The 72,089-nt window shown below is 40.2% G+C and overlaps 1 protein-coding gene and 2 pseudogenes across 1 annotated transcript; 1 reads left to right on the forward strand and 2 right to left on the reverse strand.

Moving 5' to 3' along the window:
- Nucleotides 1–5,407: 5,407 nt before the first annotated feature.
- Nucleotides 5,408–6,041, reverse strand: LOC131835211 (large ribosomal subunit protein eL18-like). The gene has a single exon (XM_059179585.1). The coding sequence runs from the start codon at nucleotides 6,006–6,008 to the stop codon at nucleotides 5,442–5,444; it is 567 nt and encodes a 188-aa protein (XP_059035568.1). The 5' UTR covers nucleotides 6,009–6,041; the 3' UTR covers nucleotides 5,408–5,441.
- A 13,911-nt stretch (nucleotides 6,042–19,952) lies between these two features.
- On the reverse strand, nucleotides 19,953–20,355 carry LOC131837095 (E3 ubiquitin-protein transferase MAEA-like; annotated as a pseudogene).
- Nucleotides 20,356–23,466: 3,111 nt separating this feature from the next.
- Nucleotides 23,467–29,514, forward strand: LOC131837096 (small ribosomal subunit protein uS2-like; annotated as a pseudogene).
- Nucleotides 29,515–72,089: the final 42,575 nt, after the last annotated feature.

A 72,089-nucleotide genomic window follows, 5' to 3' on the forward strand; every position in this document is an offset into this window, starting at 1 on the left:
GTGGCAAGAGATGTTCTCACAAACATAATGAAATCAACATGAAGTTGGAAATCTGAAGGAGCCATCAGCATAATCATACCTGCTTTGACTTAGAGTTTATGGTCAATTCATTAGAAAAAATTCAAAATTAATAATGGTGTTCATAATGCCAAAAATAGAGTTTGATGATTGTGCCTGGATGAAAATTTTTGATTAGGAATTTGTAATGTTCCTGTATTGTGTTTGAAAGTAGGAATCTGTATGCATAGAAAACAAAATCTTGGAAGACAATATGGCTGAATATTAAAATATTGAAAATGGTTATTTCTAGATGGTGGGGCTACTCTCAGCTGTATTTTCTAAATGTCCTTTGAAGAGTATGAATACTATTGGTGTTATTCTTTTTTATTTTTTTTAAAGATTTTATTTATTTATTTGACAGACAGAGATCACAAGTAGGCAGAGAGGCAGGCAGAGAGAGAGGAGGAAGCAGGCTCCCTGCTGAGCAGAGAGCCCGATGCGGGACTCGATCCCAGGACTCTGAGATCATGACCTGAGCAGAAGGCAGCGGCTTAACCCACTGAGCCACCCAGGCGCCCCTATTGGTATTATTCTTAAGGGGGAAAGAAGAAAACTCACCCTGTTAACTTGGTACATATGACTTAATACACTAAGGCTGCTCTTTTCTGAGGCTGTCCCAGCTTGTCAAAATTCCTTCTGAAATGTGGCCTTTGGAGCCTAACGTAACTCCTGGTGTGACTGATCCCCTGGAGGATATGATGAGATTGGATGGAATCAGAGAATTTCAGAATCATCTAGACTGACAGCTCCTCTGCTCTGAGAGAGCTTCAGTTGTATGAAGACAGCTATCCTGCCTCCCATCTTTATTTTTTCTTAAAATTTACTGATACTTATAATGCACCAGCCATTCTGATGTACAGGAGGCTCTTTCACATTATTTAATAAGATATCTATCTATCTATCTATCTATCTATATAATATATACTTATATATATTATTTATATATATTTATATATAAATAATAAAAAAGAAAAAAATATATATATATATACTTTTTTTTTTCTTTTTCAGGATGCAGACTCTTCCTTCAGTCATTCCCCTTACGACTTAGTGCTGGATGCTGTCAAGATCTTGGGCATTCTTTCATCTCTATGTTGTGATTTGTTGATGCCCTTTGACATGTGATGACCAAAATGGACATGGAAGTAGCCTTACCATGCAGAGTTCAAAGGGATTGGGGACCCTATTTCACTCCTGTAGTTGACACGGCTGCCATGACTCTGTTGTGAACTCTATCTGTGCAGAATGCTACTTAGAATGAGTTTGCTGAGGGATGTGCTCAGCCCACAGATGAGATCTGAGCTGGTCATCTGTAGACAGAAAACACTTTAGTCTTTCCCTCTACCTCCAGTCTTCCCCTTTCACACATTCAGGGGTGGCTATCAGAATTCTTTTTCTCAAACACCTCCAAAGTTTCTCCCCTGTGCTCTCCAAGGGTCTCCCAGCTTTGACTGTTGTGTTCTTTGGAGACTTTGCCACTGGGGACATTCTTCCTAGTTCATGGCTTAGCCCCAACAGACCTCCCTGCCTCACTTTCTTGCCCACCATTTCCTGCTTCATGGCACAGCCATATGGCAGCAGTTCTCAGTGCAGGTGGGTTGGTGGTAGTTTTACCCCCAGATGACATTTGGCGATGTACGGAGGAAGCCACAGTTGTCATGACTTGGAGCAGAGACCCTTTTGACAACTAGTGAGTTGTCAGATGCAGTTAAATATCCTGCAACAAAGAATTATCCAGCCTAGGGGTGCCTAGGTGGCTCAGTTGCTTAAGCATTCTACTCTTGATTTCAGTTCAGGTCATGATCTCAGGGTCTTGAGATCAAGCCATGCAACTTAAGCTGGCTTAAGATTTTTTCTTTCCCTGTCCCTCTGCTCCTCTTCAACCCCCCAAAACAAACAAACAAACAAACAAACACACACACAAAAACAAATGGATTACCCAGAAAAAAGTGTTGATTTTGTTGGAACTGAGAAAACTTGCCCTAAGGGAATGAGAAGTAAAAAAAAATCAATAAATGTAATAGAAAAATAATAATAATAGCTCAAGACATCTCTGAGTTATCAACGAACCCTCAGTAACTTCTAGCAATTATGGGTATGGTCTGAATAATGGGGTCCTTCTCAGAGCACTTATCCCATTATTCCAAATTGCTCTAGATATTCAGTTTCACATCTAACACACACCGCGGAGCATGCAAACCCAATGTGGGCATGGTCCTCCCTTGTGCCCAGGAAGCACTCACATGTGAGGATGGAGCAGTGGAAAGAACACAGTGATGACCTCTCACTGGGGGACTAACACCCCTCAGTTCTTGAATTCTAAGGCTAAGCTGGAACAAAAGAGGTTGTTAGAGAGTACTTATGATTAATCTCACAAATTTAAATTTTCTGTAGACATGAATTTGAATTAGGCAATAGAAAAAGAAGGCAATTACCTTATTCTATAAAGGAAGCACAGATTGTCTTTTTTTTTTTTTTTTAAGATTTTATTTATTTGAGAGAGTGAGAGAGAGAGCAGGAATGGGGAGGCAAGGAGGGACAGAGGGAGAGGCAGAAGCAGTGTCCCTCCTTAGCAGGGAGCCCGACGTGGGGCTCAGGACCCCCAGGATCAGACTTGAGCTGAAAACAGACCTTAATTGACTGAGCCACCAGGTGCCCCACATTGTCTTTTTCATGTATAAAGTTGGCTGTAATCTACAGAGGTAAAGACATACCATTTCCACACCAACTGCAGACCTTCTCAGTGAGCTTAAGACTACTGAAAAGTGTATAGCTGAACAAATTCAAATGGTTGCACTAACACTTCAGTGAAGCTTCATTTTTAAATAACGCTTTTCCTTCTCTTCTGCAAACCTCCCCTCCCTTCTTCTCAGCCTTTTGTTTCAGGGACCAGGGACCACGCTAAAGACAGGACAAAGGAGGCTGGCAGCAAGTATACAATTCCTGTCAAAACCAGCTAGATCCTGTATTTATCTATAACTACCCCCCACTCCCAGTCTCTTCCTCCAGGCAGGCTTGTAGTTTTTCGAGGTCTGTGGCCCTGCTGCAGCTTCCTTTGCTTGCAGAGCAGTAAAACTCCCAAATTGTCTTTCAGTTACCATTTGGTTCTGAAGCACAGAGTTCAGTTTTCAACAAGAAGCTCTGAATGTGGGAGTAGAGGGAAAATACCGTGAAATGAGGTCTGGTCCCACACCTGCATCTCTTTAGGGCTCCTGTAGAAGCATGTGATCCCCGAGAGTCTCTCAGGGGCTCTATTCACCCCCAGCACAGTCAGCCCACGTCCTTTGCACTATGAATGTGGCTTTCTCTTGGTTACCTGTGAGGTACTACCCTGTGTAAGAATGGGCGATTCATGGAGAAGGTGGAATATTGGCCAAAACTTTAAAGGACAAAAATAGCTTTCTTTGAAAGTTCTCAGAGTGTCTGGGGCTTTGGGAAATTTTAGTTCTTAAAATAATACTGCAGTTGCTCACTTGGCCTTCAGTACCTGCATGTTGTAGAGACTGGCAGGGTGGAGAGTGAATGCCTGAAGTCACCATGTCCGCACTGAACTCCGCTGAAGGCTAGGGTTGTGCTTTGTGGTAGACAGGCTGCCAAAACGGAAACGTGCTTTGCTCCACTCCAGAGGAATGTGTTGGAAGTCCTTCACAGAACACTCTTGTTTCCCTGTCTGAAAGGGGGATTGTCCTGGTGCTCGACGGGTTGTCACAGGCGTGATGTACTAGCTGTCCTGTTCCCAAACAGCAGCCGAGCCCAGAACTATAGGATCCATGTGGGCCACACAGCAATGTAGCAGACAGGCTCCCTGGCCCCTGTGGGGGACTGTCACTGTAGGTAATAAACTCCAGAACTGACCTAGGGGGAGGTCTCTCGGAGGGTAACATCATCCTCCTGCTTTTGCCTTCTACTCTCACCCTTTGGCACACCTTTCAGGAATAATTAAATCCCACCTGATTTAGGAGCCAGGATTGTGGCTCAGATGTTTGGGCAGCTCCTGTGGTGCCATTATAAGCTACTGATGTTAAAATTCCTGGAAAAGTGATTCATATTTCATGGCAATATATCCACTCAAGAAAGCAGCTGAGGTGATTGCACACCCTGTCTACACATCTTATCCATTTGGTGTCTGTCTCCTTCATTCACTCCCCACTCACAGCACCTCAGGGCGCATGACCCTGTCTCCCCTGCATCTCCTCTCCACTTTGCAAAGAACAAATGCCACAGAGGGTGAGGCACAGTGTTCACAGCTGGGGTCATAATTAGGAAGAGAATCTGGCCTCAACTCTGTGTTCATGTACCGTGTTTTACCTGTGGCCGCACAAGAGTGTAACGTAACTGTTCCACGCCCTCACTGCCCATGCAGCCTGCTAGCATCCCTGCATGCTGTCACCTCTGTTCACCCTGTCTCGGGCCCTAGACTCTGAGACTGTGCTCCCCTAGACCTTTTCCCCTTCAACTAAATGCACCCCTCACGAGCCACCTACCGCTCACAGACTTGGCATTGTCGCTTGCCCTGCTTCTCTCTGGAGCAACTTGCAATGTCCCTCTTTTGAACTGGATCCTCTCTTTGATATTCTGGTTGATCCAGCTTGCACACTCAATGCTTTTTGGACATTGTGCTCATCAGCCTGAACTGGTGTCTGCTGTCTATCCAGCCCTGGGAAGGGCTGCAGAGGGTACTGAGCTCTGCTGAAGGCATCTAACAGGTGGGGCATGATTTGAAGGCGAAGAGGCATTGTGCTGTCTTCAGTGTTGAGTGCGGGAGGGGGGGTGGTGGGGGGGGTGGTGTGTGTGTGTGTGTGTGTGTGTGTGTGTAAACGGATTTTTCTTTGTCTTCCTCTCCAGGAAGGCAAAACAAGCAGACGTGGGGAGTGTGCCATAGACAACAGTGCCATCTAGTGGTGCAATACACAGCCTGCAGCGACAACCTGACTGGAGGGTTTTTGGAAACTTCAAACTGACAGACTGCCGCCACATCTTGACTTCACCTAGACCTGGAACTCTTCTGGGGCGAACGCTCACTAAAAAGCATTTGATTTAACCCCAAAACACTCCTTTGCTTTCCACTTCTCTTCCTTTCCTGGAAGGAAAGGAACGTGCGATTTTTATCATATTTGCTTTCCACTTGTCTCCTTTTCCTGGAAGGAAAGGAACGTGTGATTTTTATCATATTTCTGGCCCTACTTTAGGTATTTTCCACAGCAGTTAATGTTGCTAAAATAAAATCACCCTCCACTCACTGATGGCTTGGATGGTAGCCTTTACCAAATCCATCTTTCTGCTTTTATTGGAAAATCTCATAATGAAAAATCTCTTCTTCCAGATTTTTTTTTTTTTTTTTTCAGAATTCAAAATCTTTAATAACAACGCAGGATCTGGGGTTAATTTTTGTAGCCTCGGCTGGCCCTCCGGCCTCTGGCGCGCTCGAACTTCCGGCCCTTGGATCTCACGTAGGGTTTGGTGTGGCTATGTGGGGTTCCGGGAGCCTTGCCAAAATGCCTGTACACCTCTCGGCCCTTGCGTGGCCCAGACAGCAAGACGGTGCCACAGCCCTTGGGGGAGTCCAGGGCCAACTGGTCAAAGGTGAGGATCTTGCCTCCTGCTTTGAAGATGCGGCTCCGGGCACGGCTGCTCACACGCAGCGCGCACACCTTCAGTTTGGGCACCTCCTGGACCCGCACGTCATCGGTTATGGTCCCTACAACCACAGCGGTTTTGTTTTCCCGGCCGGGCAGCTTCCTCTTCCAGATCATCCGGGAGAGGGACAGAGGTGGCCGGTTGGTGCGACTCATGAACAACCTCTTCAACACGACTTGGTTAAAGGTAGAGTTGGTTCGTCTGGCCAGAAATCTGTACAACTTGACCAACAGCCTCAGGTAGATGTCCTGGCTCTTGGGCTCCTTGCGCCGAACCTTTCGGTCCGTGTTGTGCCGGATGTCGACTCCCATGATGGCGCCTCCTGCTTAGCCAGGTCCGGAAAAGCCCAGATTTGTTTTTGATAGGAAGGCGAGCATGCTCTCTGTCCAAACCTAACAGTCAATCATCAAACACTTGAGGCATTTAGGAAGAGGAAGGCTGAAGTTTAGGCTGATTGGCTGTCATAGAAGGAGATGGGCTCTCCACAAATGAAGGAGCACTGTGGATATGGAAAAGCCTGAGGATGAAAAGGCCCTCAAAATCCAGGTGTCACATAGGGAGGGAGAGATGGGGCCAGCAGCAAGCAAGGCAGAGAACAAAGCCTAGACAAATTCTTTGAATTTTATTTAGGAAGCAAAATGTACAGCCAGTCCACCATGAGCTCACCTTTACCCCTACATTCTTCAGCTTCTTAAGTGGTAAAGAAAATTCTAACATTGATGTGGAAATGAATTAAATTTCACACAGTGTATTTGGTAGGTTAGACACAAAGATATTCTAATTAAATTTATTTCTAATAACATTACACCCTCAGTCAAAGAAATATTCTTATCCAAAGCCAGCATTTATAGTGGAAGGATTTCTAAAGTGAGGACGAAATCTATTCTGGCTCTGGGAATTCTGTAAGAGTCCAGGAAAACAGCTGGAGGGTCTGATATCCTGACGACTTGACCATTTGTTAAAGATCCTGAAGAATGTTCACTGATGTTCTAAATGAGCAACTCGTGTGAGTCATGATACCATTTCCCTGAAAACCTGTGACTGTCCCATGAACATTTCTCTTCATAAAAATTAATTTAACTTGACATCCTCTGAATGAGAACAACACCATGCTCTGTGCCAGTTTGAGGAGCTGTCATGAAAACAAGGAAGACTTGTCATTTGGACATTTATGAATGAAATGTAATGTTATACAAGGTTGAGTCTTGATCACTCATGCAAAAAGAAAAAGAACATCTCCTAGTTTTCCCCAGTTTTGTTTATATTTGAGGTATGATAGCATCATGATACCAAGATATGTGTATTTAGTCCAGAGAATTTGTTGGGAAATGTGTTTAATGATAAATGCAGACTTTAATAGCAATTGAGACTAATATGTCACATTGGCCTGGAGATTAATATAGTTTAGCAATTCAACAATATAAATGTCCAGAGTTTGTCTTTTAGAGTTTTAGTTCCCTCAGGAGACTCAGTATCTCATCTTCCATTTTTATTTTGGAAATAAAATCCTATTTGAAGTGGCTTGGATTCAGAGAGATCAGACAGATTCACCCCAGTGCTTCTATCAGTCCTGCATCACCTTTCCAGTCTTGGGAAGAGGTCCCGGGGCTGCCTCAGCAAGGCTCATAGACAACATAAACGTCTGTCTTCCATTGACATGTACCATTTCATTAGGTCACTACCGACTTGATCAAGACTAATAAAATATAAAATAATTTTAAAATTTCACTGAGTTATGGTATTTTTTTAATATGTAATCTTTCAAATTCAAGTCACTAAAACACAATGTTGATACTTGCTCTAATATCTGAAATATTTGGCTAGAAATGTCCTGGCATCTGAGTTTAAACATCAACCTTATCCATAACTGACTTCTTAAATAATTTTTACAGTTCTTTTTTCCTGTATGTCATAATCATGTGCCACTTTTGCTAGTGATTTTATGACAAGTGAATTACAATAACTCCTGGTATTTAGTTTCTGGTCATCAGGAAGAACTTACAACCTAGTGGGCATCATGGTACAACGGCATGGCCTGAATGTGGCCCCAGTCCCCAGGTGAAATCAGAGACTGTATCCTGAAGCATCCTTGGAATCCAGCAGTATTGTTTCATGTTTATTGACCCGTCCTGCAAGGCTTTCCCTATGCTGTTGGCATCTCTGAGTGCTTGAGAAGGGTTATCAAAGGATTCTTAACTGTTTGCATGGGGCCTGGGGCAAGTCTGCACCTGTATGGAGTACTGTCTTCACCTGACACAAGATTTGGAGCCAGGCAAAGCTCCAACACCTCCTACCTTGATGTGGAGAGGACAACCCGATTTGGTTTTATTAGAGTTTTAGAATTTTACAATCCCTGGTTGACAGTAATGGTTACACCATCAAGTCTGACATGTTTTTCTTCTTCTTCTTCTTTTTTAATATCACTCTTAAAATTTGGGGTACTTTTACATCAAATTACTTTTCCAAAGGCCTGACTTGTTTTAGTAGGAGAACCTTCTCAGAATGGGAGTTCCTCCCTGAGATGTGACTTGCCTGGTATAATGGTTAATTTTACACAATTTGACTGGGTTAAGGTGTGTCCAGATAGCTGGCAAAATGTTATTTCTGGGTTTGTTTGTGAGGGTATCTCCTGAAGAGATTAACATTTGAATTGGCATTGAATTTACTGAGTAAAGGAGATTTCCCTCACCAATGCAGAGTAGGTATAACTCAATCCTTTGGGGATCTGGATGGAACGAAAAGGCAGAGGAAGGAAGAAGAATGTATTCTGCCTGCCTAAAGCTGGGATGTGGTTTTCTCCCGCTCTCAGGGATTAGTGCTCCTGATTCTTGGTCTTCATTTTCACTCAGAACCACACCACCAGATTTACTGGTGTCCAGCTTGCAGACAGCACTGTGGGACTTCTTTGCTTCCATAATCATATGAGTCATCTCCTCATACTACATCTCTTTCTGTATGTATATAAATCCTATTAGCTCTGTTTTTCCAGAGAACACTAATATAGATAAAATCTCCATAAAACACCAGGAGGGTGTTGGAAACAGGGATGTCCCTGTCTGAAGAAACCTGAATCCAAGCTGCAGCCAATGTATCAAAGAAAGAATGCAAGAAAGGAAAGTCAGTAGGGAGGCTTCCTGTGGGTGTCCTGGCTAGGTGGGAGGGGTTAGGGGAGTGTGGGGCCCTTTCCTCCACCTCCTGCCTGGCCCTCCACAGCTTTCCACCAGAGAAGCAGTCTTCTGCGGACACCCTGACCAACTTTCTGTCCACTTTCATTTGAGTATCAAGTTATTTCAGTTGGGCCAATTTTGGGGAGGGGGGATAGGGGTGTGCTACTTTAAAATACTTAAGCTATTTTTGTTGGTGTAAAACTGCCTTTTCCATTGACGCCGAAACATTTTATGTTTACAAACCCCATTAGAATTTTACATTGAACAGAGGTCCACCCATGTAGAAAATGTTATGACCACATCCTTCTCTGTTTATGACACTTCTGAGTTCTCTTGCTGGGCTTTTAACTCCCAGTTCTCAGTTAATGAGTGAGATCCGGAAGCTTTCTCTGTTTTTCATTTTCCCTAGGAGCCCAGTTGGACTGCAGTCTCCTGGGAGAGGCTCCTGAGGGCTGGGCTAAGAGGGCTGGAGGGAAGAACAGAAGGGGCAAGGGGCTGGATGCTCAGGGAACCCGCTCCCAGTGACATGATGAGAAGGCTGGATCAGTGAGTTCAGATGAGCAAGAATTGTTTCTCTGGTCATCTTAGAGATAAGGAATCCGGAAGAGCTGTGAGGCATCTAAAGCCACACGCTGTGTGTTAGGTAGAGGACAGGAGCCCAAATCTTGTTTTGACATCCCTTTTCTGGCTCCCAGAGTGAGAGCACCAGTAGTATAATGTGGGAAAATGGTGCCATTGGAGAGTTTTACACTCCTTGAAGAATATCCCACCCTAAATTCTGGGGGTGGGGTAAGGTCAAGGAGCTGGGGAGGAAGACATTCTGGCTAGTGAGGATAACAGAACTAGAGGTGAATAGTTGTGAAACTTTCTGAAATCTCAGCTGCTTCTTTTGGGAAAGACATGGATGGAGGGTCCAGGTGCAGTTGCCATGGGATGGCCTAAGCAGGGTTCACCAGGGTCCACCAATGGAGCAGAAACCATTTAATTAACTTTCGAAGGATCTCTGAGCTTCTCCAGCTGGGCAGAAGCTGTGATTGGGCCACTGTGTGGGCTGGCAGGCCCTGGTGTTTACAGATTTGGTGATTCCCCTTTAATTACAGTGTTGAATAGTTGCTTTAAACACCAGATGCTTTGCATTGCATTTCTTCCAGCTGCCTGGCCAGAGAGTGTGACCCAGTCCTTGGTTTGTCCTTCCTGTTACTGACTGTGGCATTATAGCTTGAGTTTTATATGTACACACACACACACACACACACACACACACACATATTTATATATTTTTTAAATAATTATGTATTGATTAGGTTTTGGTTATTAATTTTAAAATAATTACATACTACTAATTATATATATAATATATACATACAGAGATATTTAAAAAATATTAACCATATCAACCTCTTCTCATCTCTGATAAGCCATTTCTTTGCATGTTTTTGATCCATTCTACACAAAAGGGAGCCAGTGGACATCATCATCAGTATAACCTGGGAACTTGTAAGAAAATAGAACCTCAGGCCCTGCCCCAGGCTTTGAGTCAGAATCTGCATTTTCAGAAAACCTCCAAGTGTTTTGTATTCAATTAAGGACCAACATCTCTGGAGCAGAGATAGTACAGCAAGCACTACTCTAAGGGCTTTGTGGGATCAACATGCTTACTCCTCACTGTATCCGGATGGGGAATAAATGAAATCTTGAGAAGCAGGGACACATGAGGAATACCATATGGCCTGGCCGCACTCCCACTTGCCTCTAGAGCATGGACCTTCATCCCATACTCTGACCTGGACCCTTTGTGCATCAACACCTGATTCATGAAAGATTTGATAGTCCTTAAAATGCTATTTATAAAAATTGTTTAGTATAGTAAGCTGTTTATTTATAGGAATTGTTTAGTTTAGAATTTGTTTAGTTTACTAAACTAAATAATTCCTATAAATAGCATTTTAAGGACTGGTGTGATGACTTATACATGGACTTTTACCATTGTAGTTCTTGCCAGTATATAATAATGATAATAATAAAGATGATGGTGGTGATGATGATGGTATGATGATGGTCATAATGGTGATGGTGATGATGATGATGGTGGTGGTGATGGTGATGATGATGTGATGATGGTCATAATGGTGATGGTGATGATGGTGATGATGGTGGTGATGGTGATGATGGTGATGATGGTCATAATGGTTATGGTGATGATGATGTTGTGATGATGGTCATAATGGTGATGGTGGTGATGATGGTGGTGATGATGGTGGTGATGGTGGTGATGGTGATGATGGTGTGATGATGGTCACAATAGCGATGTTGATCATGATGGTGGTGGTGGTGGTGATGGTGATGATGATGGTGGTGGTGGTGGTGATATTTACTTAAAACTTTAAATTTTTCAGCTCTCTGAAGAGCAATACTTTGTGGTTTTGGGTATCGCCCTACTCTTGGAAATGCTATAAACTCTGGCTCTGATTTGGTATTATTTGCTGTCTGTTTGGTAGGGAAGTGTGTTCTCTAAGTTCTAGATGTACTACTCTTTCTCAAAGATTCTAGGATGGATAGCATCAAAACTAAAGGCCAATTCTTTGTTTTCTTCTTTGCAGTATTACATAGAAATAACCAAGACCCATTCTGAGAATGGGACCAAAGCTTCAGAAAGAACTAGAAATATTGCTTTCCTCTCCTTAAACTCAAGCTCACCTATTCTCCCTTCTTCAAAGGGCAGTAGGAGTATCACATGTTCCTGTCAAGGGTGATTAGAGAAGTTCATTTCCCCCATTAAAGGTATTACATTTGTATCCTTTCACTCAAGGCAATCCCCTGTACTATATATGTAGAATCTTTCCTTTCTGAGCCTATTGGTAGCCTATGTCTTGTTACTGGGGTAGAAAATGGAAGGACTATAGCATTTTCTCAGTTCTTCAAGCCATGGTATGGTTCATTTATCGTGGTGAAATCAATTTTTGTCCTAAACAGCATTAAAAAAAAGAAGAAGTGGAACAGACTAGAAACTATTGAAGTACACCATGTATTCATTTGCTTGGGTTGCCATAACAAAGCACCACAGAATGAGTGGGTAGCTTAACAACAGAAATTTATGATCTTATAGCTTTGAAGACTAGAAGTCTGGGATCAAGGTGTTGGAAGGGTTTTCCATGAAGCTTTAAATACTCATGGGTACATATATGTTCATATGGGTTTCAGTGTTAAAGTATATTTCCTATTGCATAGGTCCGGTAAAACATGTTGGAAAAATAGGCTTGCTCATTTGCTGGTAGGATGCCCTGCCTTACTCTTTCTTCTTGGGATGAAGCAGGGATTGTAGGACCTGGAAGACTATGAGAAAGGGCATGAATGGATTATGAGATTGGCTCTTCTTGCACTTCTTATACTCCTTCAGATTGTTAAAACAATAACAAACAAGTTTGCTTTTTTTTTTTTTTTAAAGATTTTATTTATTTATTTGACAGAGAGAGAAATCACAAGCAGGCAGAGAGGCAGGCGGAGGGGGGGGAGCAGGCTCCCCGCTGAGCAGAGAGCCCAATGTGGGGCCCGATCCCAGGACCCTGAGACCATGACCCAAGCCGAAGGCAGAGGCTTACCCCACTGAACCATCCAGGCGCTCCTGTTTGTTTGCTTTTGAGTAATGTCCAGATTTTTGGTTGTTTCCAGAGGTTGTAGGACAGAGGTTCAGTTCCATTTCCTTGCTGGTCATCAGCCTGGGACACTCTTAATTCCTACAAGTTGCTTTTGGGTCCTTGACACACGGCCCCCTGCATCTCAGTAACCCAGAACCTCTTCTCATAAATTCCCCAGTCGGATTTCCCCTTTTGCTACTAACTGTAGCAAATCTCTGCTTTTGAGAAAGCACCGGGTTTCTCCCTTTGGACGAACTCAGAGTCAACTAATTAGTAACTTTAATTACATGTGCATACTCCCATTTTCCATGTGAGGTAACATAACCATGCACTGTTTCATCATATTCACAGTCCTGGGGATTACAGTGAGAAGTTCTGGGGCCATTTTGGTTTCCCTGGCTCAGGCCCAGATCCTGCAAGTTTATCAGTAAACTTATATTTGGTTAGGAGAAATGTAAACCATTGTGTCCAGGGGAGAAGATCATATATAAGTCCTTAGCATTTTCTTTCCTTTGCCCCATTTGTCTCAAGCTTGGCAAACTTATTTCAGTGGCTCTTTTCCTTCTTCCTTCTTGAGTGGTGCTCTAGACCTCATTCCATGAACTCTCTTTGAACCAGTTTTGCTGTCCTGCTGGACACATCACCATTGGGTGAATAAAGCTTTGACACATGTCTGTTCTATATTTGTATGGAGTCATGGGTTTAGCTTTTTGACAAAGGCAATTCAGTTTTCTGGGAGGTCTGGTCTTGTAGCTTCTGAGAATTTCAAATTTCTTTTTTTCTTGCCATAAACCTTTTACTGACTGAGTTCACCCATAGCTCTGCCTTTGAATGAAAAGGCATAAAAATTCACCTTGTGCATGGCTTTCTATCATTAAAAGTTTGCACGGTGACTGGCATCTTAAAAAGGAACTTTGATGGAAAGCGCTCTGCCATGTGGGGGCTATTTTACAGAGACAGTGATGGAAAAATTGAGCTAAGGGAAAAAGAATGGATACATGTCATACAACTATGGCTTGAGCACCTTTTCCTCTGGGCTAGGCTGGTGAACAGAGATGGCAGGGCTGGGCCATGGCCTGGACTGACTGATTATAGGACTGACCATGGACAATTGCCAGAAGTCTCTTAAGACAGAACTTTCCTCCTTCAAAGCCAGTAGAATGCCACCTGCTGCCCCACTTTTACATGCAGCCCTATCTCACATCCAAAGCAGACCCTGTGAGGTAGCAGGTAAATCAATCTTGCCCTGGGATATGGTGATCCAACAATATCCCCAGCCCACCCTTTATCTTTGGTCTTTGTCACCAACTATGCCAAAGATCCAGCGTGCTCAGGTTGATTCTGGGGTTTCATTGTCCATTTTTAAAAAATTAATTAATTAATTTATTTTCAGCATAACAGTATTCATTATTTTTGCACCACACCCAGTGCTCCATGCAATCTGTGCCCTCTCCAATACCCACCAGCTGGTTCCCCAAACCTCCCACCCCCCACTCCGCCACTTCCAACCCCTCAGATTGTTTTTCAGAGTCCATAATCTCTCATGATTCACCTCCCCTTCCAATTCCCCCCAACTCCCTTCTCCTCTCTAACTCCCCATGTCCTCCATGATTTTTGTTATGCTCCACAAATAAGTGAAACCATATGATAATTGACTCTCTCTGCTTGACTTATTTCACTCAGCATAATCTCTTCCAGTCCTGTCCATGTTGCTACAAAAGTTGGGTATTCGTCCTTTCTGATGGAGGCATAATACTCCATAGTGTATATGGACCACATCTTCCTTATCCATTCATCCGTTGAAGGGCATCTTGGTTCTTTCCACAGTTTGGCGACCGTGGCCATTGCTGCTATAAACATTGGGGTACAGATGGCCCTTCTTTTCACTACATCTGTATCTTTGGGGTAAATACCCAGGAGTGCAATTGCAGGGTCATAGGGAAGTTCTATTTTTAATTTCTTGGGGAATCTCCACACTATTCTCCAAAGAGGCTGCACCAACTTGCATTCCCACCAACAGTGTAAGAGGGTTTGCCTTTCTCCACGTCCCCTCCAACACATGTTGTTTCCTGTCTTGCTAATTTTGGCCATTCTAACTGATTTAATCCACTGTCCTTTGAGATCCATCTTCCCTGATTGCTGTGAGGGTCCAATCTGGAATGGCCTGGAAATTGAGGTGAAATCTATAATTCTGATCACCAGTTCTGATGTGGAGCTGGGAGTTTCCCCACACCATCAAGCAATTCTTTGCCCCTGGCTGGCATTCCTACGATTTAACCCAGTTCTGACACTGTCTACCTGGAGAGAACATCAGCTCTCACAAGTGAAAGGCTCAGTCCCGTGACACTGCCGCTTCCTTCGATGACAGTTGCAGGTCCAGATTACCACCTGTGCTTCTGACTGATCCACTATAAATCAGAGGTTCCCATGACGCTCTCCTTGGCTTTGACTAATTTGTGGAGTGGCTCACAGAGTTTAGAGAGACATTTTTACTTACTAGATTACTGTTTATTATAAAAGGATATAACTCAGGCATAGACAGAAGGAAGAGATGCACAAGGTAAAATATGGGGAAGGCACACAGAGCTTCCACTCTCCAAGCACCTCCACATATTCACAAACCCAGAAGCTCCCTAACACCATTCTTTCTGGGTTTTTATTACATATACTCAACTGATTAAATTATTGACCATTCGTTATTAATCTCCATCTCTCTCCCCTCCCTGAGGTTGGACAGGTGGGACTAAAGGTTCTAACTTCCTAATCACATGGTTGATGCCTCTGGTAAATAGCTCCCATCCTTAGGGAAACTAGTAGCTTTTCAAAAGTCTTTTTATTTTCCCCCACATAAAAAAAAATATACTTATATGGTGCTTAACCCTTGGAAATTCCCAGGAAGACTTTTTTCTAGGAACAGGACAAAGAGCATACATATATTGCTTATTATAAGTTATAATATCACATTTACCTTCTGGGAACATCCCAAGTCACTTGAGACTCTTTGAGGCATGGACCATATACAAAGGGAGGGAAATTCACTCACTTCTCATTTGACAGAACCTAACTTCTGCATTGTTATCCCCAGGGTGTTTCTTTTCCTGGACCATGGAACCATGAACACAAGCTAGGTGTAAGAATTAGTTGGAAACAGGACTGGTGATAGTTATATGAATGAGGGTCTTGGATGCCAGGATGAGGTGGTTAGGTTTTGTCTTGTGCCCACAAAAGATCTATAGATGATTTTGGTGGGGGGGGCAGCAACCTTGGCAATGCAAAAGAAGAAGCTGATTTGAGAGACTGGGCAAAAATTATCTCCTGGACTGAAAACTCACTCCCCTCCTCCTCTTGAGAAGAGAGAGATTAAAAGGGATGCTGGGTCATGGTGCTGAGAAGAGGAAGCACAGTGATAAAACTATGAATAGGCAAGTTGATAGAAAAAAAAAAAAAAACAGGTTTGGACACCAGGTAATAAGACAAATAAAAACAATAATATTATAATACTAGTTAATATACCTAGGCATTTGGATTCTAGAAATCCTGGGAAGTTAACAGTCTTGGCTCTAGCTATCTTGTTGAGGAAGGTAGAGCTGGGAAGAAAAGCCATGCTCACCATATTCCTCCTCTAGCCATTCTAATCAATTCACTCATTCTTCTGAACGCTTTACCGCCTTCCCTGGGTTGCTAGCTAGATCTTCCCAGACACTATGTCAGTGGCCTCCGAGATAGCAAGCGCTTCTTGCTCTCTCTGACTGTCTCTGTCTGTGCCCTTTCTTACTCTCTCTCTCAGAGCAAAGTCTCCCTATCCTGCTTCTTATCCTAAACCCTTTTCTGAGGAAGTTCTAGTCACTTTTTAGGGTTTCAGAGACTGTCTACATGCCCAAATAGGAACTTCTGGCTTATACTCTTTCCTCATGGTTCATAGTGAAAATTTCCATGGTCAGTTAAACATCACATTCACACCTCAAATGGGACATGCTCCCAAAGGAACTTACTATCTTTGCCTACTAAACCCAACTTTCCCTCAACGTGACTCTCTTCTATTTTCACTTCTAATTGTCCTCAGACATTACTCTGGGTGATGCTACCCACCCCATACTCTGAATTGACCCAGAGCCCTCAGGATGGCTGCCACAAACCCTGCCAATGCTTTCTGCCCCTGTCTCAGGCAAATCTGACCTTGTCACCCCTCACAGAAAACATTGGAATGGCTCTCTTTTGCCTAGAATAGTAATCCTCGACTAGTGGTGATTTTCCTTCTCTCCTCCCCAAAGAGATACTTGGCAGTGTCTAGAGACATTTTTAGAGGAACTGTTGCTATAAGCATCTTGTGGGGAGAACCCAGGAATATTGTTAAACATCCTATAATCATAAGATGGTCCTGACAACAATCATTCAGCCCCGGATAACACCAGCACAGAGGCTGGGTATCTCTGACCTAGAATTAAGCCCTCATGGTGCCCAAGACCCTTGCCGTTTGTGGACTGGCTCATGAATTTGCCTTGGTTTTGCCTTTTATGTCAGCAACGTAGATTTTTCTTGTAGTTCCCACAAGTGGGTGCCTGTTGGGTCTTCTCTTGTGACTATGCCCTGTAGTCTCCTCTGTGTGCATTGTCTTTTCCTTTGCTTTTTGCATGATGAAATGCCTCCTACAGCCTTTGAGACTCATTTCAGATGATACTCTTGCATGAAATGTTCTCTGACACTCTAGTCACCTGGCACCCATGCTGGGCTCAGGGTCCCCTGGCTCCCCTCCCCACCATATACCTGTCTTCCAACTAAACTGTGATATTCTTTGTGATGGGATTATGCCTTTTACAAATCTGGTTGTGTCTCTTACACCAGGCATACCATAGGCCTTCAAAATGTTGATTAGATTTGTTGATTTCAGTTCAATGATGACTGACTGAATAAACGAATGAAAAGATGAAGTGAATGAAACCCCATATTGCAACATCTATGTCCAAGAGATTTTTTATTTTGTGGGACTGATGCCCCAACAGTGGACAACTTACATTAAATAAGTAAACAATAGCAATATAAATTGGAAACTAGTCCTTTATTAAGAAAATGTTGTCAAGCTGTAGGATATTTTGTTAAATATTATCAAACTTTATTAAATAATTGTCAAGTACCTGGAAACTGTCAGAAGGAAGAAAGTACATAGGGTACAAAATGTGACCCACTTGGAAATGTCAAATGATTATTATATATTGCTATAAATCATTATAGATCTTTGAGACAGCTCTTTGAGACTTCAAGATACTTGAGCTCCAGGATTCAGGCTCAGTTCTGCTAACAACCATCTGGTGGTCCTGCACAAAGCCCTTCATTGTTCTACTGTTCTCATTTGCAAAGTAAGGACTTCATAATGATGTAGTTTTGGAATATAGGTGAGGTTTGGTTGGATGAGATCCAGAGCCAATGGCCAACAAAGAATTCTTGTGACAACTTTGGTGCAAAATGGTGGTTTCACTAAAGCACTCCGGGGACAGGACCCAAGAGCAGAAAGGGCTAGTGCACCGGGGTTTTTGAGGGGTGGCTGATTATATATTTAGGAGTTGGGGGAGGTTAGGAAGAGAAAGGTTTGCAAGAGGATTTTCATATGTTAAAGAAGAATGGCAGGATTATCTAGAGCCCTTGCCATTGTCAAGTTAATGTTGTTTTTCCTTCTAGCAAGGCATTAAGATAGTTGGAAGCTTCCTGGAGGAAATGTCACACATATCCCACCCAAGAGTGAGGGAGGGGTTTGTGGGATGTCAGCTTATGCTTTGTCCTCAGTTTGGCTTCTGCTCCTTCACTAATAATATTGAGGATTCTCATTGCTTTTTATTGTATTAAATGCAATGGTTCTTATTAAGGACATTGCTTTTTATACATAAGTCTGTTTGTGAAAGGGGCTTTCATGTGTTTACCCATTGCTATAATGTGTAGAGAGACAGCAAGGATGTTCAATTTAATCAGGTGACACAGCCAAAACTAAGCTGGTATAAGTGGCGTATCATAGACAGGGAAAATTAAGTTATGTGACTTTGTTGGGATCACCAAGGAGGGAATACATAATTCAAGCAACCAGGAAAAAAAAAAAAATCCATCCCACTCACAAATGGAGAGACCAGCTTTGTTTTTATACATGACTGGCTGGATTGAACATACAAATGAAAGTCAGACAAACTTGTAATCAATTTTGAGACCCTCAGTGGCAGTAGCTTGTTTCCATTTTATCTTTTGGAACTAAGTTGGCTTGCCTGGAGAGAGCAGCAGTGAGGAAAGGCCTCTGGACTCCATGTCTGTGTTGAACATGATTACGTGTTTCCTTCCCAGTATATGTTGCACAGAAGACTTAGTGTGAGATGTTCAGTGGAAAATAAAATTCTAGGGTTGAATAAATGTGAGAGATGCTGAAAAGTGAAAGATGCTGCACACTCTATTTTTCTCTTGCAAATTCCCAGTGTTTGTTAATATGGTAAAGACAGAAGTCCTGCAGCAAAGGGACCTGCTAAGGTATTTACAAAGCAGTTCATATAAATTAGAGTTTCAAAACCTCATCTGTCAAGTTCTACTCAAAATCTGTTAACTCTTTGTTACTCCAAGTACGGTTATAAGCATAGAAATGAGGAATATATATTTAGAAATTTTTATAGAAATGTGACACACAACAACACTATGTGTCATCAGGGGATTGTTTGTTAGTGAGCAGATATGGACCAGTTCAGGAGTTGGGGATGAGTTGTTTGCCTTGTGAGCTGTAGCCATATGCATAGGGACCACGTTACAATGTGCAAACTTTAAGGGTGATTTTTCAACTACAACTCATGCTTATGCATCCGAGAAAATGGAAGTATTTCATCCATAATATCTTTTTTTTTTTACAGTTATTATGATTTTTTTTAAGAAATAGAAAACCCTTTAATTAACTTGCTTTACGTTTACAGTTTATTAGCTAATCGACACCAACATGCAAAAATAAGTGCTAAATACAAGCCTCTACAGTGTGGTTTTGTGTAAATTACAATGATTCATTTGATTTGAAAAGTAATCGGTGGTTACTTCAACTGAGTCACTAGTTTCTGCAAGGAACAGCATTCCATCTGCAGTTGTGGAGCCAAAGGAAAGGACTCTGCAGAACCTGGTCCCGTGGATTTCCACGTGAATACCTTCTCAAGCAGAAAATAGGGCGGGAGGAACGCCGGGATGTTGCACGTAGCACACCCTAAGCCGCACCCACGCGCAGGGCTCTCGGAGAGCGTGTAGCCCCCGGGAGCGTCTCCACCACTGTGGGCTAGTCTAGACTGCGGTGCCACCCCTCCCCGCTCAGGCGCCACGGGAGGGAGCTCTATTGTCGTTCACTGATCTTTGGTCACCAGAAACAGAAACGCAGGCGGACGGGGGCGTGGGCAAGGACTGGGGCACGGGCTGGGGCACGTGGGACCGCTCCGCCTAAGGATGTACACCTTCAGGCTAGTGAGAAGTGAAAGGCTTCTTTGGTTCTCGGACAAATGTCTTTGTCATCTTGACAGATGGCATGAGAGTTGTAGCCATAGCTGTAGCCGTTAGGCAGCCTCAGGTTGCCACGTCAGGGCCAGGTGGCTCTCCATCATCGCGTCCCGAACTCTTGCAGAGCAGGCAGGAATTGGTGCAGTGGGCCATGGGCAGGGGCTGCGCTGCTAATTCAGGGAGTGGCTGCGCTCAGACCAGTCAGGGTTCTTGGAGCTGGCGTCCTCCTTGGAGCACTGTGATGTCTTTATCACCAAGAAGCTTGCCTACAAAGTGAGGGTGAACACAGAGTTTTCCCCAGCTGGTGCAGCCAGTAGTTGTGCAGGAACTGCTGGCTCAGCATCCACCACCGGCTGGTCCATGTAGGGCCAAGAGGTGGCTGTCTGGCGGGAAGGTAAGCCTGCCCATGACCTGCTGCACCTTGGCCAGCTGGCTCCCTTCAGCCTGACCATGCCTCGTGGCGTCCAGTCTCTAGTTCTGTCAGATGAGTTCAAACAACTCCTGAATATTTAGGCTGAACTCCAGGCAGCTCTTCACGCCACTCTGGGTACAAGCTTCCAGCGTCGTAGTAGCCTCAGCACAACAGACGCTCCACCATCATGCGGTCAGGGCGCTTCCCCTTCCACAGCGGCTGCCACCAGCTGGTTGCTGTTACTCCTTGAATTGCTCAACCCTGCGTTTGCATAGCTTGGTGCTCTCAACCTTCACCTGAATGGACTCCACCACCTTTCTCTTGAGGACTAAGCTTTTCCCATGTGCCATCCAGTAGGCTGACCATAGAGTCCCCAGTGGGCAGCCGCTCAAGACCTTTGCCAGCTAAGCCACCACCATAAGGATGTGGCTCATCTCCGGGACTATGTGTTTTTGAGCAGTTTGAAGGCGTTTATTCAGTGTTTTGTAGGGCACCGTGAGGATCAGGTATGCCTGCATCTTCAGGGTCTTGGAGAGCCGAGCTGCTGACTCCTACACTGCCATGCTTAATCCACCAAAACATTAGCCACAATCATTGTAATTTAAAACCAAACCAGAGTCAGTGTAACTAAGTGAAATTTGTTTTATTTAATTTTAATCCTAATTTGCTGACATTGGAACAAGTATTTCGAGGTTTGTTTTTTTTTTTTTTTTTTTTTTTGTAACTAAGACAAGACACACTAAGTAAGATGAAGTGGGGAAGATGGAAGTGGTCTGAGATGATGAAGACCAAATGAGTCTGTTCTCGTACTACTTAGAAGTACTATTCCTTGTGTACTGAATTTGTGGATTCTTCCTAAAGTTTCTTTCTTTCTTTCTTTCTTTCTTTCTTTTTTTTAAATAGAGGTGAAAATCACGGAGCATTAAAGTAGCCATTTTAAGGAGTACTGTAAGGACCTATTTAGCTAGAGCGACTCCATCTCTGGTAAATAGCCATTTTGTGGCTATCAGACACATGAAAAAATATTCATCATCACTAGCCATCAGGGAGATTCAAATTAAAACCACATTGAGATACCACCTTACACCAGTTAGAATGGCCAAAATTAGCAAGACAGGAAACAACATGTGTTGGAGGGGATGTGGAGAAAGAGGAACCCTCTTACACTGTTGGTGGGAATACAAGTTGGTACATCCACTTTGGAAAACAGTATTTCCACTTTGGAAAGAGATTCCTTAAGAAATTAAAAATAGAGCTTCCCTATGACCCTGCAATTGCACTCCTGGGTATTTACCCCAAAGATACAGATGGAGTGAAAAGAAGGGCCATCTGTACCCCAATGTTTATAGCAGCAATGGCCACGGTCACCAAACTGTGCAAAGAACCAAGATGCCCTTCAACGGATGAATAGATAAGGAAGATGTGGTCCATATACACTATGGAGTATTATGCCTCTATCAAAAAGGATGAATACCCAACTTTTGTAGCAACATGGACGGGACTGGAAGAGATTATGCTGAGTGAAATAAATCAAGCAGAGAGAGTCAATTATCATATGGTTTCACTTATTTGTGGAGCATAACAAATAGCATGGAGGACAAGGGGAGATGGAGAGGAGAAGGGAGTTGGGGGAAATTGGAAGGGGAGGGGAACCATGAGAGACTATGGACTCTGAAAAACAATCTGAGGGTTTTGAAGGGGTGGGGGGTGGGAGGTTGGGGGAACCAGGTGGTGGGTATTATAGAGGGCACGGATTGCATGGAGCACTGGGTGTGGTGCAAAAACAATGAATACTGTTACGTTCAAAAGAAAGAAAAAAAGGAAAAAAATAGCCAGTTTGTTGTTTGTGCAGTAAACTTAAATTGACTCTCCCGCCAGAGAAACTTACTTAGAAGCATGTCCAGGAAACCAGTAAAATATTATCAGGCTAGTTCCTGATAACAGAGCCCAGAATACAAGGACGAGTCAGGCCCGATGGAGACATCTAATCAGTATGAAGTACTATTTGTAACAGTGAGAAGGTCCGCCCAAACCAAAATGACTCCATCTTGGGAAGGACGACCATCTTATTATTCACACTGAATATGTTAATAGACTAAACCTTCCCAGAAAGTACTGTTTGTAACAGTTCCTGGTATAGGGTATTCTTGAATAACTAGTCACCAGACAAGATGAAACTAGCCAATCAGCAAGAGACACACAAACCCAGTGGGTTGAGATACCAAGATATGGGTTGCAGTTTTACGCAATAAAATGTAGCCTGTAAGATTGGGAGGGGTCTCTTTGGAGGCGGCCCTGACTGGTCAGTCAGTCGGGTCAGCTGGGGGTGGTCGATCTCTTTGGAGACGGCCCTGGCTGGTCAGTCTGACTTCTAATGCTTGGAGTAGTATAAAGCTTTACATAACTTTAACTTTGTTTCAGTCTCGTTCACCTGGCCAATTAGTCTGACTTCTAAAGCTTGGCACAAAATAAAGTTTTAAATAACTTTCATCTTGTCTCAGTCTCGTTCCTTTGATAATGGACCCAACAGTATCATTCACTTCATAATGTTTTACAACCTGAATTTGCTTTTGTGCCTGTGGTTGAAGGTGAGAGAGCAAAACCCTTGGTGTGCTCTCTGCAGAGATACATTGGCTAGTGAAGCAAGGACAAAGTAAAAAATTTAAGTGATTTCACATAGGAAATGAACAATTGGGTTAAAACAATAAAAAATTAGAGAAAAGTATGGAATTTAAGGGCAACTGTATGAGATGTTTAATATTATGCATCAAAATATTACACACTGGTACTTTGATGGCTTCTAATAAAGCTGAACTTCCAATAATACCCATGAAAATTGCATTGGTATGGTTCCTTTGAAATGCTGGGTGAATGTGACGCAATTGGTAGATGTTCAATTGAATATGATGGTGGTATGAAGAAAGAACTTTGTCTTTCACCTTCATTATTAATAAACACACAAGCTCTGAAATGCAGGAAGTCACGAAGGATCACCTAGTTAACAAAGGTGGTTGGAGCGATTTAGTTTTGCACAGGAGGTTGTTCTGATGTTGAAGTGACAATGACAGGTAGCTATTCTGGACCAGGTATCAGGTAAGTCAACCCATGGCTTTTTTCCCTAAGTAAGTTTTTGCTACCTCACAAAATGTCTGCACATTAAGTAATGTATTTATTTAGTTAGTTTTATTATTTATTTTTTAGATTTTATTTATTTATTTTAGAGAGAGAGAGGGAGCGTGCATATGTAGGGGCAGAGGGAGAGGGAGAAGCAGACCCCCGTGCTAAGAGGGGAGCCCATTGTAGGGCTCGATCCTAGAACCCTGGGATCATGACCTCAGCCAAAATCAGACCCTTTACCAACTGAGCCACCCAGATGCCCTCAAATAATGTATTTAAAGATGGGCAGATTGATTAGAAAAATAAATCCAGTTCTCTAGCACTTCCAGTATCCATGTCCTTTGCAGGCCATCCCGAAAGGAAATGGACTCCATTTCCCCCTCTGTGAATCTGGTTTGGCTTTTTACATGTGTTGGCTAGCAGAATGCCGTGAAAGTAAAGGCGTGTTAGTTTTGACCCTAAGGCCTCACGGAGCCTTGCCTGCTTCTCTCTTGGATCCCTGCCAAGCCTGAGCTAGTCTAATGGATAATGAGAGGCAGAGGTCTCCATCACCTGCGCTCTGCCAATGGCCTACCTGCTTCTGGAAAAGTGACACTCCCTGGCGCAACCACTTCCACACCGAGCAGCCTGATGTTAGCAGCTGCCCAGGGAAGCATAGCCAAGCTTGACGGAGTCTGGAGCAGACGCCAGAAGTGACCAGTTGACCCAAAGACATGAGAGCAGTCATCAACAGTTATTGTTTAAGTCCTAGCATTTTTGAAAATGTAGCAAAAACTGTGAATTATATAAAGGCATAGCTTTGGGATGATTCTTTTTAGGGTGTGCCATGAAAAGTGGATCATAAAAAATCCTGGTTTTGTATATCGGTGTGTGATAGTTAAAATTCTGCCAAGAATGTTTAAACTTCTGAACAAACTTGAGTGTGTTTTTACGATGAGAAGGCAGTTTGGTTCCAACTTTTTCTGTGATGTAAACGGGAGAGATGTGCCCGCTTGTCTGTTATCTTCAGCATTTTCCATGATCCTAATGCTTATCTGCAAGGAGGAAAGGCAATATGGATTTCAATGACAGATAAGATTGAAGGGCAGAAGTAAAATTAAGAAATGTGGAGGAGTAATGTCTACTAATTGTGTATAGTAGGCTTGTCGGAGTTAGCAAAACAAACAAACATATACAAAGTACCCAGTAAATTTGAATTTATATTAATAACAAATAATTTTTAGTGTATGTCTCAATATTGCACAGGACATACTTACACTAATACATATATAAACTATAGTTACATAGTTGTTCTGAAATTCAATTGTAACTGGGACTCTTGCATTTAATGTGGTAATCCTATTACATAATTTAAATCGCATTTGTAATTCATCACTTACAATTCTGGCTTTCCTTGCATTATTGTTGTACATCCTATGGAGAACACTGGCAAATATTAAGGGTGTCTATCTTGGAAAAAGTCATGTCTGCTGAGTGATACATTGTGCACATATACATGGGTGTCAGTTGACTCAAATAGAAATTGGGGTCCAGAATGATTAAGGGGGAAAAGAAGTGAGCAAGAAGCGAATGAAGTTTGTTTAGTGTGACAAATAAGCTGGAATTCAACAGGAGTACTATAAGGGTGCCTGGGTGGCTCAGTGGGTTGTTTGCCTTTGACTCAGGTTATGATCCCAGAATCCTGGGACTGAGTCCTCCATCTGGCTCCTTGCTCAGCCAGGAGTCTGGTTCTCCCTCTCCCTCTGTTGTGCTTGTTCTTTCTCAAATAAATAAATAAATAAAATCTTATTGTCAAATAAATAAATAAAATCTTAAAAGAAAACAACAAAGGGGTGCCATAAAGGAACACTCCTTATTTTTAATTAGGACAAAATTAACACACATGCACGTACACACACATACTCACACTTTAGCAGGCATGCACATGTGATATACAGATTTCTTTTTCTTGGCTTAGAACATATAAAAAGAATTCTTGTATTGAATGTAAGGTCATCAGTTTTCATTCTCTATGTTGAGATTGCTCTGGAAAACAAAACAAAACAAACAAACCACGATGTTCTTAAAAATAGTATATCTATTCTCAGAGGCAAAGTACTCAGTAAAAAAACTTATCTTCAGCTATACATTTTAGCTAGTGTTTCCAGAAATTTGAAACTGAACCCCACTGGCTCAAAGAGAAGCTGAGTACCCACAAGAAAGGACCCTATGACACCATGGCAAGGGTATATGGTAATGACATGCACTCTTTTTCCCCAAAGACACCATGGCCATTTTTTCAGGTGAACAGCTGCTGGGAAATTGACATGTCTAAGTCATACCTGCTTCCTGGGGGCTACTTGCACCCAGGGACTGGTCCATAGGTGGCTAAAAAATCCCAGGTTTCTTGCCTTAGAGGTGGAGTGTACTGAGGCATTACAGTGCACTTGCTCCCTCTGCCCCTTCTAGAGTCCCTCCCTTTCACAGGCTCCTAAGAACACTTGCATTGAAAATCCTGCACACGTTCTCAGAGCCCGTTTCCCAGGAAACCTGACCCCATAGAAGCACACCATTCTATAATCATTTAATGATTCTCCCTTGGACCAATAAAGATTAGGAGTTATAGTTTTATTTTCTCAGCAACTGGTAATTTGAATGAAATTGTTTAAGGATATTTGTTCATCATGCTGTTTGACTCAGAGGAGTAACTGTGGGGTCTATCTCAATAATAAGCTTGAAATCATTAAACACCCTGCCTCACCTTCTGATTTCTTCACAATCGGTATCTAACCATCCTTGAGATAGAGCTCTGTCTAACAGGAGCAAACACAACCTTGGTTTACTTACTGCTGATTTACTTACTGAATAGAAGGAGGTCTGAGGCAGGAATAAAGGGAGAAATAATGAAAACAACTTCCCTCTCTCCTTCACAGAAGATGACAGACTATCTTCTGCTGCTTGAGTTAAACATTGGCCCACTGTGGGTACAAACACACTGGGTCCCCTTCTGTGGGCAGAAAGAATGGAATGGGGCTGGCTCTTGGTTGTGGGGATATGTTGTTTTTCCCAAGGTGGGGGATGGGATTGTGATACTTAATATTTTCTTTAGGCGTTTAAGCAGTGTTCCACATTTGGCATTTCCTAGAGTTCCCAACTACTTACTTGTGTGTTAAATTTCCATTGGACACTTAAAACTGGCTATCATGCAGATATTCCAAACTCAGCATGTTTGCAAATAAACTCAAGCCTTTTGCTGCTGATTGCCATCTTTGTTTATCTTGTATTCTTATCTTAAAAAAAAATTAGTTAACAAATTTTAAGATTACTTATTTGAAAGAGAGATAGTGAAAGAGAGCATGAGCAGGGGACAGGAGCCAAAGAGGGGAGAAGCAGGCTCCCATTGAGCAGGGAACCCAATGCGGACTCCATCCCAGGACCCTGGGATCATGACCTGAGCTGAAGGCAGATGCTTAACGGACTGAGCCACCCAAGCATCCTATCCTTTTTATTGTTGTTGTTGTTTGTTTGTTTAAGATCCTATATTTCTTTCCACACTACCCAGGGAGGGGTCAATACAATGTTGTTTTGTGTTCCCATCATAACTTAAAGGGAAACTTTCACAGTGTCTGGAGCCCTTGATGTTCTGCAAATGAAGAAGGATATCCTCAAATTTCTTGCAGCAGGAACCCACTTAGGTGGCCCTAACCTTGACTTCTGAATGGAACAGTGTATCTACAAACGCAAAAGTGATGGTATCTACATCATAAATCTGAAGAGAACCTGGGAGAAGCTTCTGCTGGCAGCTTGGGTCATTATTGCCCTTGTAAACCCAGCTGATGTCAGTGTCATATCATCCAGGAATACTGGCCAGCAAACTGAGCTAAAGTTTGCTGCTGTTACTGGAGCCACTCCTATTGCTGGCCTCTTCACTCCTGGAACCTTCACGAACCAGATCCAAGCAGCCTTCTGGGAGCCCAGACTTCTGGTGGTTGCTGATCCCAGGGCTGACCACCAGCCTCTTACAGAGGCTTCTTATGTTAACCTGCCTACCATTTTTCTGTGTAACACAGACTCTCCTCTGCGCTATGCGGACGTCGCCATCCCTTGCAATAACAAGGGAGCTCACTCAGCGGGTCTGAGGTGGTGGATGCTGGCCAGGGAAGTCCTGTGCATGCATGATACTATTTCCCATGAACATCCATGGGAGGTCGTGCCTGTTCTCTACTTCTACAGAGATCCTGAAGAGATTGAAAAGGAAGAGCAGGCTGCTGCTTAAAAGGCTGTGACCAAGGAGGAATTTCAGGATGAATGGACTACTCCAGCTCCCAAGTTTACCGCTACTCAACCTGAATTCACAGAATGGTCTGAAGGCGTTCAGGTGCCCCCTCGCCCCGTGCCTATTTAGCAGTTCTCTACTGAAGACTAGAAGGCTCAGCTGGCCATTGAAGACTGGTCTGCAGCTCCCACTGCTTAGGCCACTGAATGGGTAGATAAATCATTGAATGGTATTAGCAGCTCTTGCACAAAAGCAAACAAAATAGAAATAAGGTTGATAGAAAAATAAACAGTAATTAAAAAAAAAGGAAGAAAAAAGAAAAAAATTATTTTTAAGTAATTTCCGTACCAGTGTGGGTTTTGAACTCACAACCCTAAGATCAAGGGTCATGCTCTATCAGTTGAGCCATCCAGGGGCCCCTTGTGTTCTCTTTCTGGGTTGCTAGTGCCTATACTCATCCTGCCCCCCAAGTTGGAAATCTGGAACTTATTCTTGATCCTCTCCTCTCTCTATCCTTTTCCCAAATTCCATGTAATCAGTGGTCCAGTCTATTTACTCTCACTCCTCAATGTCTCTGAAATACATTGTTTCCAAGCTATCCTCAGAGCCATCATAAATTTTAGGACCTCATTCTTTCATGCTTTGACTGTTGAAAGAGCCTCTTGCTTGGTCAGTTTATCTATAGGGGCTTCCTTCTAACTCTTCTATCTGATTCTGTATTCCCTTGGTTTGGTATTGCGGGATAACATGGACCCTGAAGGCTGACTACTTACTCAAGTGATTTTCAAAATGCGATCCACAGAGACTGGAAGAAGTCTCCTTTCACTTTAGAATCAAGCTAGATTTTAAGCTTGAAGAAAGGTATCCTCTGCTTTGGAGAGTTTGGAAACTTGTGATGCAATACTATTTGTATTTCCCCAAACACCCCCAAGTTGCTTCACAAATATTTTCTTTTGTCCATTGGTTCTTTCTGTCTGGAGCAGTTTTCACTGCTTTTATAACTTGATATATTACTGATTATATTTCAAAATGAGGCTTGGAAGTCACCTTGTCTTTGAAGGCTTCCTGAACTCAGTGGTAGAGCTCATCAGAGGCCACCACAGCTTTATCTTCTACCATTTGGAATTGAGAAAATCCATGACTTTTCCAACTCTGCAAATCCATGACTTTTTAGATTCTATTTCCTTTTACTCCTACTTGAAAATTGGCCAATTCCTTTCTGAGTTGCTTTTTTTTTTTTTTTCTCGTAAAAATGTACTAACTGCAACCTATAACAACTATCATAGACTAGTTCCATTTTCTAACCTCTTCCATTTGAATTATAAGTTCATTAAGCATATGATCTGACTTCTGAGTTATGGCAAACAATGGTTTTATAAGATATTTTGCTACTGTATTATGTAGTTTGTGACCTTTTTGGCCTCCAATAATAATTTTCTCATAAGCATGCTGCCTGACACCTAAGTCTATACCACATATTATAAATTCTTCATGATGTCCCCAATTCTGATACTAATATTTTGTATGGTAGATTAGGTTTTGCTATGGTAATAACTCCAGAAAGTCATGGTTTAAAGAAGCAGATTTTTCTTTTCTTTTTCTTCATGGGACATGTCTATAAGTGGTTGAGTCTCTATATTGTCACTTCTTTCTCCAGACCAACAGGAATGTGCCATCTGCAGTGTGGATGGTTTCTGTGGCAGGGTGCAAGAGTCCATGGTAAATCTTAGTCCTTAAATCTTCTGCCCGGCAATGACACACATAACTTCTGCTCACACTTTTGTGGTCAAACATGTGATGTGTCCACATCTCATGAGTGGCAAGGTAGTGGAAATAAGGTCCTGTCTCTGGAATGGGGAATATACGATGTTCTGAACTCATGGCCACCATGGTACAGTTCACTGAACCTTGAAAATATGCAAGAATTTAGCAATTCATGTATTCTCTGCTTTTTAAAAAAAGTATTTGTTTTTAAATAATCTGTATATCCAATATGGGGCTTAAACTCACAATCATGAAATCAAGAGTTGCATGCTTTGTCAATTGAGCCAGCCAGGCACCCGTTGTATATTTTCTTTTCAGAAGACCTTTAATTGTTAGACTATTCTTTATTCACTTTAAATTATGATTTGGAACTCATTTACCTGTTTCTAGTTTGTCTAGCTTTACCATTAGCCCTTTAACAAACATGCTTATGCATATTTTTCTGTCAACATTAAGAAGTAATGAGAGCTCCCATACATTGCCAGAGGGAATGTTTAGCTGTTTAGAAAGCGGTTTGGGAGTTCCTAAAAGTGATAAATAGAGTTTCCACATGACCCAGCAATTACACTTAAAGGTAATTGACTAAGATTTGAATACATGTGTCCACATAAAAATGTGCATACAAATATTCAGGGAAGCATTATTCATAATGTCCCCAAAGTGGAAACAACCTGAAAGTCCATGAAGAGATGGAAGAATAAACAAAATGTGGTCTGTCCATATGATGGATTATTAATTCAGCCTTAGAAAGAAATGAAATACTGATACATGTTACAATATGCTGAACTTCAAAACATTAACCTGAAATAATGAACATACTGAGCATAATGAAATAACCAGTCATGATGGACCATATTTTATATGATTCCATTTATATTAAATGTTTAGAATAGGCAAATATATGCAGACAAAAAGTAGATTAGTGGTTGAGAAGGGCTTGGGGAGATGTAGGTAGGGAGAGTGATTGTAAGTGTGTATGGTATTTCTTTATGCACCAATGAAAATGTTCTGGGATTAGATAGTGGTGGTTACACATCTCTGTAAATATAATAAAAACCATTGGATTGTATGCTTTGTTTATTTATTTTTAATTAATTAATTTTTTAAAAGTAGGCTCCTTGCCTAACGTGGGGCTTGAACTTATAACCCTGAGATCAAGAGCTCTATGTTCTATGGACTGAGACAGCCAGGCATCCCTTGATTACAAACTTTATGGTATGTGAATTATATCTCAATAAAGCCATTATTTAGAGAAAAAGGTAATCTGGTGTGTAGTCTTCATATCGTGAGCAAGATGAGACTGTTAATGCACTTCCAGGCACCCCTGTCCCCATCCTTGGGTTTATTTAAGGGCCTTTTATTTAAGGGCCTTTTATTTAAGGGACTTTTTACTTCTACTGGTCCTGACCTACATTATCCTTCTAAATTCATAGGTCTGCAATGGGAATAATGGGGCATCTAACATACAGGTGTAGGATTTTAAATCTTCTCCATAACCAGTGATACCCACTTTCAAGATACTGTTTGCGAGAACATATTGAGAAACCAAAGCAAGAATGACAATTGTAGAATCATTTCTGTGGACGTATTCCTTAAAGCCAGGATTCATCTGAGCAAATGCCAAATGCTAACTCTGTAGTTGTGTACACATATTACAAAAGAGGAAAAACATCCTCTGTGATTCTAAACAGAGTAGAGGGGAAATATGGAGAGGAGAATATGTTGTTTGAAAAATCATATTTCAGCTTACCATTGCTTTCATTTGTTTTCAGTCATAGTATTCATTTAGATGTCCTAGATAAATCAAAGGAGGGCATGGGTTATTTCTGTTTGTCCAAAGGGCTCATGGGTCAAACTATTTTACAATTGCATTTGGTCTATTGTGTGTGTACCTACAAATGTGTTTAACGTATAAATGTTCTGCTCTCTGGCTAGATCACATCTCCAGTGCACAGGAGGTCATGTCTTCCATGTCTTCCACAGGGGGTCCTGGAAAGCATGGTATATATTCATGACACAGCCTTGGCTTCTTTGATTGTAAATGCTGGATAATGGCTATCTCTCTTACAATCACAAGCAATACGGGTGAATTTAAATAAGAATATTCAAGAGGATGTGAACAAAATCCATGAGATTAGTCCCGAGTTTTTCAGTGGTGAATCTTCACTGAGAAGAAATAAGTGAGGAGGAGAGATTTAGGATTTGGTTGTGGGGACTCCTGCTGAAAGCCATTCAATGCACACTTCACCCGCAGGTGTGGCAAGGCACACAAGTTTATGGAGGAACAGCAAGCATGGAACAAGCAGGTGTCCAGATCTACAATGAATGGTAGTATCTCCATACCCCTCATGGGTTAGCTTGCTGAGTAACATGAACTCAGCCCTCAGCGGCAGAGACAGCCACAACCATTGTGGCCACGCGGTCCTGAACTATGTGGGTGTTGCTCCCTGTCCTGGGATTCTCCTCACTTCCCAGTTTTGAGGAAAGCTTGTGGCTGAGCCCACCGCAACCAGTTCAAGTAAAGGCTCAGGATGACAAGGATCAAGGTGAATTTGGGCCTGTGTTAAGAGCTTTCTTGCAGGTCTGTTCATTGACTATGTGAATAAGTAAACCTTGAAAGTTTATATTGTCATAAAAATATGACACCTGCTACATTTGAATTTCAGATAAGTGATAAATAATGTTTTGGTCTAAGTATATCCCATATACTTCATATTTAGCTGAGTGTCCTATATTTTATCTGGCAACCCTAATTGGCTGGTATTTCAATCTCAGAGATAGCATGCAATCATAGAGTTAAGTGGAACTTTTAAGCTTTACTTATTTACTGCATTACATTAGTTAAAACATATCTGAACTGCTCTTATCAAGATTAGATCCTACCTCTCTTAAAGAACTCCTTTACTTCAAGGAAATTCTAGCATCTATTCTAAATCCACTCTTGAGGTATCTTTAATCCATGTGCCTGTGTGGTGAATATGTGTATGTGCAAGTGTATGTGTATGCCTGTGTGTGCTCATGCACATGTGTGCATATGCACCCTAGGGCATGTGTGTGTGTATGTTTGATCACATCTGTGTGGCTGGTCTTTGCATCCCTCTGTAGAATAAAGAAGCATATGCCTGCAGACCTGGATTAGGCCCTATGTCAGACTTGACTTCTGTCATTTGTGAGCTCTGGAATTACCGGTGAGTCATAAGGCCCAGCAGAATAGGACACTTTGTAACAGTTATAGAGAATAGAAGATGATCTTAACAAAGACCTATTTATTCCAAACTCTCAGGCAAGATCTCTTCAAAAAGAAAAATGAAAGGCAGGATGAATAAAATATGCCAAATGATACTTTTAAAGGCAGAATCATGTTTCTCGCACCTTAGCATATAATCTACCGAACTGAGATGTCAGTCATTATAAATGCATGTGATCACTTTTTTTCTTTTTGAGGTGTATGAACCTTGGAAAATGAAAAATGAAAGAAGCACTCAACAACTCATGCCAGGAGTCTGTTTATAGAGAAAATTTTTTACGTGTTGGAAGTATAGCTACCAGCAAATGTGATAGGTTATTCCTACATATGGAGAAAGAAATGTGTATTTTGACCTTCAAAGGACAAAAAGGCACTTTGTGGCCTTATCCAATTTCATTGCAGACATCTATGTAAATTATGCAACTTGCTCCTGAGAACAGCAGGGTGGTCTCTTGGTACCTTTTCCCCTTGATTTAGTTTGAAGATTAAGATGTTGATGCAGTTGAATGGAACCAACTTTTTTTTTTATTATTATCTGTTTCAAATTTTTATCAATGTAAATTGTTTTCCCCAAAGAAGGGAAAAAGAGTGATATAAATCCTTGGCTGGTTGCCATCAACTCTGCAGCTATTTCTGTGACTTTCAGTGCAGTGTGAGGTATGCATGTTTACGTATGCATGTGTCTCCTTTTCCCTACCATTTCTGGTTAAGTTGCATTTAAAATAAGAGGACCTTTTTGTTGTTGTTGTTAAATCCAAGATTATGTTTCTGCCTTGAATCTATGCAGAAGCAATTCTTCATTCTTCCTGCATAGACTCTGGCTTCAGTGATTGATCTCCTCCAGGATAGCCCTGTCTGGCATTCTGAAGCCCCTTTCCTAAGCTGGACACCATGGCTCAAATGCCAGCACACTCAAAAGGAAGAGGGTGTATGACTGTGTTAAATAGCAAAAAATCAACTAAGAAAATTTAAAGATCTAATTGGTTTTTATTCCACAATTCATGAATTGGGCAGTATCCCATATAGCAATAGAAGGGGGTTCTGAAGGGCTGTACCAGTGGCAGGTTTCTTAAAGGCAGAAAGGTAGTTGGAAAAAGAAATTATTGGTGAAGAATGAATTGTCTCAGGCAAGATCACCCTCGTAAGGGAAATGGAAGGGGTCCACTGAGCAGGTTATTTCACTAGTGCTAACCATGTAATTCCACGTTGACTGGCTAAAAGTGGCGTTCCTGGGGAGCTGAAACTGTAGTTAGGTTAGGTATAAGTCTTGGTTTGCTGATGTGAAGCTTATCATAACTGACACCATTATTGGCCCATGTTCTATTTTTTAACAGTTATCCCCCAAACCTCTTTTTTCCTGGTATTCAATAATCTTTTATTTTACAGACATTTGCTCAAGACCAGATATCCGCTAAGCTCTGGGTTATAATAGTGAGAGGATCAAAGACTTGACCCTGCCCTCATCGAACTTACAGTCACGCAGAAATAGACATGAATTCAATAATTGCACAAATAGTTTTTGCTCTGTAGCAGATGGACCTCACTTAGAGGTGCATGACAAACATATTAGGGAGCTCAGAGACAGCTTCCCTGAGAAATGTATAATTAGCTGGATTGTGAAGGAGGATGATTTAGCTTGACAAAGGCAGGTGGGGGTGGGACAATATTACAGACTATTTCACAGAATATGCATAGAACACCTACTAGGAGAGAACAATGTGTTGTTCAAGAAATTGAAGGAAACACAGCATACCACAGCAAAGAATGAGAGGAGCCTGGGGCAAGTTGAGGCTGGAGCCTTTGGCTGTGGCCAGATTATGTAGGATTCTGGGACACATGAAGGATTTTGGTCTGGGGTGAGGATTGATTTGTGGGCCGTTTGCTTTTGAAAGCCACTTTGGGTGGATTACTGTACCCTTCTAGCTGTCTATTTATCTTGGTCACATACAGCATCACAATTGACAGCCTGGTATGATGTGCCCTTCATCTGTGGTGATAATTCAAATTTCACAATCACCAAAGTGAAGTCAAGAGAAGGCACAGGGAGACCCGTCAGAAAGATGTTTTCTGATAAAAGAGGATAATGACTTCACTTTTCCAGCAAGCTTCGTTTTTTTCCCCTGTAATTAAATTCCTGTCTGGTATAACTTCCCTTCATCTTAAATAAGTCCGTTTAAGAATTCTTGATGTTAGCAAAATATATGTTTATAAAAAATAAAAAATTAAAAAAAAACCCCGAATTCTTGATGTTAGCAACAACTTCGCTGCACTTTTGTTTGTTCAAAAATGTCTCCTCCCTTTAAAAAAAAACAAACAAACCAGAACTTGACTGTTTTTTCTTTCAGCACTATAAAGATATCATTACATTGTCTTCTGGGTCATATTTTTTTCTGATGAGATGTCAGTGATAATTCTTAGTGTTCATCCTCTGCAGGTGGTGCATCTTTAATTTCTTTGTTTCTTAAATTGCACATATGAGTGAATCAGGGTATTTGTCTTTCACTTATTTCACTTAGCATTATACTCTGTAAATCCATCTGTGTTGTTGCAAATGGCAAGATTTCATTCTTTTTTATGGCTGACTAATATTCCACAACAATAATGTTTCACATCTTCTTTATCTATTCCTCTATGCAGGGGCCTTAGGTTGCTTCCATATCTTGGCTATTACAAATAATGATTCAATATACATGGGTGCATGTATCTTCTAAAATTCATGTTTTTGTCCCCTTTGGATCAATACTAAGTAGTGAAATTACTGGATCATATGTTAGTTCTATTTTTAATTCTTTGAGAAACTTCCATACTGTTATCCGCAGTGATTGCACCAATTTACATTCCTACCAACAATGCACAAATGTTTCTTTTTCTTCCACATCCTTGACAATATTTGGAATTTCTTTGTTTTTGATTCTGACAGGTATGAGGTGATATCTCACTGTGATTGTGATTTGCCTTTCCCTGATGATTAGTGTGATGTTGAACATCTTTTTTATTTTTTATTTTTTTTTGTGCCTGTAGGCCCCTGTATGTCTTCTTTGGAAAAATGTCTATTCATGCTCTTCACTTACTGTTTAGTTGAATTATTTGTTTTTGTGTGTGTATGGTGTTATGTAAGATATTTACCCATTTTGGATATTAATCCCTTATTGGATACATCATTTGTAAATATGTTCTCCCATTCAGTAGCTTGTCTTTTTGTTCTGTTGATGGTTTCCTTCCTTTTTATTTTGAAGTAGTCTCAATAGTTAGCTTTTGTTTTTGTTTCCTTTGCCTCAGGATAGGTATCTAGAAAAATGTTGCTATGGTCAATGTCAGAGAAATTACTACTTGTGTTATTTTCTGAGATTTTTGTGGTTTCAGTTACCACATTTAGGACTTTAATCCACTTTGAGACTATTTTTGTGTATGATATAAGAAAGTGGTCAATTTCATTCTTTTGCATGTTGCTGTCTCATTATCCCAACATCATTTGTTGAAGAGACTTTTCCCCCCATTGTATATTCTTGTACACTTTGTCATAGATTAATTGACCGTAAAAGCGTGAATTTATTTCTGGACTCTCTATTCTGTTCCACCAATCTATGTGTCTATTTTTGTATCAGTACCATACTGTTTTGATTCAGTATTTTTTTTTTTGCATGCTTTAGTTAGAATAGCTTATATTAAGTTGTCTTCAAGTTCACTAAAATTTTCTTATGTGGTGTTCCATCTTCTTTTAAGCCCAGATGGTTAATTTTCATTTCAGACATTGAATTTTCAGTTCTATAGTTTCCAACTTCAGTTTTATAAATTTCCAATTTTTACTTTCTATTTCTCCTCTGAGATATCCCATCTGTTTACTTATTCTGTCCACCTTTCCCTCTAAACTCTTGAGTATATTTTTAACATGTGTTTGAAGATCTTTATTTGCAAAACTCATTATATATCATCTCTGGGTATATTTATATTGACTACTTTCCCACACTCCTGTTTTGGATTATATTTTCCTGCTTTCTCGTATATCTAGGAATTTTTTATTATATGCTGGATTTTGTGTATAATCCATTATGGGTATCAATTATTTGGATTTATTTTAAGGGTATTGACTTTTGTTCTGATAGGGAGTTAATTTAGTAACAGTTAAGCTTCAGTCATTAAGGACTGGCTTCAAGCTTTAATGGGTAGGTATCACTTACAAGCAGGCCCGGAATAGCAGGGTTAGATCCATGTTTCTCATCAGTGGCACTATTGAATTTTAGACTAGATTATTCTTTGCCAAGGTAGGGTGGGGTATATTTTGTGTATTATAGTATGCTTAACAACATCCTTAATCTTTATGCACTAGATACAAATAATCTCCTCATAGTTTTGACAAGCAAAAATATCTGTCAACATTGCTATATGTCTCCTGGGGAATAAAACTGAGAACTAATAAAGTTGAGAGCCATTAGGTTAGAATAAGGCTATACCATATTGGCCACTATCCCTTGGTAAACTTTATGGGATCTCAATGGAATGTATGGTATGTGTAGCAGAGTCTCACTGCTCTGGATATTTGGAATTTTGAAGTCTCCACTCAGCTCACAACCCCTAGCAGCTGTTCTTTGAGAGGCCTTATGGAACCTTATTATATGCACGAGTAGCTTAAAATTTGGCCAAAAATGCAAGGGAGTCTTCATGCAGATATATAGAGCTTTCTCTCTGTGACGTCTCTTTGCCCCTATATCCTGTCTGCAAATTCCATCCTCTTTAGTGGCTCAGAACTTTTCTCTTTGGGCTCTCTTCTCTTAGAAATTTGGTAAGTGCTTCCAGGCAGAAAGTTGAGATAAAGTTCACCATGTGGATTTTCCTACTCTTCAGGATCACAGCCCTGTGCTGCCTGCTTCTCAGTGCCCCAAAACAGCAGCTTCACATATTTTGTCTATTTTTATAATTGTTTACAGTGGGAGATATTCTGTCATGGGCAGTTACTTGGTTATCTCTTCACTACAATGCCGTATTTATCAACTGATTATTAATTATTTAAGTGGGCACAATTACTATCATGCATGAATAGAAAAAGATGTGACCAGTACAAAACAAAACAACACTTAACAAAAAAATCCAATGTTTTTTATGTATGGGATACTTCCAATGAACAACTTTGACATTTAAACCTTTTTATTTTAGATTTTGACTAATCCAGGAACTGGAAAGCATGGCACTATAACAATATGATTGTTATTTGTATGCCCTGAAATTAACATGTCTATTCAGTTACTTATCAGATGCTCATCACTGTAAGGAAACAACTCATCAGATAACCCAAACTTCTTTAAATGAAGAAATTGAAGCCCAATGAGGGCAAATGATTTGTCCTGCACCACACAGATAGATAGTAAATCTTAGAGTTGAATCTTGAAGCAGGTTTCTTTCTCATCTCAGCTTACCACAGTCAGACTCTGGACCTCTGGCTCTTCCTTTCCTTACTCACAAATGCACTCGGGATATAAAAAGCTAGGTGTATCCTCTTGTGACCTATCTGTCATAGCCACTAACTAGGAAACAAACGGGTAAGCCCTGATGTGCTGCTGAGCCAACTGCTCCATCCCAGGGAATCCCAAGGGCCCTAGACAAATTGAAAGCATAGCTCCTGGCTGGGTTTGCCAACACTGTTGCAGAACAAACTTGAGTAAACTCATCACAAGAGAAGCCAATAACTCAAGAGATAAGGGTTGGGAAAAGAGAAGGGAGAAATTCACACTGGGTGCCAGCAGCCAGGGAAGGTTTCAGGCCCAAGCCTTAACAACTAACTTCTCTGCCTGCAAGATGGACAGCTAGAGTATTAGAGGGAGAAGTCCAGGGGGTTATATGCAAAAGAGCAAGCAGAGAACACATGTCACCAGTGGGGGTCTGGATGTTCAACATGAGATCATGGTCGGGGAAGGGGGTGTGAAGGATAAAGTCTTTTAGGCATTCTATTGCTGTTACAGCTTTTCTGGTCTGGTTGTTGGAATGTTCCAGTCAGTGTAAAACATCAGTGTAAAAGTCAGTGCTTTAATAACAAATAAGAACAATGGATTTTAGTTGGAGCATGAGTTAAATGGTCTTGTCTACTTCCAATTTTAACTTTTGTGGTCTATCGTTGAGGAAAAGGGCCCACAAACACTCTGTTCACTTTTAGTTTCTTTCAGTAAACTTCCTTTAGCGAACAGATAAACTGATATAATGGAAAGAATTTTGGCTTGCAACATAAGAGATACGGAATCTATTCTTAGGGCGATCACTGACGGTTCCATGATCTGACAAATTGGATCTGACTGCTCCAAATTTCAGTTTCCTCACATCTAAATTAAGGAATGGGGTTGTATCATTTCTAATGCTCTTACAATTATAACATTCAATAGAATATTGGAGCATGGGATATACTTACCTCTGTGACGAAAGTCATAAATGCTGAAGGTAATTAGCATTGTGTTTCTTGTAGGGTTCCTGTTCCAATTTCAGTGTTGAAAATATGGGGAATTGAGCAGTTCTTGGACATCCAAAGGGGTGACTGAGAATTCAACTCAATTCTGATACTATCTGCCAAGAGAAAGCCTTGGATTCTATAGATTAAAAGGCTCAGTCCTACAAGACTGTCCCTCCAGCTCCCTCTTCAGATACTAGTCAAAAGTCCTAGACAGTTACCTGTGCTTTTTGACTGACCAGCTAAGATTGGAGGTTCCAACAACCTCCTCCTTTGGTTCAATTAGTTTGCTAGAATGGCTCACAGAACTCAGGGAAACACTTACCTTTGCCAGTTGATTAATTGATATGGTAAAGAATATGAATCAATAGCCAGATGAAGAGATAGAGGGTGAGGTCTTGAACAAAGGAACTTCTGTCCTTGTGGAGGTTGGGGCCTAGATTTGTGGCACATGGAAGCATTCTTGTTCCCCAAATGTGGAAGAACTCCAAAAAAAAAAAAAAAAAAAAAAAAAAAGACAAAAACCTATCCTCTTGGGTTTTTATGGAAACTTCATGACATAGCTATGATTGACTAAATCATTGGCCATTGATTGACTCAAATTCCAGACCCCTTTTCTCTTCCCTCCTCAGTGAGGGTAATGGGCAGTGGGACCGAAAACTCCAACACTCTAATCAAAAAGTTGGTCTTCCTGGCAAATGGCCTCTTATTTCTAGGTGGGGTCTAAAAGTCATGTCATTAAGATAACAAAAGACATTTTACCACTTTCAATACTTAGGAAAAACCCTGGGTTTTGGGAACCCAGTGAGCCAGGAACTGGGGATGAAGACCAGCTATATATGAGAAACATATTTTGATCATTTGAATGAGCAAATATATGTGTGTGTGTGTGTGTGTGTGTGTGTGTATAATTTGTTATAAATCATAATTCCTTAGTGTTTTATCCTTGTGTGTATTTGGGGAGAATAAGTAATATTGTGGACTTTTAGAATAGTTAGGGATGTGTCTAAGAAAGCTGACAACATGTAATGTTTAACAAAACTATTAAGACAGTAAATCAACATGACTAAGAGACACTGTGCTATTTTCCCATTTAAAATCTAAGTTTTAAGTTTTTAACTGTAAGTGAACTGTATAATGGTAAATAGGGTTTAAAAATACAGTTAAAATCCTTTTAGTCATCTTACTTCTTCTTTTTTTTTTCTTTTTTTTTTATGCTGGGTTACCTTTGCCATAAAAATGGTAGATCATGTTGACAATACTGGTGAGTTTAGAAGTGTTATAAGTGAGGTTAGAGGGAGAAGCAGAAGCAGTGTGACTGGAATAGAACATTGAAAGATAAAATATAAAAGAAATGTTCCCTTTATATCTTGGTGTTTCATTTATGAGTTATTTCCCCAAGTACTTCCAGTAGATGTAACTCTGTAACTTTCATATGCAGCCTAGCAGTTAATATAAGCTTGTCTTCTTCAGTGTAAGGGATAGATTTATTGAGCTGATAATATTTGCTCACTCTTCTTTTCAGTGATGATTTATTTAAATTCTCCAACTAATTTAAATTTAATAAGAAAGGAACTTTGCACATTGCTTTATTGAAACTAGATTCATCATCTTTAAAAACACTGCAGCATTCAAGATTAGTGCAAAAGTGCCAATAACTGTTACTGGATTTAATTAAAAACAACAAATCATTTGGTCATTGGTAATGGATGTTCCACACAACCCATTGGATACATGGCTATTTGAAGAGCCAACATTTTAATCTTAAAACATCTGATTAGACAAGATCATCGAGCTGATGGATATTCGATAAAACAATGGGTTTCCTTTAATGTGGGGACCATAAGGGCTGGCCGGCAAGAGGAAAGATGGAGTTGGTTTATGTCCCCTTTAATATGCAGTGTTAGAGGAAAAAAAAAAACCAGGATACATTTTCTGGATGAAGGTCAATAACAGAGGGGGTTTCCTGGGGAAGCCATTTACTGCTAATTATAGAATGTGCCAACAGCTCTCGGTGGTGCTATCAAGTTTTTACTGAGCTCTTTCATTCAGGGCAAGCAATGGACTAAAAAATGTTGAGATTTATGTGTAGCTATTCATAGCATAACTATCATTCATCTCTTGCTTGGAAATTTCAGAAGCCACAGACTCTCATGCATTCTTTTCTTTCCCTTTTCTCTCTTCTCCCAGTTGACTTAAGGAGCAGCTTATGACCTGATTATCTCAAGAATTAGCAAGAGAAGGCCATGGTGAATGAGGGTGCTTGTTATCTACATACAATGGCCATAAAAGACACATTTTCTTTTGAAATAAATGAGATCTTTAGACTACTTGCATTAACAAGTATTTCTATAAATCTGCAAAAGAAAATTATATAATGTCCACAGAAGTGTTTTAGAAATAGTATATATGCATTATCTATCTATATGTACTATACACAAAGGTAGATTAATTATTTTACTTCAATTGGATCTTACAGAGATGTTTTGCTAATGAAGCTCAGGTAAACTAGCCAATGTGCACATGACTATTCTTTGTAGCAACCTTTGGCAAGCTCCATCTGAAGTATGTACTTGTGAGTAGATGTCTTAGAAGAACTAGTTTAGAGGCATACAGGTGATGCTTGTCTTGATTATCCCAAACACCATTTATCAGTGCCTACCTTTCATTTTACCTTCTTAACCTCAGATACTCTGTGTACCATGTTTTTTCCTGTTTCCTTCCTTCTGACAAAAGCTTAATTATGAATGTTTTAGTATCTGCTGACTTATAATCTCTCTTAGGGATATTCACTTTAAGACTAATATATAATTGTAGAATAAATGGTGCCATCTTTAAGACACTGGAGGTGTTTTCCTTCAACTATAGGTAAGGTATAAGGGTGAGAGGAATAGAGATCAGTTTCTCATGAACCAGAGAGTAACTTTCTCCTTCCGGTCAGTGTTGACTCCAAAGTCAGAATTCCTTTCTAAGACATAAACTGGAGTGCTTTGTACCTCAAGTGTTTGTTTTTATTTCTACAAAGATATATATATATTTTTGAGTGACCATCATTTACTTATAATGGCAAATGGCTGAAATGTGTGAATTTTGTTGACCCCACTATTCACGGTATGAGGGTGAAAATAAGCCACTTAATATTAGGATGCAAATGTCAATGTAAATCTGAAAGAAAAAATGGGGACTTGGCTTTTGCAGGAAGCTTTTTGTTAATGCTGAGAGTTTATAACAAAGTCACAGTTCTCTTTTTACTTGGGCTATATAATTAGAGGAAGTGAATTACGGCAGATTTCCTGAGCAGGACTAAAATTTATGATGGGGATTCAGAGGGCAGCATTGGAGATTCATGGGTTTCTAAATGTACAGACTGTATTCAGCATCTGATACTGGTCTAACAGTATTTTTTATTTTATCTTTTGTAGCTTATGGTCTGTAATTTTGTTTATACTTCCTGCCAAATGTAGCATTACAAGGGTTGAACATTACATGCTCAGTGATTGGAAAGGCCAAAGAGGATAGAACATGCACATGAACTCTTGATAACACTAGAATGAAAGAAATACAGGGGATCGGAACAATTACCTTCATTGGGAAAGAACGGGCAGGAGGAGAAATTGCTTCTTTTTCATCTGTGAGAGCTGGCAGTCTGGAAGGCCACATGTGAAGTGGCTCTGAGTGGGAAAGCAGAGGACAGTTGAAGCTCCTGAGTCTGGGTGGGAGCTGGCAAGGCTCCGGGCTGGAGGAGCCCATCTGCTTTCACTGAGAATCAGGCTCTTAGAGGTTGTTAGGCTTTGACACCCATCAGAATCCTTCACGTATAAAAGCTGAGGTGCTATGAAAATGGGCTCCCCTGCCTGGTGCCCTACTTTTTCTTCTTCTCCAAAATTGGGGGTGGGTATGGCCAGCTTAGAATGAGAACGTTCCACAGGTTTCATTCAATTGGTGAGATATGCTGCTGGCATGTGGGTGTGGAAAAAAGTCCTTGGAGGTCAAAAAGCCACCTCAGAATACCACAGGTTGTCAAAATTCATTGTGTTTGTGTGGTGGAGTGAAGGCTCTCACTCTGCCCTACGCTCCATGCCTGCTTTTCAGCACTGTGCCAAACTGTGCCCTTGGCTTCTGCCCTGGTTCACCAAGCCTGTAACTGGGAGCCCATGACTTCCACAGTGATTGTAGCAATATAGAGACAAATGTTACAGAGCATCTTAAGAATGAAAAGATTAAAATATATGTAAAAAAAAGTGAAAACGTAGAAAAATCTATCAAGGACCAGGATTGAACAGATGTTATTTTAAAAAGACACTTTGTTTTCTTTTGTAAAATTTTTATTAAAATTTTGCCTTATTTTCTTTTCCTCTTGTTCTTCCTCCTTCTTCCTTCTCTCTCTTCTCTCTTCCCCTCTCTCCCTCCTCCCATCTCCTGGAGATCAGAGTCACAGGTATTTAATTAGGAAATCTTTGAGAGAGAAGCTGAGCACATGGACCATGATCACAGGTTTACAAATGTCCAAATATTGAACTGAATTGTCATTTTCTGCCCCTACTCTCCTCCTTTCCTCCCCACCTTCTGTTTATTCACTCAACAATCACTTCCAGTGCATCTGTTATTGTCCTAGGTAAATATGGTGTGCTGGAATACAAGAGAGGGCTTACAAACAATGTTTCACCCCAATGGAACCTAAAGAATCCATGGATTCAGTCAGCCAGTATTTTCTGTCTACTATGCCAAAGTGCTGTGTGGAGATTAAAAAAGAAGAAGAAGAAGGAGAAGAACAAGAAGAACAAGAAGAAGAAGGAGGAGGAAGAGGAGGAGGAGGAGGAGGGGAAGAAGGAGAAGAAGAAAATGTACACAGTACCCTGAGGGATCTTTTCATTTGGAAAAAGACCTTCCTTCTTGTTTGCCTTCCAAACTTCTTGTGTTATTATTTTTTTGTGTTTTTCCTTTGCCCCCAATCAATGTACCAGCTTCTGTGCTGAGCTCAAGGTGATGAAGAATCCTCCAGTGACATCAAACTCTCATATCTCTGTTTAGCTCTAGGGGAAGATGCCAAGAGGTCATGGCAAAGGCTGAGACTAGACAAGGTATGGGTTAAGTTGGTTTCACAAGAATCCAAGCAGGGGGAGTAAAATAAGGATTGAGTTCATCTAAAACACATCTTTTCCTGGAGTTTTGCAAATACATCGAGCAGCATACTTACTCTTAATTGCTTTTCACGGACCTGCATCCCTGAAGTCCTATTGGACCCTAAAAATAGAAGCACTGAAATCACAAACAAGACTTTCTTCCAAACAACCCATTTGAAACCACATAGAAATATTCCATTAGGGCATATCTAGCCTGATTTCTTTTCATGAATGAGACAAAGAATTCAAAGTTATGTCTGCTAGAACAACCTTGTTTGAATGCACTGTCTCAGTGGAAATGACAGCTGTGGTATCTCAAGGTGTTGCTGGCTATTGTGCTTAGCAGACTTAATCGACTTGGGAAAGTCTCTCAACAGGAAGATGTCTGCCACAATTAGTGACTGAACATTAGGGAGCATTTACTCAGATTTTTCTGCTTTCAATGCACAAAAATAAAGCAATTGATTACTTTCCCTATGTAAGGGTATACTGCAAGGAGTCTCAGTCCTGTTTTGGTTTTTAAATGGATATAAAAGAGAGATCCAAAGTAATTAAGCTGTTATCAATGAAAGCATCATTTGTGACATGCAAAAATATGAATCCCTGTTTCAAACAAAGAAATAAGGAAGTACTTGATAAGTACAGCAAGGAAACTAGAAATCTGTCCAATTATTTTTGGACCTCTGAAGCAGTAACTGATGGACCAACTTATTCAAGCTCAAAGGAAGAGAAAGTAAAGATAAATGTTCTGAGAAGAACAAAACAAAACAAAAAACTTAATTTCAGATTTTTATTCCAATTGTGAGAAATCGTCTTTGTCAAGATTTGAGAGTTTTGGGGAAATATTAGATATTGGTTCTGCCATCTAATTTAGTCTATTTAAGTTTCCAAATTTAATTACAATTTATATTGGGACATTACCCTTAGATGTTTGTCACAAAGTTAGCTTTATCTGTAATTTCATCAACATATGGATTTGAGGGTTTTTTTTTTTTAACTCGAAATTGAAATAAAATGCAAAGGTAGGGATGGGGATGAAGGGGAAAATAGTACCTTATTTAGGATTGTTCAAATTGAAATTTATTTAATTTCAAATGGCCCATCGCTCTTCTGAAATGCATGTGATATTCAAGATGCTATTACATCATACCAAAACCAACACTTCTGCATCAAAATGTATTGCTACAATAATGCTGTGTAACAAATAACCACAAAAATCTTAGTAGTGAGTAGTAATATGTATCTGTACCGGCTGTGCCTGAGACTAGCTTTGCATGTTGGTGAGGTGGTTTTGTTGTCTTGGATGGGCTTATTAACCAATTGAGGAGACAGCTGATGATTGGTAAATCTAGGCTGGCTTTGGCTGGCCAACTGAGGTTACCAGGCTTATTCCACATGACCCTCATCCTCCATTGGACTAGACTGGGCATTTTTTTCAGGATAATGCTATTGGCAAAAGAGAGTGAGTGGAGACATGCAAAGAGTCTTGAGGCCTAGGATCAAAACTGGGGCATCACCACTTTCATTCTATTGACTAAGCACTTCTCAAGGCTAGTACAGATTCAAGGGACAAGGAATAGTTCTTACTTCATTAGTAAGAGGAGCTACAAAGTCACATGACAGAGCATGAATGAAAAGAGAAGTGAAGAGCCGTCATTAATGCAATTAATTGACACAGCCTGTTATTAAAGAGTTAGGGTCAGGGCTGTGATCTGAGGGTGGGCCATTGTGAGGCACTGGATGGAGCAAAATGGCAATGGAGGGAATGGAAGTCATTTGTCAGGGCCCCAAGATCAATGTGGGCTTCAAAATGACATGGTAGTTGTTTAGTATTAGAACAGTCTCCGCAATGATTCAGATCAATTTTGATATTGGGTGAAGGATAAACTCCTCAAAGATAAACTTTCCCTCAATATTTTTTGCATTTCAAGAGGAAAAAAAAAAACCCATAATGGTAGTTGTTTGCTGCCTTTATTGTTGTTGTTGTTGTTTTACATATTTTCATTTTGGTATTATGTTTAATGGTTTCAATACCTGAAAGTGGTCTGGGCCCTTCAGGCCCTCTAAATATGCCTGTTTAAGGCAGACATGTAGAAAACCAATGGATCCCACTGAAACAGCCTGTATTAAAGGGAAAACCTGTACAATAGCAAGCAGGATCATCACATGGCACAGACCACTGCCTTGGCAAGAATGGAACATGGGTTCAGGCATATTGGGAGCCAGGATAACATGATGACCAAATTTTCTTCTGGAGTCAGAATGCCTGCTTTGAATTCTGGCTCTAATAGTTATTAGCTGGGTGACCTTGGCTAAGTCACTGAACCTCTGTGCCTCAGTTTCCTTATCTTGCAAATAAACATAGCTTCTACCTTATAAGCTTGGTTGGAAATTAGTACAGTAATAATAGTAAAGCATTTAACTTAGACTTGGTACATAACAAGCAAGGCTTTCATTACTCAAGGAGGGCTGGTGGGGTCTCAGAGCAGTGGGTATAACTGACAGAAGCACTACACACGGTGTAGATGGGTGGAAGGCATGTTCTGACGAGAAGCAGAGGCAGTGAAGATAAACACTGCCAACCACTACTACCCAGGACCACCCCTGTTTGTACAGCCCACTGCTTCATGGCAAAATTGTGTCCTCTTTTTTTTTTTTTCTCCAGTAATTATTTTAAATTGAAAACCAGACCTTCCCATAAATAAGAGTTAAAGCAATCACAGAAACTATATTAAATAAAGAACAAATAACCAATTTGCAAGTATTCCTCAGATAGTAATTAGTTGCAACCATTTGCCATAATGTAAAATGTATTACTTTTCAAGAGCACCAAAATTAATTCTATTCTGAATTAGTTTCCATCTTAGGTTGTCAATTCACTTTTCTTCCTACAAATCTTTTGTGGCTAAAGATCTTTTAATGTTGTTAGGAAATAGTGGGATCACCATTCCATTATTCTTACATTAATAATCATAATTTTTAATTACTTAGGCTCTTTCCCCGAGGAAGAAACGATTGTTTTCAAATTATAAATGTCTACAATAGTCATCTCCCCCATGTACAAGTCAGTTATAAAGAAGCATTTCCCACTGAATTCGAGAATACAACTTTGTCCCCAGGGCAATAGCAGAGATGAACTGTGATGAGAGCCAAAGAAGTTTTAGAAAACTGTGTTTAAAGGTTAAGCAAGATGAGATGGCTTTTTGTTTTTGAAATTTGGTAATATTAGGTAAGGCAAGTGGGAAGTGATTCCTTCTCTCTTTTGCCACCGTCAGGCACATTTGGGTTTGTGGAGAAATGTTTCAACTGTATTAATCATGTTTGTAGCTTCTATAAACTCAATGCTTCAACATCTGCTCCCCTGAAGATGCCAGGAGTGCCTTGTTCCTTTGCCTTGGCCTTCCGCCTCCCTCAGCACCCCTCACTCTTGTCTTTGGGAGGATTCTTCCTCCTAGGGTTCACTTTTCAAAAGCAAACCAACTAATTGGGAGTTCACGTGCTCACTACCACCTTCTTGGGCTGTCACACTCCAGGCCACTATCTCTATGTCTTAATTACTCCAGGACTTGGCACAGAACAACTAGGGACAGCCACTATGCCCCAAAGCTCATGCAATTATTCAAACTAGCCAATTCTGCCTTACCTGTTTCTTCACATGGAAATCATAAAATCTTTTGCCTATGTTTTCCCCCTGCTCCTTCTGCCTCTTGACCAAACCTGGTATTTCCTTTTGTGGCCTCTATGACAAGGTTGTTTCTCTGGATCTTGAGTTTAATAACAATCTTTTTAATGGCAGTTGTCTTCTAATCTGCTGGGCTTGCCATATCTAAATAATAAGAAAACTAAATTAAAACAAAACAAAAGAGCTAAGTCTGACAGAATCAGCTCATGGCGGTGTTTGTGTGTGCTCTGGAAGCTAAGGGAGAAGTCAAAGTGACCTGTTTTGTGGATTATCCACAGGCCACATTATAAATTCTGGAAATTGCCCTAAAACAACAGAAGATGGAAGAAGTGACAAAATCTGTGTATTCTCTGGGAAGGTAGTGGTAGGTGCCTAAGACTCCACATCTATCAAGACATTTATTTGATTATATGTTTTCCTGACATCCAAGCTTACATTTTATAGATTAGCTATGTTTATATTATTTACGGACATCTGGTATCACTTCTAGCACATAAAGAGCTTGGATGTCATCACTCTCATCCACACAAAAAGAAAGAAAGCTAAAGAAACTGAAATCAATGACTTTTCTTAGACCCATCAGAGGGTTGAGATCACAGGGCAAACTACCATCTCCAAACCGGAAAGATGAATGGTTACAGAGGATTGCAGCTGAGCTCAGCTAATCTGGAGCAGAAGCCACTAGAGCCAGTAACTAGTAGAAATTAACAAATTGTTAAAGGATGAGTGTAGACCAGGTTGAGAATTAAAAACTCGTGGGAGAAGTAATCTTTGGGGACCCCCACAGTTTCATCAATTTTGCCTACAGGAGCCTCAGCAGATTTTCACAGTACAAATCAGAGAAAAATGCCCTCATACTTCAGGCAAAGACAGGGGAAAAGTAGCCGTTTGAAATAATCCAGAGCATTCTCCACAGCAAAGGACAGCTCTCAAGGGAACTACTCTTCCAGAGCCTTATCTAATCTGGGGGAAGGAGATTTAGGCAAGAAGCTTATGGTCTTCCTGTCTCACCTTAGGGAAGGGGGAAAAAAAAAGGCTAAGAAATGTTTCTGGAGGTCAGAGCCCAGGGACTCAGGACCACTAAAAACATGAAATTCCACCATAGATTGCAGAATGCTTTTTCTAACCCACACCTTACCACCACACCACATCAGCAGGGCTCCAGGATAAAAACAGTGAATCACAACTGAGGGCCCTGCAAGACAAAACTAAGAAAGAATTCACGAGGAAACCAAAAACAAGATGAAAAACCAATAAACAAGCAAACACAAGATAACTAAGGGAAACTAAAACTTCTGGCATCTTCAGCTACAACAAACCTTAACCCACCCAATTCCTAAACAGATTAATTTAGAACTTCTCGATGTGTTGGAGGCCACAGCACGGTTGGAGTCCAGGACCAAACCAGGCCCTGACTTGTGTCTCCTTTAAAGTCCAGACGCCTTGACAAGAGGTTAAGGACGGAAAAGTTGAGTAACACTGAGAAAGGGTCTGTGCTATGTGTTGTGCGCTCGTCTACGTGACTTCCCACACGCTCTCCCTAGAGAAGGGAACAGTGTGGTCAGGGTCATGAATTCTTAGTTGGTCCTTGTTGTTCCTGTACTTTCCATAACCCACTCCCTGGTTGATTGTCTTGCATCAATAGTAGCTAATGGCATTAGCCGTGACTACCTGGCATCATGAGATTTGTTTGTAGTTAATGTAAACTTGTTATAGGAACTTGCGGTCATCTGAGTAGATACTGATGTATTACTCCTATTGTGGTTTGCTTTATAAATGCTTGTAAGATGTGGAATAAAATCGGTATTGTTGGACATTATCCTCAGTGCTCCCCCTGCCCCCATCTCTTTGTCTCTTCATTTCTTTTCACCATCCTCTTACCATCACGTTCCTGGTCGATTTGTCGCGCCCGCTGCGACAACAATGAAACCGATTACCTCAGATCCTATTACCAGATACATTAAGTCCAGCTTTCGACAACAACAAAAACGACTATGAGGTATGCTAACAGTCAAGAGTAAACACAAAATGCTTTATGTCCAAAGACATAGAGCATTTAAGAAAATCAGATCATATATGACAGCGTTTGGGGGATTATCAGATAGTAAACTTAAAATAAATATGATTAACATATTAGGGGCATGAATTGGAAAAATATATAATATGTAAGAACAGATGGGTGATATAAGCAGAGAGATGGAAACTTTAAGAAAGATTCATAAAGGAAATATTGGAGATAAAAAAATACTGTGAAGAAATGAATAATTCTTTTGATGTGCTCATCAGTAGATTGCACAGAGCTGAGGAAAAATATTAGTGATCTTAAAGATGTGTTGATAGAAACTTCCCAAATTGAAATGAAAAGACAAAAAAGTAGAAAAATATGGAAGAATATTCAAGAACTGTGGGATGATTAAAAAAAAATAATGTATAGGTACTGAGAATACCAAAAGGAAAAGAAAGGAAGGAAGGAAGGGAAGAATAAATAAATAAGTAAATAATAAATAAATAAGTTTAAAGTAGCAATGTCTAAGAATTTTCCAAAATTAACAGATACCAAACCACAGATCCAGAAACTTCAGAGAACACACACAAACACACACACACACACACACACACACACACACATATATACTAATACAAATAGGTATATCATATTCAAACTGCAGAAAACGAAGAGCAAAGGGAAATCATGAAAGAAACCAGGTCAGAAGGGGAAAAATAAGACACGTTATCTGTAGACAAACAAGGATAAGAAATATACCCAAATTCTCATCAGAAACTTTGTAAGCAAGAAAAGACCAGAGTGAAATATTTAGTATCAATGTTTAGTATTGAAAGAAAACTCCCACCAACTTAGATTTCTATATGCAGAAAAAATATCCTTCAAAAAAGAAGGAGGAGTAAAAACTTTCCCAGACAAAAATTGAAGGAAATTCTTGTCAGTAGACCTGCCTGTTAAAAGAAACACTTCAAAGAGAAATAACAGGAAATGGTATAAGTTAATAACTTGGGTCCATAAAGAAGAACATCAAAGAATAAGTAGAGATAAAATAGGATACTTTATTTTTATTACTCACTTGACCTAAAATCTGTTTGTTCAAAGTAATAATAACAATATATCGGTGATTATAGGTTATGGATAAGTGAAATGAGTGTCAGTGATGTTAAGAAGTGTGAGGAGAGGGCTGGAACCACTCCCTTTTAGGTCTCTGTGCTACCCTGGAAACAGAGTAGTGTTGGAGAAAGTGAACTTAGATATGTTCTAAATACATATTTGCAGATTCAAAGGCAACCACTATAATTTTTAATAAGATATATATTTTAAGAAAGGAGATAAAATGAAATCATATAAAATGCCCAATTAAAACCAGAAAATTCAGAAAAAGAAAGAGCTTCAAAAATTTAGCAAATAAAAAAGAAAGAGCTTCAATAACACAGTAAATGCAAAAACAATTATAAACAGGATAGATATCAGTCTAAATATAGAAATAGTCATTTTAAATGCATATGAACTAGAGGTGTCTGCATGTCTCATTTAATTAAGTATCAGACTCTTGATCGCAGCTCAGGTCTTGATCTCAGGGTGGTGAGTTCAAGCCCTGTGTCGGGCTCCACTTGGGCATGGAAACTACTTAAAATAAATATATAAAACTAAATGTCTGTGAACTATTGTACTAATTAAAACACAGATACCATGAGAGTGAATAAAAAAGAAAAAGGCCTAACTGGACTTGTCTACAAGAAACCAACTTTAAATATAAAGCACAGATAGATTCAAAGTAAAAAGATGGAGAAAGACATGATGATAATGTCAAGGAAAAGAAAGCTGAGTAGTTTTTTAAATTCAGAAAAAGCAGACTGTAGAACAAGACAGAATGGCAAAGATAGAGGCATTGCATAATGGTAAAGGGATCAATTCTCCCAAAAGACATAACAATCCTTAACATGTAAGCACTTAAAACAGAGCATCAAAGTACTTGAAACAAAAACTAATAGAACTACAAGAAAAATAGACAAATCCATTATTATAGCTGGAGACATAAACACCCCTCTATTAATAATTGACAGAATCACTAGGTAGAAAATCAGCAAGCATATAGTTGAAATGAACAGTATCATCATTTAACCAGATTTAAATTGATATTTATATGATATTTTATCAAACAACAGAAGAATACATTTTCTCTTCAGATTCACATAGAATATTCACCAAGACAGACCACATTCTGGGTCATAAAATATGCCTTAATCAAATTTCAAAGACTAAAAATCATACAAAGTATGTTTTGAATCCACAATAAAATCAAACTAAAAATCAATGACAAAGGATAACTGGAAAATTCTGAAACGTCTGGAGATTTAACAAAATGTACCTGAATAAGATATGAGTCAATGAAGAAGATGGAGAGAATTTTCATCTTAAAAAACTAAGGAACCTGAGGAATAGAAACCTAAATCAAGTAGAAGAATAGAAATCATAAAAACAGGAAAACAAAAATTAAGGAAAAATCAACAAAAGTACAGCCTAATTCTTTAAAAAGATCAACAACATTGCTAAATCTCTAGCACAATAACTAAGGAAAAAGAAAAGACACAAATTACACAAATTACTCATATCAGAAGAGAAGAGATGATCAATACTGATTCCATGGACATTGACCCAAGTGAATTTAGTCAACTAACCTTTGACAAGGAGAAGAGCTAATTAAATGGAGAATAGATAGTCTTTTCAAAAAATGCTGCTGGAAGAATTGGATATCCATCTGCAAAAAAAATGTAGACAAAGACCTTATATCTTCTACAAAAATTAACTTAAATGGGTCACAGACCTAACTACAAAAATGCACAATTATAAAAGTTCTCGAATGTAACAAAAAATGTAGATGACCTTGGATTTGGAGATCTGTTTTTAGATACAACACAAAAAGCGCAGTCTGTGAATGAAAAAATAGAAAAATCAAACTATATTAAAATTAAAATCTTCTGCTCTGTGAAAGGCTCTATTAAGAGAATAAGATAAGCCATGAACTTGGAGAAATATTTCCAAAATACATATCTGATAAAGATCTGATATCTGAAATACACAAGACCACTTAAAACTCAGCACTTAGAATATCATATTAAAAATAGGCAAGAGACCTGAACAGATACCTCACCAAAGAAGCTGAATTATGAATGAGTTGAATTACGTTCCCTAAAATTTGTATGCTGAAGCTCTAAGAACCAGTACCTCAGTATGTAACCTAATTTGGAAATGAGGTCTTTAAAGAGGTAATTAAGCTAAAGCTTTTAGGTTGGACCCTAAACAAATTGACTGGTTTCCTCATAAAAAGAGGAGATTTGGACATAACATGCACATGCACAGAGAAAAGGCTGTGAAGATATAATGAGAAGGTGGCCTGTAAGCCAAGGAAAGTGGTCTCAGAGGAAATCAAACCCGCCAACACATTGATTTCAGACTTGCAGCCTCTAGAATTGTGAGAAAATAAATTTCTGTTGTGAAAGTCCACCAGTCTGTGGTATTCTGTTACAGCAGCTCTGGCAAAGTAATACAATATACAGATGGCAAGTAAGCATACGAAAAAATGTTCAACGTTGTATGTCATTAGGGAATTGTCAATTAAAACATTAGAAGATAGGTTAAAATTAAGGGATACCACTGTAAAATCATTAGAATGGTAAAAATCCAAAACATTGATAATATCTATTGTTGGCAAGGATGCAGAAAAACAATAACTGTCATGGCTAGTGGGAATGTAATGTGGTAAAACCACTCAGGAGGAAGTTTCTCACTAATCAAGACAATCGTATATGATACAGCAGTCATGCTCCTAAATACCTACTCAATTGAGTTGAAAACTTACGTCCACATAAAAACGTGCATACAAATTTTTATAGCAGCTTTACTCATAATTGCCCCAACCTGGAAGCAACTGAAATACTTATTTTTCAAATTAATTTTTATTTATTTTCCCAGCTTTATTGAGATATAATTGACATATAACATTTTGTAAGTTTAGGGTGTAGAATGTGTTGATTCGGTACATTTGCATTTTGCAAAATGACTTCCACCATATGATTACCTAACACCTTCACCATGTCACTTAGTTACCATTTATTTTTGTGGTGAGAAAATTTAAGAACTACTCTCAACAAATTTCAAGCATATAATATAGTATTATTATATAATATAATATTATTAACTATCGTCACTATTAGACCATACAATAGATCTTCAGAACTAATTCATTTTATAACTAGAAGTTTGTATTTCTGACTAACACCTTCCCATCACCCCACCTTTTTTCTCAGACACACACACATACACACATGCATGCACACAGAATTCCTAGTAACCACCACACTATACTCCGTGTAAGTGTGGCTTTTTTTTTTTTTTTTAAAGATTCCACATATATGTGACATTATGCAGCATTTGTCTTTTTCTGCATGACTTATTTCACAAATGCTGCATAATGCCTTCAAGCTTCATCCATGTTGCCATGAATGGCAAGATTTTTTATTTCTCTTTTCTGAATAATGTCCCATTGTATAGAAATGTCTTTTAATAGCTGAATGGATAAACAAACTATAGTATATTCATACAATGAAATATTTTTCAGTTCTAAGAAGAAACATGCTATCAAGCCACAAAAAGATATGGAGGAATCTTAAATGCATATTGCTAATGAAAAGCATATTGCTAATTGCCAGATTGGGAGAGGAGTGGGAATTAGATTAATTAATTAGGTGAATTAGAGATGATTTTTGGTGTTGTGAAACTATTTTGCATGGTGTAATGTTGGATACTTGACATTATGCATTTGTCAAAATCTATAAAACTTTATAGCACAAAGAGTGAATCTTATGTAAAACTATAGACTTTAGTTAATAGTAATACATTTTTGGTTCATTAACTGTAACAAATATACTACACTAATCCAAGACGTTAAGATAAGGGAAAACTTTGTTCATGACTGAGGGCATATTGAGAACATTCTATATAATTTGTTCAATTTCTCTGTAGCTAAAGCTGCCTCAAAAATGAAAATTGGTGTATGCATATATACACACACATACACATATATACATATACATATACACACACATATTAAGGTTGGTGGTATATATTCTATGGATTTCAAGAAACATATAATGACATGAATCCACCATTATAGTATATAGAATAATTTTGCAGCCTTAGAGCCTATTTAGCTTAAAACTCCACTTATTCATTGTTCTCTCCCCTTAAAATCCCTGGAAAACAATGATCTTTTTATTATCTCCAGATGTGTCTTCTTTTTCAGAAGGTTATATTGTAGAGGTCATAACCTTTGTAGCTTTTTCAGATTGGCCTATTTCACTTAGTAAAATCATTTAAGCTCCCCCTCACGTCTTTTTGTGGTTTCATAGCTAATTTCTTTTTAGCCCTGAATAATATTTTACTGTTTTAGATGTACCACAGTTTATTACCTCTCCATCTACAAAAGGACATATTGCTTCAAAGTTTTAGCAATTATGAATGAAGTTGTTCTAAACATTCATGTACTGGTTTTTGTGTGAACATAAGGTTCCAACTCATTTGGGTAAATACCAAGGAGTATGGTTGTTGGATCATATGAGAAGAGTATGTTTGGTTTTGAAGGAAGAAGCCAAACTTTCTTCCAAAGTAGTTATACCATTCTGCATTCTCACCAGTGATGAATGAGAGTTCTTGTGCTCCACATCTTTGCCAGCATTTGGTGTTGTCAATGTTCTGGATTTTATCCATTTTAATGGGGGTGTAATTTTATCTTGTTTTAATTTGAAATTCCATACTGACATATGATGTTGAGCATTTTTTCACATGCTTATTTGCCATATGTATATCTTCTTTGGTGTCTGTTCAGAAATTTTGCCCATTTTTTAATCAGGTTGTTCATTTTCTTATTATTGAGTTTTAAATTTGGAATAACAGTCCTTTATCAGATACGTGTTTTGCAAATATTTTCTCACGGTCCCTGGATAGTCTTCCCATTCTCTTGTCAGTGTCTTTCACAGAGCAGAAGTTTTTAATTTTAATTAAGGCCAACTTTTGAATTCTTTCTTTTTTCATGGATTACACATTCGGTGTGATGCCTAAAAAGTTATCACCAAAGCTAAGTTCATCTAGATTTTCTCCTCCATTATATTTCAGCAGTTTTAGAGTTTTCCATTATTTTTTTAAGGTTTTTATACATTTATTGGAGAGAGAGAATGACGGAGATAGTGAGAGAGAGCACTAGCAGGGAGGAGAGGGAGAAGCTCTCTCCTTGTTGAGCAGGGAGCCTGACACGCGGTTCAATCCCAGGACCCTGGGATCATGACCTGAGCCAAAGACCAATGCTTAACACACTGAGCTACCCAGGTGACCCTTCCATTATGTTTAGATATGCGGTCCATTTTGAAATGATTTTTGTGGAGGATCAGTGCTCAGCAAGGGTATGTGTGAAAGAGTCATTCATATGCCTGAGATCCTAGGAGGACATACTTCAAAAGATTCAGAGAAATGTGGGACACAATCTCATGGCAGGAATCTGCCTAAGATGAGAAGCAATCCACACTTGAATTCTAATTCAAAAAGGAGGAGAAAATAGAAAGGTACCTAAGGAAAGAATTATTTGGTATTCTACAGTGAACTAAGTGTATTTTTATTAGTATTATTTTTTTAAACAAGTAATTTTCATGAACAAGTAACTGCCAGGCATATGGACCTTACAACTAAGCCTTTTGTAAAATATTTCCAAGTTTTCTGTTGATGGAGTTGAGAGCAAGGGCACTGGAAGCTGGTCTAAAGGACATATGTTAACCACTAGTCAGTAATGATTCCTCAGTGTCCTGGTTACTGGATTGGGATCTGCTTCAGGAGGTCACATTGAGGGTTTCAGAGCTTGATTGTTGGCCTTTACATTTTTAGAATAATTTAGAAACACTTACATTAAGTGCCTCAAATTTGTGAATGCTATGATGGAAAGAAGGTTCTGCTTCAGGAGATCAGATTATGGGCTGTCAAGTCTGGGACAGAGATAAACATGAGTGAACCAAAGGAAAAGATGGAGGAAGAAATGACTGCATTAACAGGGATTTGGTTTTGGAGGGGGGCTGTACCTGGTAGTGCCTGGGTATTATAGAGGGCACGTATTGCATGGAGCACTGGGTGTGGTGCATAAACAATGAATTTTGGAACACTGAAACAAAATAAAATAAAATTAAATTTAAAAAAATTAAAAAAGTAAAAAACAAATGACAGTCACATTTGAAAACAAAACAAAACAAAAAAAAAAATGAACTGTTTAAGATACCAGTTTCAAGAACAGTCAGATGCTGTGGATAAAAGGCCCCTAAAATCTGCTTTATTGGTTAGCTCCCCACATGCAGGGCTTGGCCTCAACTTTGTCAGAACCAACTGTGTAGAGACAGTCTGTACCACCAAAACCTAGACTCATCCAGTCATACACATAAAACTTTCCAGAAGTGAATGCAAAATGTTCAACATCCATTTCCCTATTTTAGATGAGGATTTTAACGTAAGGGCGGTGGGTGCTTTGTTTCTTTGGTTCCAAACTGCATTAGTACATCAATGGGCAGACTAAAAAATCTACTGGTATTCCCACCTAAACCCTTGAGAGTTTCTGTCCCGGTTCTTGACTTCTGTGTAAACAGACTTCATCTGTCTGAGAGCATGGTTTATAATCCATTTCCTCAATCCCTGGCTCTGTCTCCTGGCTAACACTCTTCAATGTGATGTTTCAGAAGTTGAGTGGTATTAGCCCTGAGATTTGGACAGGGCTCTTTTAAGTCCCTCTTTCTTTCCCAATTCTCTTTCTTAACTATGTTTCAGAGGACTAAGTCTCCCTATCCATGCAAGAAGTGATTTAGACAATGTCCGATTCTTGGCAAGCACCTGGGAAGCCACATTGTAGAGAGGATTCAGGTAGTAGATGGCAGATACAGTAAGGGACCTGTAAGTCTTGCAACTCAGTGAGTCTGGATCTCTGTTAACAAGCGATCTGAAAAGAGAAAGCCATTAGATCTACTACCAATTTTCAAGGAATACAGACATTAGACATAGATGAATAATTAATGACCCTATAAAGAAGCCATTTCTCCAATCTAGAATTGGGTCAGAGGGTATAATCCAGAGAGCAGGTTTCACCCACAGATCCAAGGCATAGAGGAAAGGAGTTGGAGGACTTGTATGATAAAAGAAAGGTAAAAATCAGGAGCAAATATATATACTTATTTGGGTCCTGATTCAAAAGAAATCAACTGTGAAGTGACATCTTTGAGACAAATGGGAATTTAAATATGGACTGGGGATTTTAGGTGAAGTTAAGGATTTACTGTTAATTCTGTTAAGTGTGATTATGTCATGGTGGTAATAGTAAAAAAAAAAAATGTTATCAGTTAGAGACATATATTAAGTATTTATGGTGTTGATGTAAGAAGATGTTAGGGTTCTAAGCCCATGGCCAAGAAAGAATTCCTTAGATGACTTTGATGCAAAAATGTGGATCTATTAAACCATGAGGACCAGCCCCATAGGTAGAAAGAGCTGCACCAGGGTCACGAGGAGTGGCCCATTATATGCTTTCAAGTTGGGAAGGGGTTAGGCATAGTATAAGCCTCCCAGGTATTTTGGAAACAAAGTTTTCAGGATCTTGAGGGGGCTAGCTATTCTGAGAAAATGTTGTTTATTATTGTTTAATAAAACTCAGTCATGAGACACTCCAGATGTACATTGGTGGGTCATATGCTTGGGGGATGATGGCCAACAAATATCTGGGGGTGGTGGGGGTATAGATAAAGGAAGTTTCCAAAGAAATTTTTATATGTTAAAGTAGACTTTCAGGGTTCTGGGGGTTGGGCTATGATTGCATTTTGCCCTTAGCAAAGTATTAATATCAACATTGAGGCAGCTAAGTTCCTAGAGGAATGTCATTCTGCCTGTTTCAAGGACTTGTCAATGGGTTGTAGTAATTTTTCTTCTGCCTTTGTTTCCCATATCAGTGTGATATGACATATCTTTAAAATTATCTAACAAGAAATGTAGCACAAAATCAAGCAAACAAAAATGAGGGTAGGTGTGGTTAATGAAATAAGATTAACAAAATACTGGTAATTGTTGAAGCAGTAACATAGATATATGGGAAATTCCTTATACTGTTCTGTGCTTTGGCTTATTTGATATGTTTATAATAAAATTCTAAAAATCTGCCTAAAAAGAGAAAGAAAAGGATTGTCACTGAATTCTGTTCTATTAACAGACTTCTATGTCTTCAAATAATATTTAAATGCTGCTTGTATTTCTTATCTGTGGAATTGAATTCCTACACAATTTCATACTAAAATCAGGCCTGAGAGAACAAATGAAGAAACCAAGAAGGACTGACAGTTTGGAAAATTCTTTGATAGAAAGAGCCAAGAACTAGTATCTCCTCTGAGAATTAAAATGTTCTCTTTCTTTCCAAAGGCACAGAATTGGGTGAGGCTATTAATACACTACTGGGTTAAATTTAATTCACAGAGAAATAGGACATTCTAGAATATCCTCAAATAAAGACTGAAGGTCTTAATTGCAATAGCAACTAACAGCAAATCATAAGAAGCATATAGTCAAGAGGAAATCACAAACAGTTAAATGACTAGGAAAACACATTTGCTTAAATGGCAATGCAATTTGGAGTTGTGTCTTAAGTATTGTACTGTGAAATTTCAATTAGGAGCTAAGTGCTGTGAAATGGGCTGTGCTTAAGGACTTTGGCCAGCCATTAGGAATGCACTGCGATTTTCCAAATATGATACAGACAGACAGAAATCAGAATGAAAATTGGTATTTTCTTTGGAGTCTAATGTTTTTGTGCACCTTGAAGGTGTGTGTTTTCCATCAAGGGGGATAGGATTGATGTCCCTATTTGTAAATGCAATGTACAAAATGTACAAAATGTGTAAAGTGTCAGTCTAGGAGTAAAACACAAAGTAAGACAGTTCCTAGAGACTTGGTGCACTTGAGTTCCTTTAATGGAAAGAAAAGAAAGAGACTTCATTATGGTCCCTTCAGGCAGCTTTGTCATTTAAAACACAATCCCTGGAAGTGCACAGTTAAAGCATGTGGGTAAAGCCTGTTGTTTTACTATAGACTGCAGTAGTCCTAAGAGCAGCCGTTCTGGAACTGATTGTGATAAGACGTAGCACTGTTAAATGTGTCTTTGGCTCTGTCTCTTCTGGAGTACTGGAGGGGAGAGAATGGTTTTGTTTCAAAAATGTTCTTAGAGTTGGTGAATTTAGTCAAGATTATGGATCCATCTCTCTATTTTGGGATTCCAGATATGATTTTAGGACAGGATGTAACTTTGCCAGCTAATGTGGAGAACATCTTAGTCATCTTCTAGAAAAATCATGGAGGGATTGTCAAATACTGCCAAGACAATCTTCCATCGATATGCTTGAGCCCAGCATAAGTTTGCCCTCAGGATCCATGCAGACAAAAATGCAGCCATTATCTTTTGCCAGACATTAAAGAGAGAGTGTTGGTAAAATAAAGATTAACATATTTGCAATCTCATAAGGAAAGAACACCATGTTGAAGGGAATGTGGGATTTGGATTCCATCATTTAAGCTCAAATCCAATTTTGAGGCTCAAGAGCTGTACGACCTTATGCTGACTTAATTGTGTCTTGGTTGTTTGGACCACAGATTAGGTGGCTTAAGCAGACGTTTATTTTCCACAGTTCTGGAGGCCAGAAAGTCCAAGATCAAGGTGCTAGGTGATTACATTCCTGGTGAAGTTTCTCTTGCTGTATGTATTCATATGTATGTGTATTCATATTCATATCCTCATGTAGTGGAAATAGAAAGGGCTCTGGTCTCTTCCTCTGCTTATAAGGACTCAAATCTCATCATGGGGATTCCATCCGCATGACCTCATTACTTCTCAAAGGCTCTACCTCCAAATATTATCATATTGAGGGTTAGGGTTTCAACATATGATTTCTGAGTGGACACAGACTTTTAGTCCCTATCAGTCACTCTTAGTTTCAATTTTGCAATGGAAGAAATATGAACTACTTTATCACACTTGATGGAAATCAAATTCAGTAATAAATACTAGGTTCTTTCCAAGGGAATACTTAATAATAAAACATATTATTTAATCAGGGAACCACAATACCATGTACTACATGACTTAAATAGGTGCAATGAGAATGAAGATAGTAGCAATTTTCTGCTTCAGTTGGGACCAAGGCATGGACGAAGTGAGGCAGTGTGTGGCAGCTCCATAGGAGTTAATCTGAGGAAGTCAGCTCCCTCATCATGACTGTCAGTAAGTCACTCATAGAGCAGAGTGACTTAACTTCCTGGATCTGCAGCTTCCACATCCATAAGTCCTATACAAAATCATTAAGCTTAAAAAAAAATTTAATTAATATTTAATAGTAGTATATTAACATGAGTCATGTTTCAAAAATATGAAAAAAGTGGTCTGGGAGTTTCCCCTTGGCTGTTCCCGTTTTCTTAGGTCCCATTTACCTACTCCACTAATTGCTATTTTTTCAGAGATGTTTGTTTTATTTTGCTATCCTTGCTTATGTTTATTTTGGTATTTATTCTTTTTTCTTTCTAATTTAAACAAAATGGTTGGATAGAGCTTACACTATTTTACAACTTGCTTTTTTCCCTTAATATACTTTGTGATAATATTTTAAATTGTTGAAAGCTGGTCTCAGAAACCATCCTTAGAGATTAAATTATGAAGCTATTTAAAAGTCTTCGTCATAAGCTGGTTTCATATCACAGAACGCCAGGATGAATCCCATTGTGGCGCTCTTCACCTTGGACACCTGCAGTCCCCATCTGTTTGCTGTGGGATATGGCCTATATGTCACAGATGGTTCTCCAATGCCCACTGTCTGTCCCTCACCCCTCCCCAGGGCTCAATCCCAGGGGACTGTCACTTCTTCACAGTATGGCACAGGAGTGTCATGGCTGGTCACTCCTCACATCAGCCCCACACTTTGAAGAACACAACTACATGTGCATGGGATGCACCATGTTGCAGGCTTCTAGTTAGACTATTATAAAACAGCTGCCTCCCAGAATGATCTAAAACAGATCACCACAACAGTGTGTTGTTGTTTTCTTAGGTCTGCCCAAAATGAATTGCTCATAGTGCTCAATATTGATCTTTAAGGCTACACAGTCAGAGGTAGTGAATATGATTTGTCATGATTGCATTTGCGAGGTTTATGAAGGCAGTTCTTCCCTGTCTTGACTCTGAAAAGGTGATAACAGTGGGAATCAAACCCATCTTCCAAAGGTCCCCTTTGGGTCAGATGACATGCTTTCAGAAAACAAGCTCCTAAACTCCTCTGAGGGATGCTCTGCAGAGACAGACCTCAAAGTCCTTTTGGTTCTTTGGGGGTCTTAGACCCTCAGGTGGCTCAAGCAATATAAGGTGTGTGATGATGGCAAAATAATACACAAATCAGTCAACATCCCCCGATAATAAATACAACATCTTATTGAAATATGACTAAAGACATGCAGTAATGTTTCGCTTGCCCTGAACATTTTGTGGTCTTATGAAAGAATCTTCTACTCTTCTGTAGCCACTAAGTTAGGGAAACTTTCAATATGGCCTGAGATTGGCCTTATCTTTCACCTCTCTGAGTCACTGCATTTGCTTCTTAGTTAGCCATAGGAAAACTTCTGTAGTACATAAACCATTTAAAACTACATCATTTATCCAAATCGTCCCCAGACTTGGACCACTCTTTCTGTAGGAGCATCATGAGAAATGACACAATGATGAATTAATCTTGTGTCCCCTTCTGGGCCTAGCAAGACTACACATACTGGATGCTCAATAAGTGCTTTTTGAATGAATTAACGAGTGAAGGAATGAATGAAAGAATGAACAAATAAATGCCTATACCTTTTTGACCCTGCCAGTCACCATGGAAGCAGAAGGCTGGAGGGAAGGGGAAGGCAGTCCCTGTCTGATTTGGACAGCCCCCCAAGATCTTCTCCCATTTAGTGCCTCCAGTGATTCCACCTCTCGAGGACCCAGCTTAGGTTTAAATATGCAGGGTGAGGGGCACAGGTTAAAAAGACCTTTTTTTTTTTTTTTTAATACCTATCAAAAATGAGAAAACGATGCTTTATTTTTCCACAATTTGGTTTTATAAAACATACAACATTCCTTATTGAAGATGGTGGGTGGTGTTTATAATGTTCTGGGAGATTAATTTGTTTTCACAAAGTGGAAGTCAGACAAAAGAAAGGAGAATCTAATTGCAAGCAAATGCTAAAGATCACACGAGGCATGCTGTAATCTTTGATACAAATAAATAGTCACACAGACCATAAACACATCCTTAGCCTTGAAAATCCATTAGGGAAACATTGCCTATGGCAACCAGAAGACCCTGCTTCTTAATAACTGGACCTTTTATGATGTGTTTCTATGGCAATGAAGCTCTGCCATCTAAACGCACCGTCGTTCCCAAGAGGAGCTGCTGAATGAAAGCTGTGAAGAGATTACTGGAGGAAAACAAAAGTTCCTCCTTCCTTCTCTTCTCTCAAATCTCAATTTACTCAGGGTGGAGATGGGAATAAGTGGAAGTGGAAACATACCTTGAATTTCCAATCACAGTCTACTGTGATTTTTTGTTCATCTTTTAATTTGAAGTTCTGTCTTTATAATTTCAGTCATCACAATTTCATGACAGTTTTCTAAGGGGAACAATGGCTGCTTAGGAAAACAAATTTAGGTCTTACTCATGACTATAGGAGAAGGTTCTAAGCAAGGGGGACTGTACTGGTTCATTCTGTCTGCTCAACACAGAGCAGGTGTGCCACGTTACTGCTGAAACCTGCCATTCAGGGGGCTGCATTGTGCTTTTACATCCTGAGGGAAGAATAAAGCCCTAGCTTAATATTACAGATGTGCTTAAATTGGAACCAAATTTTAAAGCTACATACTTGTCTGATCAATAAGAAATAGTTTCTGCTTCAGAAATGATGATCAGGCACCTGGGTGGCTTAGTCTGTTAAGTGTCTGCCTTCAGCTCAGGTCATGATCCTAGTGTCCCAGGGTCCTGGGATTGAGTCCTGCATCAGTCTCCCTGCTCAGTGGGGAGTCTGCTTCTTCCTCTGCCCTTCCCACTTGTTCATGCTCTTTCTCTCTCTCTCTCACAAAATTAAGTAAATACTTAAAAAAAATAAGAAAAAGCAAAAGAAATAATGGCGATCATTAGGAATGTTGGTTGCCAGGTAGTGTATTTGATGTTTACCCATATTGTGCTTCACTTACTTCTTACAAAAACCTGGAGACACCTATAAGGTAAATGTAAGGTGATCTCTGATGAACAGATGTGGCATTAAACTTAGGGAACTTGGTAGAAGTCACTTGGAAAGACTCTTTTTCCTTTCCCTAAGCTGATGCTTAGGGATCAAGAGACATACCACATTCCTTATCATCACATTTTGAAATACCCTCTCACACATGTAAAGAAAGAATGTGTGGCACGGAAAATGTGTTCAAGGGCTTTAAAACTCAAGGGGCCTTCTTCTGCCAACCAAAAGGTAGCTTTGGTAATCCCCAGGTAGGAGGAATGCTACTTTGTTGGCGTGTCACAGAGGCAGTGGCATAGTTTAAAAAAAAAAAAATGTTTATTCACTCAGAGAGAAAGAGAGAGAGCAAGCATGAACAGGGGGAAGGGCAAAGGGAGAGGGAGAAGCAGGCTCCCCAATGAGCAGAGATTCTGATACAGGGTTTGATCCCAACACCCTGGGATCGTAACCTGAACAAAGGCAGACACTTAACCAACTGAGCCACACAGGCACTCCACGGCAGTGGTATAATTAAAGCTGTCTTATACCTTGATACTTGGGCTATCAGGGTAAGAAGGATCACCTGTGGCAATAAAATATGGTTGCACAGCCACAATGCTAGTCTGCCAAAGGAGATATTGTTGGTCCCAATGTCAAGTGTCTTCTGCCAGCTTTTGAGATTCTTAGAGATTGATGGAAAGTTAAAGACGCAGGGTTGGTTTGGAAACATGGACTCAGGAAGCCATCAATCATTTCAGTTCTCCTTTCCTTGGACCTTAGAATCCCATGATCTAGGAACATCTGGGTCACTGGGCAGGGATATATGGGCTGTGGAGCCACTTAATTCAGAGCAAAGCCAAGAGTGGGTGGTCCCTGGGGAAGTTCTGTTTCCAAAATCTCTATCACTGAAGAACAGTGAGCTTCACCCATTTAGCCACTAAATTCCTACCATTTGTTTCATTTGGATATATTTTGTCTTGCCAACCAGACTGAAAGGTCAGCCACCAGAACCCGTCTTTGCACGCCTTGCAGCCAAGGCCTGGCCCAAGCTGAGAATGCTTTGGCTCTCTACCAATTTGGTTGCTTGAGTGTGAAAATTTGCACAGTGGACTGTTCACACATCCTTGAAATGTTCCAGTAATAAATTTGCTGCTTCTACTCTTTCTAATTGTAAAGTGCAGTGCTTGAGGGCCTGGATTAGACATGGCCTCATTTGTAAAAAGAAAGAGACATTTATGTTGTAACTATAGAAATAATAACATTAGGAAGCTAGAAGTGTCTTTTGAAATCATTTGGTCAAACTTTGTCATTTTGGGGCACCTGGGTGGCTCAGTGGGTTAAGCCACTGCCTTCGACTTGGGTCATGATCTCAGGGTCCTGGGATCAAGCCCCACATCGGGGTCTCTGCTCAGCGGGGAGCCTGTTTCCCCCGCCTCTCTCTGCCTGCCTCTGCCTACTTGTGATCTCTCTCTCTCTGTCAAATAAATAAATAAAATCTTTAAAAAAAAAAAAAAGCCAAACAAACTTTGTAATTTTGCAGATCAAATCACAAAACCAGGAAGCTTAATGTACTTGTCCATAGTTGCACAGCTAGTCCATGGTATATGAGTATATTACAAACAGTGTGTTGTTTCTAGTTGTCATGGACATGACAGCTAGGCTATGTGACGGCTTCTGCTGATATCCTTCTGAAGTGACCGCATGAGCCAGTCTGCTGGCTAGTCCTGCACCCATGTCCAAAGACCCTTAAGTAGCATAAATTCCCTTGGGTTTTCAAGTGTGTTTCAGATCTTTTTATAAGGTCTGTAAGTGTGAGCAGTTTAAAGGATATACAGTTAATTCTCATTATTTGAGGCAGATGCATTCTATAAAATAACTGTGAACACTAAATGAGCAACCACTAAACATTATTGCTCCCAGGGGGAAATAGATTCCTCCAAACCTCTGGCCACAACATTTTATCAATTGCTCATTACATAACCCTGTTTTATGTGTGTTTCTATTTAAAGACACCTTATTTAACGTGTATTGTTGATTCATTGACGTTAAACTCATGGCTAACAGCAGCATAAGTCATGCCTGAATAAAGCTTACCTGACACGTATTTTCTTTATATGGCACATCACAGACTTCTTGCACTTAGGACCACTAGACAGCACTTTAGCACTACATGTTCCAAACAGTGAACTCCCCAGCAAAAAGCACAAAAATGTGAAAACCATGGCACTTAGTACACTACAAAAAGGACACTTGTTTTTGTATGAGAACTGAAACAAGAAGGCAGAGTATTACCTTGTTCTATGTCAACTAGGAAGGTGTGGATTGGGTGACTCAAACTTTCTGCTGCTCTGCACACATTTGAAAATGACTAGGAATTGAATTTTGGATGATAAATATATTGGTAAGTGAATTTTAAAATATGGAATCTGTGAATAATTAGGATTGGTTGTATATGCATAATGTTTATTGGTACAGTAGGACTTTTTTTTTTTTTTTAGATTTTTATTTATTTATTTGACAGAGAGAGAAAGACCACAAGTAGGTAGAGAGGCAGGCAGAGGGAGAGAAGGAAGCAGACTCCCCGCTGAGCAGAGAGCCCGATGCAGGCAGGGCTCGATCCTAGGACCCTGGGATCATGACCTGAGCCAAAGGCAGAGACTTTAACCCACTGAACCACCCAGGCATCTTGGACTTTTTATTTATTTTAAAGATTTTATTTTATTTATTGGAAGATGGAGAGAGTGCATGCTTGCAAGCAGGGGTTTGGGGGCAGCCTCCCCCGTGAGCTCAGAGTCCAACTCAGGCCTACCTCAAGGCCCTTGGGATCATGACCTGAGTCAAAACCAAGACTCAGACACCCAATGGTCTGAGCCACCCAGGTGCCCCAGTAAGACTTCTTATTTAATAAAACTTTGTAGGGGCGCCTGGGTGGCTCAGTGGGTTAAAGCCTCTGCCTTCAGCTCAGGTCATGATCCTGGGGTCCTGGCTCAGGTCGTGATCCTGGGGTCCTGGGATCAAGCCCTGCATCGGGCTCTCTGCTCAGCGGGGAGCCTGCTTCCTCCTCTCTCTCTCCCTGCCTCTCTGCCTGCTTGTGATCTCTGTCAAATAAATAAATAAAATCTATCAAAAAAAAAAAAACCTTTGTAATAATTAAAAAAACCCATCTTGATCGACTCTTGTTAATTTGTGAAGTAGAGCTGGCATATAATTAAAATTAATTAATAATAGATTCCAAGATAAACTTGGTGTTTAGTTTGTGCCCAGTGTTTTGTCAGTGCAGAGGGAATAGAGATCTAGTACAAATGTCTCTTCTTAAGGAGTTTACACTCTCTTTGGGGAAACACATGCTGGGCACCATGACAAATGCTAGCACAGGACAAAGCCAATTATGTGTCCGTGGTAGAATTATGTGTAAATCTGGGGAAAATAACTCATGAGCTGATTCTTGAAAGACATGGGCACACAGGAGGTAGGAGAGCAGGTTCCCAGCAGAGGCCTGCAATGTAGTAAAGTGTCCAGATATGCAGAACCCTCAGAAATGAGACTGGCCTAGAAGTCAGAATAAGGTCAAGGAAAGCCTTCCATGGAATTCTAACCTCAGACTGTTACACAGGAAACATGGGAGTTATTACTTAAACAATTTACTTTCGTAGGTGAAGCAACCTATTTCAAATTCTGAACAGGTCCTTGGGATTGCTGGTTAAAAGGGATTGTAAATAGAAGGGAGTAAAGGAAGACATTCTAAATTAGGAAGATGTTTATTCATTAGTTTGTAGTTCATTTCTTTGCTCCTCATTCATTTGTTCATTTGACAAACATATTTTTTGAGGGTGTTAGTAAAGTTCCAGGTTCTGGGGACTCAGCAACAAAACAGCAGAATGCACTGACTTTAAGGAGCTTATATTCTGGGTGTGGAGGGTGGTGGTAAAACAAGAGGTGCTGACATAGTACCCTTGGGTGGCCCTAATATGGAGAAAGATGGAAGGGCAGTGGGGCCGGGCAGGAAGAGTAGCCCAATACCATTGCACTCTGTAGAAGTGATGTTCATTGGCCTTATGGGGACCTTATGGGCACCACTGGGCACAGATGAAAAGATGGGCCCCATTGATCTCAAAGTCATCACAAAGGAGAGAACATCTGCAAATTATGACTTTGTGGGAGAAGGTGCAATCTCATCAGGGACCCTTGGTCTGGGTCTACCCTTGATTTGGTGGGAGAGAATGCAGGAACCAGGAGGGCCAGTGGAGAGGAAGAAGGTAGAATTTGAGAGGTGTTAAGGCATTAGGAGGGACAGGACTGGAACCAATAGAATATGGAGAGTAGGGAACATCTCTGGTTACAGGGTTGGACCATAGGAGCCAGTTGGGGGACTTCTGCTTGGACTTGCTGAGACTGGATTCCTGTGGGTCTTTTGATCAACCAGAAGAGCTTAATGGAAATCTCTGTATGGAGTTCTAAGCCTTTCATCTGACACCTTGGCATCCTGAAAGAACCCGTCAGATAGGAATAGTATGGTTCCCCCTCTCATGGGAGAGCCATGGTACAGGGAGGCCAAAGTGATAACACTCGATTGGAATCTGTGACTTAAGCCCTTTGGAGGCTGGGGTGAGGCACTGATGGAGGAGGGCTTTCGGGAAGACCCCAAAGATGGACAGGAGCCTGACAGGCAACTCAGCTGGCTGGTGGCTGCATCAGGGTTACTGCAGAATGAGGAGAAGGGGGACAGCAGGAATGAGCATTCATGATCACTCAGCCCTGTCTATTGTCCCACCAGCCCAACTGCGGGTGGCTCCCTTGCACATCCAGCCTAGAGACCAGCTGCTTGGAAGATTCCAGGTGCCCCCCACGGAGGCTGATGGCTTTGGTCTGCAGAGGGAGGGGCAGGGAGTTTTGAAAGCTCTCCAGGTGGTTCTAATGAGAAACAAAGATTGAATGAGAAATCAGGTCCACAGGATTTCCCAGACACCAGTACCTGGAGCCAGCTCAGAGCAGGAGATCTGGAGCAGGCAGGGAGATGGTGACCTGTGTCCCTGCATTCATTTCTGTGTACCATGTGTGCTATTACAAACAGAAATGCAATCGCTAGATGTTTGATACCATTCCCTAGATTTGATGGTACCCTGGATTTTGCAAAGAGACTTTCCCTGAGAAAATGGCAAGTTGTGTTTTTTTTACAGCACAAAGACGTCACTGGTTTATGATTTAAAGCCCTTTCCTTTGAGGACTCTTGGGCACACACAAGGGACAGGTCAGCCAGCCCTGCTCCACCCATTATCACAGCACTCCTTCTCCCCCTATCCTTGTCTCCGGCTTTGTGTCTGCTCCATAAATCATGGCGTTATGCAAATAGAAAAATCTGCCTGTGGCTCCGTGAAGAGAAATCACCCACAAATGTGGATTTCCATGGAAACCAAAAGCAAAATGCAACAGGAAGGAAAGAAAGGGGAAATTAGACCTGCAGTCTCGCTTTCATCGGCGTCACTGTTTCTCATTACCGCCCCTCCTCCATCCATTGCTTTTACTGTATGTACTTTTAGACAGGAGTGTTTTATTTATTTTTCTTTCCTGGTGGAGTTCTAGAAGTTCAATATTCAGTCTAGAAAAAGATGATTTATTTAGAGCGTTGTGAAAACTGTTATATGACGCATGGTAGCCATTTTCTCATTATTATTAAAGAAAAGCAGGAAAAAGAACTAGGAGTCTTCTTCCCAGTAGGAGAGATACAGATAAGCTTTAAAGAACTTGCCAAATGATATGAGTATAAAATACTATATATGGATTGTAGGGAGAACTGAGAATATTGTTTCTGGGAACTCCTTTAATTGTAAGATAGCTAGTCTGCTAGGGTTGTGTAAAAAAGTACTAGAGACTAGGGGCTTAAACAACAGAAATTCATGTACTCACAGTTTTGGAGGTTGGATTTCTGAGATAAAGGTGTTGGCAAGTTAGTTTCTCTTGAGGTGTCTCTTATTGGCTTCCAGACAGCTATTTTCTCCCTGTGTCCTCACATGTGGTCTTTCCTCTGGGCATGTTCATGTTATTCCCAAATCACCATTGTCATCCTGCTTCTTCTAAGGATACCTGTCAGTCTGGATTAGGGCCCACCCTCATTTTAGCTTAATCCCCTCTTTAAAGGTCCAACCTCCAAAGACTGTCGCATTCTGAGGTACTACGAGTTAGGGCTTCAACATATGAATTTTGAAGGAACACAATTCAACCTATAACAGATTCCATTTGGAGAACATGATTTAGAATCTAGCAGGTGAGAGCTGGAGGAAATCTTTCTTAGAAATATGGCTTCGGGCACCTGGGTGGCTCAGTTGGTTAAGCAACTGCCTTCGGCTCAGGTCATGATCCTGGAGTCCCAGGATCAAGTCCCACATCACACCCTCTGCTCATCAGGGAGCTGGCTTCTCCCTCTGCCCCTTGCCCCTTTCATGCTCTCTCTCTCTCAAATAAATAAAACCTTTAAAGAAAAAAAAAATAAGAAATATGGCCTCAAAACTTGATTTCGCATACAGATCATTGAGGTCCAGAGGAAGTGACTCAGTGCAGCCCACCCACTGGGGAGGGGTGAATGAGAGGTCTGTAGACACCTTCTCCCAGCCCTGTTAGTGCATATCTTACACTATGTGGAACTCTAGAAGAAAGTGCTTACATCATTGTTGCTCTGCCTCTAACATAGGCTACATGTGGCTGCTGGGCAAACAAGCACCTTTGTGAGTGACTGACCATGCTGCCCTCTCAGAACAGGATGGGAGGCATGATTCCATGTGGATCATGGTCCTACACAGGGTACACAAGATGTGCTTCTTCAGATCAGCTTTGGAACATCATCCCCCAAATCTTGCTGACTGTGATCTGGTAAAAGTGATTCCTGGGGCTTCCTTGTCTAATCTCACCCTCTAGAGGCTTTAACAAAGGAGATAATAAATGAGAGAACAAGAGCATCTTCCAGTGGAACCAGATGCGAAAGCCTGCACTCACTGAGTCACTGGAAATTGAAATGGTAGCCCTCCAGCACTAGAATGCAAAAGGATCACTGCAAGACTTATTAAAAATGCAGTCCTGTTCAAGAGCTTCTGATGAATTCTGAGTTATGGTTCATTCAGGACTATCTCTAAGAAACATCCAAGGTTTAATGTGAATCAGATTATCCCGTGGTCACACCTGGAATAACAATCATTTAGAGTCTCCCTATTCAGAATGTGATCCACGGACAAGCAAGTGCAGAATCACCTGGAAGCTATGAGAAATTCAGAGACTTAGTCCCACCATAGATTGCCTGAATGAGAATCTGAATTTTCATTCAAGTTTGAGAAGCCTTGCTTTTTTTTTTTTTTTTTTTTTTTTTTTTTTAGGATTTTATTTATTTGTCAGAGAGAGAGAGCATAGGCAGAGTGGCAGGCAGAGTGGCAGGCAGAGTCAGAGGGAGAGGCAGGCTCCCCACGGGGCAAAGAGCCCGATGTGGGACTCGATCCCAGGACGCTGGGATCATGACCTGAGCCGAAGGCAGCTGCTCAACCAACTGAGCCACCCAGGAAGCCTTGCTTTAAGCAGCCATATTCGTGTGATCTGATGGTCTCCTTTGATAGTGATGGTGGGATAGTCCAAATCATTAGTTAACAGGATGTTTTGTAGATGCCCAAATCCTTCAGAAATTATCATTAGCAACCTTGAGAAAGTTACTACCAAAAACTGTGAAAGAT

This window comes from Mustela lutreola, chromosome 7 (genome assembly GCF_030435805.1).
Source record: "Mustela lutreola isolate mMusLut2 chromosome 7, mMusLut2.pri, whole genome shotgun sequence".
Classification (NCBI taxonomy): Eukaryota; Metazoa; Chordata; class Mammalia; order Carnivora; family Mustelidae; genus Mustela; species Mustela lutreola.

What these genes read in the sequence shown, in the direction of transcription:
- LOC131835211 (XM_059179585.1), bottom strand. Translation starts at nt 6,008, where the DNA reads ATGGGAGTCGACATCCGGCACAACACGGACCGAAAGGTTCGGCGCAAG.